The sequence below is a fragment of the Nansenia antarctica genome (genome assembly GCF_963989245.1).
Source record: "Nansenia antarctica genome assembly, chromosome: 3".
NCBI lineage: Eukaryota > Metazoa > Chordata > Actinopteri > Argentiniformes > Microstomatidae > Nansenia > Nansenia antarctica.
In genome coordinates, this window is record NC_137688.1 from 41,926,601 (window position 1) to 41,989,100 (window position 62,500).

General features: G+C 42.9%; 3 protein-coding genes across 14 annotated transcripts in view; all 3 read right to left on the minus strand.

The window, feature by feature from the left end:
• msi2b (musashi RNA-binding protein 2b) overlaps window positions 1-18,855 on the minus strand; it is a gene marked incomplete at its 3' end in the record, with an annotated part of 208,271 nt that extends 189,416 nt beyond the window's left edge. For all 7 annotated transcript variants that reach the window (XM_080525243.1, XM_080525241.1, XM_080525246.1 and 4 more), the window contains exons 1-5: window positions 18,761-18,855; window positions 18,375-18,415; window positions 18,014-18,095; window positions 17,486-17,570; window positions 12,147-12,188 (exon numbers count right to left, since the gene is read on the minus strand). In XM_080525243.1, the coding sequence (XP_080381369.1) occupies window positions 12,147-12,188; window positions 17,486-17,570; window positions 18,014-18,095; window positions 18,375-18,415; window positions 18,761-18,822 (312 nt within the window). In that variant the 5' untranslated portion in view covers window positions 18,823-18,855. The remainder of the gene's footprint in view (window positions 1-12,146; window positions 12,189-17,485; window positions 17,571-18,013; window positions 18,096-18,374; window positions 18,416-18,760) is intronic.
• A 9,807-nt stretch (window positions 18,856-28,662) lies between these two features.
• akap1b (A kinase (PRKA) anchor protein 1b) lies at window positions 28,663-53,694 on the minus strand. Its single transcript, XM_080526532.1, has 11 exons — window positions 53,557-53,694; window positions 45,519-47,263; window positions 35,838-35,962; window positions 35,554-35,680; window positions 35,262-35,386; window positions 34,846-35,023; window positions 34,598-34,748; window positions 32,508-32,575; window positions 32,126-32,199; window positions 31,979-32,044; window positions 28,663-31,829 (listed from the first exon to the last, which is right to left on the minus strand). Exons 2-11 carry the CDS (start codon window positions 47,236-47,238, stop codon window positions 31,767-31,769), a joined length of 2,697 nt encoding a protein of 898 aa, XP_080382658.1. The 5' UTR covers window positions 47,239-47,263; window positions 53,557-53,694; the 3' UTR covers window positions 28,663-31,766.
• Window positions 53,695-57,569: 3,875 nt separating this feature from the next.
• The window catches only part of nf1a (neurofibromin 1a), a gene marked incomplete at its 5' end in the record, with an annotated part of 78,789 nt that continues 73,858 nt past the window's right edge, over window positions 57,570-62,500 (minus strand). For 3 of the 6 annotated variants that reach the window (XM_080525615.1, XM_080525616.1, XM_080525612.1), the window contains 2 exons: window positions 57,570-57,826; window positions 60,552-60,768. In XM_080525615.1, the coding sequence (XP_080381741.1) occupies window positions 57,684-57,826; window positions 60,552-60,768 (360 nt within the window). In that variant the 3' untranslated portion in view covers window positions 57,570-57,683. Of the gene's footprint in view, window positions 57,827-58,921; window positions 58,979-59,692; window positions 59,759-60,551; window positions 60,769-62,500 lie in introns of all 6 variants that reach the window. The other 3 variants (XM_080525617.1, XM_080525614.1, XM_080525613.1) reach the window with 2 other exon arrangements.

The window sequence follows — 62,500 nt, forward strand, 5'->3', positions numbered from 1 at the left end:
CATCTGTAGCTCAACACTGTAATAAAAACTATTTTCATGATGAAATCACTATGAATAGAACCGTCATATATTTTACCTGGCTGAAGCTAATCCCCATACAGTACAGCATTGACTCTACGCCAGGTCCTAGCTCCTAGAGAGGGGTCAAACGGCTGTCCTTTGTGGCACCTATAGACTACTGTCCTACTCTCCTTCTCCTGGTCTCTTGCCCAGTCTGCTAGAAAAGGTGGAACATGCTGATCTCACCCAGTGCCATAGCAACTCAGCCCAGGCAGGCCTGGCTGTACATAACCTCTCGGCACCACAGGGAGTTGACATTTTACTCCTACGGGCCCACAGCACTCTGGGTAAAGCCTATTGTTTCCTGCCGTCACTCGCCCCCCCTTGTGTGGCTTATGACTTTAATTGCATTTCTTGTCTTTGATGGAGAGAAGTGTTTGGGGAGGGGAGTGGTTGCAGCAGTGAAAGTGCTCTCTCTCTCTCTGTCTCTTTCTCCTCTCTCTCTTTCTCCTCCCTCTCTCCCTACTCCATTTCCCTCTCTCCACTTCATCCCTCTCACCCTCCCTCTCTCTCTGCCTGCTCTCTTGGAGGCTGATTACAGTGGTATAGTCGGATCAAGGCAAACCGGCTCCGAAGGCCCCCCCAGGCTTTCTGAGGGACGGTGTGTGTGTGTGTGTGTGTGTGTGTGTGTGTGTGTGTGTGTGTGTGTGTATGTGTGTGTGTATGTGTGTGTGTGTGTGTGTGTGTGTGTGTGTGTGTGTCTGTGTGTGGTGTGTGTGTGTGTGTGTGTGTGTGTGTGTGTGTGTGTGTGTGTGTGTGTGTGTGCGTGTGTGTGTGTGTGTGTGTGTGTGTGTGTGTGACAGGCCTTAGGAACATGCAACGGTCAAATAAAGCTATCTGACTGAAACACGAAACACGGACACGAGGTGAGTAGGATTTGAAAGTTAGTTTCATAAGGGTGCAGGATTTCAGGATTTCAAACCCGGGTCATCCATGTGAAAGACCCCGCTTAGTTAAAGCCTAGGCATTAGGTAACAAATGTCTTCACATCTCAGGTAAGGTTAGTCATTATAGCAGCGTGGTCACTGAACCACCTCTGTTACATTAGATAGTAGGCTAAGCATTAGGCCTGTGTGTGCTTTTCATCAGTGAGAAGCAGAAGTATAAAGTGAGGACTGAGGAGAGGAGATTGAGGAAGTACAGTGAATGTGGCAGCATTGAGAGGCGGAGCCTGTGGTAGGATGGGCCTCTGGGGGAAAGATACTGAGGGAGAAATGATGACTGTTGATGACAGACAGACGGCCACGGTCAGACTCAGAGACACCCCTCTATCAACACGTTAAACACCTCACTACATATGTTTTAGATCACATCCCCGTCCTGTTTGGATTTACAATGTGAAGTCAGGGATGGGGCAACCTGTGTGTACAAAGCTAGACACACACCTCAATGACGTCTCAATGAGGTCTAACACGTCAGCCATCAACACGCTGTGAGATTGAAAGATTATGTCCCCCAAGCAGATCTGTACAGTCCACTTTTTGACTTTGCTTGAGACAAACTGCATCCGAAACTGTCAATCAGAAGCAACAGATCTTGAGTTTCACCTAATGGTGGTTGCCTTCTTTAAGAGCCCCTCTTCTTGCCTGCCTTCAGTTAAAGGCACCTTAACTGTTGTTGCATCTCGTAGGTAATTGCGCTATTTATCTTTGCGGTAACTAATTATACTGAACAGCATTTGTTATCCTGAGGAAAGGGATGGTGATTGAGTGGGTAACAGTGTGGGGCCATTTGTCGAAGACCGGGGAGTGAGGGAGGTAGTGAGAGAGAGAGAGAGAGAGAGACTTGGCAGCGGGCATTGTGGCTATAAATTAAGCGTATGCATCAACATCTGTGAGAGGCCAGGACCCCGTTACAGGTCTGTCCTCCCCCACGTCGTCATGGCTGAAACACATCATTACTGTCCAGGACCTAAAGACCTCCGCGGCATCTGTGCGCCTCCGCCTGGTGACAGAGGCCTGCTAACAACATCTGAGGAGGAGGAGGAGAGAGAGAGAGAGAGAGAGAGAGAGAGAGAGAGAGAGAGAGAGAGAGAGAGAGAGAGAGAGAGAGAGAGAGAGAGAGAGGGACCAAGCAACTGTACAACCTATGGCAGCATCGCAGTCATATCGAGCTAAGACTTGAGGACAAATTGGTGGATGAAGTCTCTGACACACCCTCTATGCCAAGTGAGGAAGTCTAGACTGGCCCGGAAGAGCCTTAACAAGCAGGTATAAAGACAGGTTAACCTGTTGGTGTGAGTACGCCAACCGTACTAAAACAGTTGTGTGTATCCCATGGAACAACACATATGGTATTTGAACACAGTCAATACCAGCGACAATCCATAGTCAATCAATACCGTAGCAGATAGATAAACCTGATGTGCAGTCACAGGATCATTTTACGTTATCATATAAGTATGATCATAACAGGGCATCGGCTACTAGGCTAAGCAGTCAAATCGTATCCTAAAAGGGTAAGAGTCTGTCCTGAAAGGACTGTCAGAGGGAATTCTCATCAGAGGTTTGGTTTTAGTTACAGCTGCATGGGAGGGTGACCTCTGGGTGACCTCTGGGAGGGTGACCTATGCATATTTCAGGGCCCATTCCAAACCTACTGCAGCTGAACCAACAGAAACAAAGAAGCCACGAACATGAGAACTGTTCCAATTCTCGGTCCCTCCCTCGAGGTAGCGAAATCAAGTGATTGAACGTGGCTGTTTTTTTTTTTATGAATGTACGTAAATGTCACACCTAATGATAAAGTAATAGGCTCAACAAATAGGCTGACGACTCATTGACCCCTGCCACTCCCTAGGAGCTCCCTAACTAGACATTTGAAAAGCTACGAGGAGCTCTTATCGGGATGACTGATAGAGGGAGACCATGTACTAGATAGGACAATTAGATTTGACAGGACTACACGTGTAAATCTAAACAAACAAAGGCAGCAAGGAAACAGAGAGAGGAGAGGAGGGCTTGGCTGGGAGCTCCTCCTAATGGGCCTGGTGGAGAGAGAAAGCCTGCCACTCTTCCACTCACTGTCCTCCTCATTGTCGTCCCCCTCCATCTCTCTGTCTTTCACTCTCACTGCCTCTCTCGCTCTCTCCCTCACTGTCTCCCCCCTCCCTCTTTCTCTCTCTCTCTCTCTCTCTCTCTCTCTCTCTCTCTCTCTCTGTCTCTCTCTCTCTCTATCTCATTCTCACTGCCTTTCCCTCTCTCTCTGTCTGTCTCTCTCTCTCTCTCTCTCTCATTCTTACTGCCTTTCCCTCTCTCTCTGTCTCTCTCTCTCTCTCATTCTCACTGCCTTTCCCTCTCTCTGTCTCTCTCTCTCTCTCTCTCCCTCTCTCACTGTCTCTCTCTCTCCCTCCCTCTCTCTGTGCCAGTAATCCCTCACTGCTCGAGAAAAACGGCCTCTAAATTTAGCATCAGATTTATCATGCTGTAGGAAAAAAGCTGGAGCAAACGAGAAGGAGAGAGAGACAGGCAGGCGGAGAGTGCATGTGCGTGTGTGTGTGTGTGTGCGTGTGCGTGTGTGTGTGTGATATGGAGAGAGAGTGTGTGCATAGGTGAGAATGTGTATATGTGTAAGTGGGAGAGAGGGAGAGTGTGTGGAGGAGGGGGGGGGGGAGATAGCAAGAGAGAGAGGCAGAGCAAGAGTGTGAGTGCGGGAGCGAGAGAGAAAGAGAGAGAGAGAGAGAGAGAGAGAGAGAGAGAGAGAGAGAGGGAGAATAAGGAAGGAGGAGGCAGAGTCGGTGGGGGTCAGGCGTTGACAGTTAGAGGCTGTCCATCATGAGCTACGTTCAGGACCAATGAGACAGAGAGAGAGAGACAGGGTACGAAAGGCACGACACCAAACACTGCAGCCCAGGAATAAAGCCTGCCACAGACAGAGGCTAGGAAGGACTGGGAGGGGCAGAGATAGAGAGGGAGAGAAACAGACAGAGAGACAGACAGAGAGAGAGAGAGAGATAGAGAGAGAGAGTTGGACAGACAAAGAGAGAGAGAGTTGGACAGACAAAGAGAGAGAGAGAGGTGGAGAGGTTAAGAATGATGAAGAAAGTGGCCATTGTCCGAAGTGGTGAGAGAGGAGAAGAGAGGAGAGGAGCATTCCAGGAAGGGCCCCGAAGCGCAGAACAGCACAGCACAGTGCAGCGCAGCACTGCAGCCCATTGAAGGACAGTCGGCAGGCAAGGACACCGGCGCGCCGCGGCACCGCGGGTCAGCTCTCATTATTTGTGCTGCTCTCTGTGGCAAACACAAAAACCTGACTGATTGGACTGATTGGCTCTCCACGTACAGTGCCCGACAATGGGCAACGGGGAGCACCATAGGAGTCAGACTCGCTACTGTTGACTGGTTACAGAGCGAGAACAGCCGTGAGCATCTGCTCACGCACTAGCGCATTGTGTCATTAGCAATGCCTCGCCTCCTGGACATCTTGCCTACTGGCTGAGTTTGTCATATTCACTGTCCCGTTTACTATGAACAATATATTTGAGGAGTTTGATCAAACTGTCCTTGCGTTGTGAAAATACGATTTATTTATCTTTATCAACACAACTGAAAGAAGACTAGATAATACCACTTCATGAATGTCATGCATGTCTCCATATTCTAATTCACAAATCACTCGGGAACAAAGAGAGACTGAGAGCTCTTACACTCTATGAATCAGGAGAACAAAAGCCCTTAAGAAGATGTCCATCATTGTTCACATTCACGGTTCAAAATCCCCACAGAACAAACTGATAAAACAAAGTAGTCAGCTTCTCAAAGAAGTGATGTACAGGAGTACACTCAGGAGAGGGAGAGGGAACAAGTGGCCCCTAACCTCTCACTTGTGAGTGGGCGCGCACAGACATACACACACACACCAAAATCACGACAGTGATTGCACTGCCTATGACACATGACAGAAGGGCGGCATCAAAGAGAGAGGGAGCAGAGAGGACTGGAGTGCCGTCTGCTGTCTCCTACACAGCTCCTTCTCTGGCAGACATCCACTATGGGAGCGAGACCCCCCCCCCCACCCAAATAAAAATGAGAACAACTGCTGGATGCTCCAAACCCAGTTTGTCACACTATAATAACCTGTCTCTACCTTGACAGGGGTTTGAAGTCTGACAGCAGCATGCCTCCGAGTCAAGTTTGGAGTCAAAAGTAAAGCACACATTTTCAAACCATATATTTGTGTGAGTCAAGTTTGGAGTCAAAAATTAAGCACCGATGTTCAATCCATTTTGTGTGGAGAACCAGAAACATTGATGCTCGAGGATGAAGTTGTTGAGGATGAGTTGATAGGAGAGGGGTTAGGATGAGTGCAGTTAGAACAATGGATTAAGAAGTTGATGTTGACTGATACGTAGTGCATTCAAAGTAGACTGAATAAAATACATGGAGGCGTAATGGAATCCACTGTTGCATAAAGAGGAACAAATAGGTATGTATACTATATATGACACGGACTGGTGAAAAGGTCCGCATCAAGCCACTCAAATGACCAAAAAGCGTATTTTTAAGAAAGAACATTTGTTTTCCCTTTTTCTTCATATTAAGAAAGTAGTGATGTGCCTTCTTATCTGCTAGCTACTAGCAGCTGTTTTGCGTGTGTTTTGACTCAGAGTGGGTTTCTCCCATTCTCCGTTTGAGGTGTACCAACATTCAAATTAGCATATCTTCTTCAACTATTTTCAGATTTCAATGTATGACACATCATTTTAAAGTTTACATTCATAATCTAAGAAAAAGTTTGAAAAATGACCTTGCCCTACATCAGAACTTTTTCACCAGACCCTGTCAAATGTGTAAACGAATAAATGGGATAGCATTAACAAAAAGGAAACAGCCACAGATGAAAGAGGATGACATGGATAAGACAGCGTGGCCTAACATACTGTCACACGACCTAGTGGCTATATACCGTATGCCTGGACAACTCTGCCCTTGACAAGGCATCATGCAGGGCTTCACAGTAACACAAGCTGATGGCCCGACAGGGTTTACAAACCCACCGGGCCAGTGAGTTCTTCAAGCCAGTGAGTCCTTCAAGCCAGAAATCGAGGAAGAAATTATGAAAATGCTGTCATTCTTAGCCTATAGCCTAGAAAGTATAAGATAAATACCCTAACTTGTTACATTGCTGGTAAGTAATGGCTCTGACGCACACCCCACAGAGTTTAATCCCAATATCAAGACAAATCGTACAAAATTACAAAAACAGCAGGTTGTTGTCAGTGAAAGAGCAGTATAAAGAAGAGAGACAGGGATGGTAGCAGTTTTAAGTTGGTACATATCTAGATACAGGCAGCCTTTGTTTCCTAGCGAGTTAGTTAGCTTTGTTTGTTCACTAGCCACTTCTGCTACCCTACTTTTACTGCAGCTGTTCTCAACCATTAATTATGTAATGGGTAATATGAAAGCCAAACATGTGTGTTTTATCTACAGAACATGAGACCACTGTGGGTACCACCAAGGTAGAAGTTTGAATTAATAGAGTGCTTGCGACAGTGTTGCACAGCGCAAACCACCTACTACACAAGTGACGGAGAAGCATGTAGAGGCCTTGACCCTTACCTGTATTGTAGACATCCACACTCTACATTTACAGGCATTAATCAATTGATTGTGTCATGATGAACTGTCATATTATCAATGGGTACAATTTCAATATAAAATATAGTATGTGACCACTGAATGATGGCATTACAACTACCCACACTTTAATGCATTTGGAAAATGTATATATCAATATAATAATAATAATAATAATAATAATCATCATCATCTCATTCAAAAACATGTTTTTCTTTGTAAATTAATTGTTTAGACAAATCGATAAGATTAATCGATAACAAAATAGAAGTTCATGTTGTTTCGCATCCTGTGTGAGAGCCAAACCTTGAGTTTAAGCCATGCTGTTTAAAAAAAGACATACAGCACGTCTTTTCCATAACAACTGGTTGGTGATAGCATTTTCTTCTGTGTGTACATCAAGAACCTCCAAACAGCAAAGAATAGTGCGTCAGGTTAACTTAATCCTTTTCGTCTAATTATATACTCAAACACACCAAAAAAATAGCACCTACTGCAAATTGAAGAAGGAGAAGAAGAAAAAAGAGGAACAGTTTTGCCAAGCCGTCAACGGAACACAAGGACTGAAACTGCAACGGAGGGAAGGGGGAGTCTGAGAAAGAGAGAGTGAGCAGATTGAATGGGACTGAGCTGAGGTTTGCTGGGTTCTTAATTGGTGTCGGAGTGCTAGGCCACACAGGGGAGTGGGAAGTGGGCTGTTAGACCAGTGCCTCTCTCCTGGAGAGGGCCGAGCATCCACAGTGTGTGTGTGTGTGTGTGTGTGTGGGGGGGGGGGGGGGGGGGGGGGGGGGGGTTGGGGTAAAGTGGGTTTAGCACTTCACACAGCCTTACCTTTGGACTTTATTAGAAACTTGGCCAGGAGTTTTCACACTGCAACCTCCCCTCCTGCCCCCTCCCCTGAACATTTTCTGTACACAGGTGCAAGGTGCCTTCATAACACAACACCAGGCGAAAGGGAAAATTACATGTAATTGCACTTGCATGCTCGTGCACGCACATACACTCTCACTCACTCACTCACACTCTCTCACACACACACACACACACAACACACACACACACATACACATACACACACACACACAACACACAACACACAACACACACACACACACATACACACACACATACACACACACAACACACACACAACACACACACACAACACACACACATACACACACACACACATACACACACACACAACACACAACACACACACACACACACACACACATACACACACACATACACACACACAACACACACACACAACACACACACACACACACACACACATACACACACAACACACACACACACACACACACATACACACACACATACACACACACACACACACACACAACACACACACAACACACACACATAAAGGTGGTGTGTTGAGGTGGGGAGGCAGGGGTGGATGAGGGATGCTGGGCATAGAGAGGGAGCAGCGCCCACGGAGGCATTGTTTTGACAGTTCTCATGGCAGTAAATGCCAAAGCGTCTCCACTCAGGGAGTGTTAGCGGGGGGAACTGAAGGGTCCCATTATGCTGTGCGCTCAACCTTTTTTTCTTTTTCCCCTCTCTCTCCCTCATTCTGTCTCTCTCCATCATTCTCTCTCTCTCTCTCTCTTTCTCTTTCTCTCAAATTTCTCACGAGCCTACTGTTAGGTAGTCATTCATTGTTGATTTTCTTTGGTAAATAATAGCTATTTATTGGTCTCATCCTGGCTGACTTCGTGGGGGCATTGTCTGTGATATCCAGTCACAGGATGAGAGTGTAACCACGCTCCTTGAACCTACACATCATGAACAGGGGATAGGAACTTCTATAGGTTTTCTATTAGCAAAATCAGAAGTTGAATGAATGAATGAAACCAGAACAACAGGCATTTACAATCATGATAAACTTGAAGTCAAGATTTCAAACAATACGTCTGAAACTATTTTTTCAGGTTCATTCCTTTTTTTGTTGACAGCTCTCCAATACATTATACAACATGACTGCTTGTTCGTCTAAGGGGCACAGAGGAAAACATCTTACATCTTGACTGGGAATACCAGTGGTACTTCCATAGACAGGGAGAGGAGAGTAAGCACTTGTTTAGACGACAGCCTTTCAATCCAAACTCCAAACAAAACAATGTTCATACCCAGAGTATTCTCTCAAAATAACTAGCTTGTTATTATTTTTGATAGCCAAAGCATGGGCAAAGTAGACGATTGCTTATAGCCCCCAAATGAAAATAGAAGAAGATTTTTATTTCTAGTTACTATTTTTTGGTGGAGCCAGGAAGAGAATTCAAAGTTAGTAATCTCAGAGTTAACCAGCTCAGTGGCCTTGCATTTAGAGTGTCTGCCCTGAGATTGGGAGATCGTGATTTCGATCCCCGGCCGAGTCATACCAAAGACTATAAAAATTGTACCCGATGCCTCCCTGCTTGGCACTCAGCATTAAGGGTTGGATTGGGGGTAAGACCCTGCAACATACCAGCGTCATGTGTGTCCAGTACTTGTACATCAAGCCACCTCACGCTACGGATCTAATATTTTTAGACTAGATTTATAGCTGTGTTAGTATGTTTAACGCTAGATAGACAGACTAACTAGCTGAGGTCTGACTGAGGTATTAAAGGGGCAGTTATACATTTTAGGAAAGACAGAAGGGCAAGTTATTTCATCATTAGGCTACAATTGAATATACTTTATAAGATTCAGGTCAAACATGACCAAGCTTTAAATAGCAGCATTTTTTCATTAAAGCCACAGTCTATAATTTTCACAGTAATTTCAAATAATGTATAGACCTACCACTGGATTTTAATAAATGGGACTTATAAATAGCATAATGAGGTAATTACAACTGTCTCACCTTTCCATAACCAAAACATCTAAGATCTTAAGCTGAGATCTCACCTAGGGGATGATCATGAATGTTAATGTATTTAATAATCAGAGTGAAATGTAACATACAATATTTCTCATGCTTTTCAGGTTTATAGATAGTTTTCTTCTGTTCGCTCGTCTCACTTTTCTGGAAATGAAATCCACAAAACAATTGTATTGTTTTATAAACGTTTGTATGGCCTCAGGTTAATTAGAAAACAAATGCATTTTATGACATCATTAAGATAATTAGCCAGTTTCTTTACAAAAGTCCCCTCGGAGGACCATTTGCTGTGCATTACTCATTCACTTTCATTGGCCCAATGTAAGCAGTATTACCAAAAAATGCTAATTGTCCCGCCTCTTTGGCTTCAAGGATCCATCTCACTAGCAAGGTGGCCATACTCCCAGTATCAATTACAGTCATGTTGGGATAAGCAGAGTGAAAAAACAACAGCATTAACAACAACAACAACAACAACAACAACTGTAACGATTCTAGATTCTTCTCAAGTTCCGTCAACATTTACTGTCTACATGTCTCCTTTCTCTCTTTTCCATGAGGGCAAAAAAATCACAATACAGAGAGCCAGGCAGAGCACGACAGATGCTTGTTTTAGTCCTATTCAACGTATGCCCTCCAAATATGGCGCCACAAGCATAATGCCACATGATTGGAGGCAAAGGTACGGTAGTCCTATATTTGCATAAAACGTTATTATTGGGTGGTTTGCTTAACACAAAGAGAACACCTAGCGGCTGTGTTCTAACTGCTGCTGAGAACTGCATGATTTAATGCCCCCATTCATCTAAGAGCCAGTGTGCCGAGCGAGCCAGGAAACAGCATTAGGCCCGGGGCCTTGCGCTGCGGCCTGCCTGCCTGCCTGCCTGCCTGCCTGCCTGCGCTGCTTGGACCAGAGTAGCTGGCATGTGTGTGTGGGGAAGTGGACGAGGAGTGAGTGCGTCATTTCTCCTCCAGTGATTGTCCACTCTGGATGGAGCCGGGGAAAGTTCTTCATTTCAATTAGCTGGACAAGTGGGACTGTGGACACCTGCCACCCTCGGAGCCATTCTCAAATTGAAGAGTAGGAAACAGTGCCTTAGGTCAGCAGGAGAGCCAGCCAGGAGGGCCTGTATGGCCTTAAAGGGCTAGAGACGCCTGGTTCACTCTCTCGCGCGCACGTGCTGACACACACACGTGCGCACTTGCACATGCACATGCATGCGCACACGAGCACGAGCACGAGCACACACGCACACACACACACAACTGGGACACCTGGTAAGCTTACAGCCGACAGCGTCGTCTGGGTAGTGGTAAGACTAATCTCGACTGGGAAATTCAACATGGGCCAAGAGAAAAGGTTTTACTGACCAACACAGAGCAAAGCAAGTTGAGCTGAGGGCCTGACCATTAAATACATGCCTTCCTCCAATTGACATGCCCAAAAGGCAGTCTTAGAGTGGTAATACAGCAACCAGTTTGCACTCCACCTTCAAACCCCCAAAAAGAAGGTCTGGCTAAACCCTATTAGTAGTAATATATTTCAAAAGCAGCTCTCCACTAAAACAAATAGTTCCCTAGCTAATGAGCTGTCCTTTAACACCAGGTACTGGTGGTGTGGTTTAACCTTCACATTCCTTTACTGCAACATTGCTCTTCTTTTTAAGAGATACACATTGGGGGGTTTTCCTAGACTAAGCATAGTGTGTCTTTATTGTTGAAAAAGTCCTTGACTCATAAAAATAAAAAATAAAAAAATGTTTTGCATAACACAGCCCACCAAACAGATACATATCGAAAGCTTGGTATAACAACTACTTGCACATCGAACAAGGTATGCACACAAGCTAGATAGGCCTTCAGAGTGATTTCTGTCAGTTATTGCTGTTCTGTTGAAACCCTCGGATCGACATGAGCAAGAGAATTCAAAGAAAATAATACACGGGGAGAAGAGAAACTGTATCGTGGAACACATCCCTTGCTGGTTCTCAGTTCGACAGCGATACCTCTTAAGAGAGCATGTGCTTTGGCTTTGAAAGCTCCCACTCGGCCAATTCTCTGTTTGAAACCTGAACTACGAGCTAACAATGCTTCTCTTTGTATCACCCAAAAAGAGGGAAATTCCACAATCAATCTCAGCGTCTTTGAGGGAAAAACACTGTGTGAACAACTACAATGCGATGCGATACTCATTCAATAAAATGCAGTCAAGTCTTTAGAGGCGGCCGACCAGGGGAAATTCTGTCACTTTGGTGAAAGGTTTCTAAACAGGCAGTTGTTGTGAGAGAGGAGTGCCCCCTTAGAAAGAATCAGACCCTAACGTGACAATACTATAGTCTACGAAGCTCCAGACCAGCCTAGCCTGCCTGTGCCATCCCCAGAACAGGCTTGCCTGACTTGACAACGGCACCACTATCATAAGAAGGGAAAATAAACCAAACAAAAATAATTAGATAAATAAAATCGATGAAATTAATAGAATGAAATAATTAAATTAATTAAAATAAAATAAAATAAATACATTAAATGACAATGAAAGTTAGGGTTAATGTATTAAGAGAGGTCTAGTATGTACAAAATAAATGAATAAAAAATTACAAAAAGTGTCCTCTTACCTTGGGTTGGGCACGTCTAGGGAAGGCAACTTTAGGATCAATCTGGCAAACATAAAGAAAAGGGAAAAGAGAGAAGGATAGGAGAAAAGTGTTAAAAATTCAGCATAATTCAAACAGAGTAAAAGCACACCAGGTAAGTGGACTCTCTGGCCAATCAATGACATTAATCAATCAATTAACTACCAGAGAGAACCAAACCAGTTGACTTGGAGGTCTGGGTTTGAGGACCCATGGTAATGCGTAATTTCACAGCTTCTCCACATAGGTTAATCAATAGTTACATTAAGCTGACTCATTAAAAGCAAAGATACAATTTTGCCCAAGGTCCATTCCAACACAGCCCTGCATTACTACAGTACATAGCGTAGCTGCAAATGACTCAATAACACACAGTAATGATTTAGTGTACTGAAGAAGCAAACACATAATTTGCATTTCGGCACAGGTTGGCAAGTATGACAAATACATTTGACGAAAGCACTAAACATTTACATTTGACTGATGGATTACAGACTGTCAAGTTGTTTGTATAGTACTATTCTTCAATGTGAGTATATAAATATGTCTGAATTATGAGTCCATTCAAAATATTATAATAATGCACTCTTAACGCTACAATATTCAAGGCACTCATGTGTTGTCCTGTATGGAACACGTCCTTTTTACTTAAAACCAAATTAGGCTACCCAGAGTCATAGCCTCTTTATGAACATTCAGTATTATGGATTTCCAATACTTCTCATGCGAGGCTGCTTCCCTGCATGCCTTTATGTTTTCAAGGAAAATAAAGTATTTTATGATTAGATTCGATTCAGGAGTTCTGCTGGCAAATGTTTATTGGCACATGAGTTCAGATTAAATACAATATTCAACATTCTAAAAAAGGTTCCATAGAGCGTTCCATAGTTCTTCAGTCTGTCGACTCGTATCACCTCCTTGGCAACGCCGGTTCAGGTGCAGCCATTGCCACTTTCCACCCTGTGTCTCCATCAAACTCTGACTTTCCCACTATCTGAATAAATAAGAAATACAGCAGAGGGAGAGGGATTCCACTCTCCATGAAAGAAAAAAAAAGCATTGGATTTTTGTATTCTCCTCAGCTTACTTCGCAATGGTAATGATGGATGGATGGAATGGTGGATTTATACCATATCAAAACAGTCAAACATAGCTCTCAATCTAAATGTGGTCAATGTCAAATTGGGACAGATGACATACTACATCAACAACAAATAAAAGGAATGAGAACATGTGTGAATCAATTCATAAAACACAAACAGTCATATGATGGGGATTTTGCAAAAATAACATTGCATTTTCATTGATAAACCATTCCATATTATTTCAAAAAGATTCAATGTATTCCCTTTATGTGGGACAGTGCATTACGGCTGCCTAGTAATTCATCACATATTTGACACTTGGATGGAAGGTTGAATGCAGCCCTAGTAAAAGCACTCCAGTGAACAAAAGGATTGTCCCTTTCACATTTCTGTCTTAAGGCCACATCACTGTGGGTGGGGGAGAGAACATTAGGTGGAATATTGTGCATGAAGTATGGTTTTTTTTAGGGGTTGTCAATTCACATAAAACCAGGAAAATATAACTGGGAAAGAGCTTTTTCACTATACGACTGACAAAAATAGACCCTTGTGGAAAGTGAATTCAGCTTGTCAGTCTGAAGGCATCAGCAGAACGGAAAGTGTTTTAGCCAGAAAAGTGTTATGTCTACTTGAGATTACAGACATGTATAAAATGACATCAACAGACATTATTGTCAACATATAGAGTAATATGCACCACAAATTCATTTCTACAGTACCCTTTGACTGGTAGGCCTACTGTATGTCAAGAACTCAATTGAGTGAATGTGAAATATTTCTGGCTGGAGTATTCGACATGCAATATGTGATAAAAACATCAACGTGAAACTGTGTTCTCCTACCAGAACAATCAGACATCAATGGTAGGCTCTGGGATATGACGTCACACCCGTCAAACAGCAACCTTCATCGAAGATATTGTAGCAAAGTTCTTTTTCAGTCATTTCACTGCCCTCAGACAGAAGATGGCAGAGAACATGCCCCAATCGCATTCAACTCAAGTATAATCTTGACCTCCCTTCTCTGAAATGTCTTTAGTTAGGATTTTTTATTTTATTTTGGATTTTTCACTGACGCAACATGCTCTATTCTCCAGTGTGATGAATCTCAGTTTTTTTTTTACTCTGCCAGGGTCGTCCTGCTCGTTTGGCTATAGCATCATATCCCAGCGTCTACCTTTAAGGTGCTGTATGAACTATGAGGAACCACTGACAAAGTAACTGAGAAAGGTGACTGTCAGACTTGAGTAGTGGAGGTTCTGCAGAATGGGGGCTAACATTACTGCGAAGAATAAAATACAGACTAACCTTTCCAGAAGTGTCAATGAATGAAATATACCTAGACCAATTTGAACAAAAAGCATTCATACCTTCTTGATCTGTCACACCTTATCATAACACAAAAAACTAAAGGATTTGCTGTTTGTGTTTTTTCTTGTTGACTTTGTAACTAAATGAGGTATAGCTTCTTATCATGAGAAACAAAACAAAACTTCAAGAAATTAATGTAATGGGATGCATTTGCACCTATGTTTACATAGTGTTTGGTGGAACACTATTTGAAAGTATGTGTGTGTGTGTGTGTGTGTGTGTGTGTGTGTGTGTGTGTGTGTGTGTGTGTGTGTGTGTGTATATATATATATATATAACAGAGTGTGACTAAGTTGGTTACGGCCAAATTCCTTACATGATCCATGCATGTAACTTAATGTTCGGCACAAATCTCCCATTGACCTTAATGCACGATTTACATGAAAGTCAGAGTGATACACACAGATCTTATTGTAGGTTTTCAGTGTTAGAGAAGCCGATTACTGTATACCATATCCATTAAAAATCAGCAGCATCGATTTACTTGTGCAGACAAACCATGTCTATGCTGCTGGATTTAATTTCCAAACTCACCTGCCAATGTCATGGTAAGACTCACCTCCCCTTCATATCACACTGCATCTACTGAAACTAGTGAAACACCTTCCAAACCACAGCCAGAGAAGTTTGTTTTATTTGAGCTCTGTGCTTTTACACTTAACAACCAGTAGCATGGGTACCTTAATCTAAACACAGAAGACTGCCTTACTGTCAATCCACCCTTAAGGAAATGTATGACACAGATAGGATGACCTTCTCTGTGAAAAACACTAAATTCAGGCAGAAGGGATCATTTAATTAATTTGATGATTCGTTCTAATGGAGAGAAACAGAAGGGAGAAAACGGTTTGAGGCAAAAAATAAACATAGGTAACACTTTACTTCACAGTGGTGCCCTTATTTCTACATAATTATAAACCAGGCACTGAACGTTGTATACTGTACATAGAGAGAGAGAGAGAGAGAGAGAGAGAGAGAGAGAGAGAGAGAGAGAGAGAGAGAGAGAGAGAGAGAGAGAGAGAGAGAGAGAGTGTGTGTGGCTGAATGTGTATGTCTGTCTTGCTCCCTTTGCTGAGATCTCCAAGTCAAATGTCCCAGTAACACTTAATAACTTTCATGAATAAGCATTAACAAATTATGTATAAATAAAGTGACTATACTATAAGGAAGTGAGCATTCCAGCATTGATAAACATTTACAAGCATTAAACATGCATGTATTTAAAGGCTTCATGAATAAAAGATAAGTATTCATAAGAATGTACAAGGAATTTAGAAGCACTTGTAAACATTTACAATGTTTGAATTTATACTCTAACAATCTGTATCAAAAGCCTCATTTTGTAGTAAAGATTAGCCAGTAAGTATTAGGGGACAACATAGGGTCTACTTGTCTCCATCCACTGCCCCTCTCCTAGAGAAGGAGCCCTTTGAGCAAACCCTCTTGATGGTGGGTTGACTAAGAGCATAGGCCTAAACAACCACAGCCACCACAGACTAGGGGCTTTAAAGTACATGAGCAGGCACGGCGTGACTTTATTGACTAATAGCTTTCAACTCAATCAATTATCGTGCTCTACAGCGATCCACCAGCCATGCCTCAAGGCAATTCCAAACTAAATCATCATTAGCAAATAGATGAGCATGAAAGTAGCCAAAACGTATTATCTGAACTGTGACATCTTTTAGATTCTAATCCTGGCAAATCTATTCCCTTAAATAAAGACAATACAAAATATATCACCGCTAAAAAGCCATCCTATAAATGTTTCGTTTCTGAATATGTGTTATAGAATTGTAGTAAACATGGCTAACAAACACAGTGTTGCTTATATATAATAACTTCTTAATACAAAATAATTCATTTAGAATGTTCATGTTGTAATCAAGACAGATTATGACAGGACGACAGGCCAAACAAGGTGTGGTAACATGACTCATGTTAAGAGTCAAACACTGATCAAAGACCCAAGGTCGCCATAATATTTTTTTCCCCCAGCATAAATACTAAATACAATCTTTCATAGTCTGACCAACTACCACGGAAAACTGCTCTATTTTAATTGCCCTTTTTTTTGAAGACATCAAAACATGCAACAACAAATCAACTATGTTTTTCTGCCCCTTTCTGTTCATCTTGGGTCTGTGATTCAAAGTAGCGGTTGTCAAAGTAACGGCTGATAGAATGTGTGCACTTCCACAGGTTTTAAGTGAGTGAGGGAGTGAATATATGCAGACAGGAGGACAGGAGAAAACAGGTGGATACTCGACAATGACACAGTCAATTAGGAGTAGGCACTGTGAGAAATGAAAGCTTAACTCAAGATGGAGTGCATTTAGAAAAATGAATTTATTTATAAAATAAACTGCATTTTTTCAACACAAATGTCATTAATGCCATTTTGGAGAAACTTCTGAGCATATGAAACAAAGCCAAATATGTACATACCAGTTCATACTAAGAGCTAAAGACGGCTGGGCAGTTTATTTTCACAGAAAACAAATACACAATATCAATTGCATTATATAATAGGCAGGTTCAACAACAAACATGTTTGTTTCACACACCCCCCCCCTCCTCAAAACACTCAGATGTTCTTGGAGAATAAGCTTCGCAGGTGGCCATGCATGATGCTAGAATTACTTTATGTCATTTGGCACTATGGTAAAGAAAGGGTTAACAAGGATTGCCATTGAGGGGGACACAAGGCTCATTACCAAGCTTATTGGCTTCAAGTGCATGTGGCTGTTTGAGTGACTAATTAAAATAATGTGGCTATACTAAGTAAAAGATACAATGGAACATGAGATTGTCGGTCATGCAGACATACCACAAACATTTAAAGTGACAAAAAGAGCAAACATACCGTTTTTGAGTCTAATTCGTGATGTGGCTGAGCTAAGACTTTATCTACACTGGCAGCACCTGCAAACGTAACGAACCCGAATCCCCTGGAGGAAGAAACACAGAAACATTGTCAACAGCCTGTGTCAGGTGGACAAACACCCCATCAACTGAGAAGTGCAACGAAGTGTAACGAATATTTGACCATGCTGATTAATAGTGCGTCAGTTACTTAACCTACAAAAATGTTACTTTTTATAATCACATTAAAAAAAAACTTCTAAATGTAAAGGATGTATCGCTATACTCCTGCACAGAAAATTAGGGAAATAAATAGTTCCTGGAATATTCCAGAATCTGACATTATTCAATAATGTCTCTGGTCAATGTCAAATTGTATAGAGCGCTGAGTCAATCGGTTGTAAAAGCGCAACGTAGGACAGAAATAAATGGCTGTATGCTAACTGATATTGCCTGATCGTTTTAAGGACATCGCAAAATCACGTTCGTGGACGTGGAAAAACAAACACAAACATTGGGGTAAATTTACCTGGAGCGTTTTGTCGTTGGATCCCTCATCACCATACATTCTCTGATTTCCCCGAATTTACTAAAATAGTCTCTAAGGCTGTCTGCAAAACAAGAGAGAGATTACGGGTCGATTTTTCATCATCTGTCAAATGTGGAATGATGTGTGGACAACGTTAATGCCTCTCTTTGTATATAGGGGTCGCATAGAGGACTTCAATTGATTGGAAATCAAAATAACCTTGCGCGCACTGAGGTGTACACACACACACACACACACACACACACACACACACACACACACACACACAGACCATACGTTGCACGAGCAGCCTCAGTCTGCTACGGAACACAACCCGACAATGCCACACTGCATCTCTTACCTGGTGAAGTTTGCCAGCTGAGGCCACCGATAAACATTTTACTGTAAGAGGAAAACATAGCAGAAGTGAGTCCAGATGTCACATCGGCCATTTTGACGTGTAGCTAACTACTTGGCTAGCCGTAGCTAACTACTTAGCCAGCGACAAAAAAGCGAGCAAAAACGAAGGGAGAGCAGCAGCAAGAAAAGCTGTAGTTGGCTTTGCCCAGCCAGCTATCTGGAATAAGGGGGCAGGCCCGTTTACTAATAACCAAACAAAGGTGTAGTTAGGACTGCACCCGGAAGGCAACAGAAAATGTTAGTGCTTTGATAAGCATTTCAATATTTATACTAACAACTAGTAAATCATATACATTTAAAAAGTGTCTTTGGCGTTCGCAGGCTTACCCCGGGTCGTGTTGCGAATCATTAGGGCTTCCAGATGTGGCTTGGCTCCCGTCTCCCTCCATATCTAACCCAACTAGAGCCAGTAACTAACGAACACACACAGACGAACGCTAGACGAAGCCCGCTACGAGAATCTGACTGAGCCGGGAATGCAAAAGCGTCACACGTGGGATCAGCTCAGCCCGTGGCTCCCCCCCCTCTCCCCTGACCCACACGGGGCGGGGCAGCAGCTCGTCACCTAACCAACTCCATTGACGTCATTAAGCATTCCCCGCCCACATACAGATGTAACCATTGTTCAGATTTAGTTTTACATCATCGATATACCAGTACACAGATACAGAGTGCACCTTTAAGTGCACCGGGAGTTGTTGTTTTTTTAACCATGGATAGATATAGTAAAGAATTACAGTGGTAATCATCACATTAGAATTATTCTATACAGTATACAGTATATCACTTGTTTGGTGGACCAGAGGGATTTCTATCAACAAATAGAGAACTTTTATGGAAAGTCATACTGTGTGCTAACGTCAAACATGTTGTGCTACAAAAGAACACATACTCTGTACATTGCTTGTTGTTGTTGCTTGCTAAAATATAATAGTTATACAAGCAGATATACATCATTTGCTCACAAACCGTTGGAAGAAAACATTTGTCCTAATACAATGCCATGACTTTGAAGTAGGTAGGTGGATAACCAAGGCATAATTGGGAAGCAGGCAGATAATCAATAAAGTAAATACAATATAACAAATTGCAATACCTCCCATATCTGTTCCAGGTAGATCCCTACCGATGGACAGACAGTGTGAGGAGCATATATGCTCATTGGTTTTAAAACATTTTTAAAATAACTTTTATTTTATTTCCTCAATGTCTGCATTGTTCTGAATATAATGAGAATAGTTAAATTGTTGTGCTGTTATGCACTGTACATCATATATCAAGGCCATGACATCATTCTATAAAAGCTGTGTTAAATTGTGCCAATTAGGACTAGGTGCTCACTGCTCACAATTTATTCTACAGTGATTGCTGTTTATTTCCTGAACCGCACACATCAGGCTTAAGTGACATAAATCTGACTGATTGGCATAAGGTTATCATTTCACCTCACTGGCTAGTATTTGGGAGATATTCTGCTGTTAGTTTACTGCACAGGGGCACCTAAGGGTCACAGTTTCATAACAGAACATATTTCTCCACTTGCAGTTGGTTCTTCACTCACAGATCAAATGTGCTGGCACAGTATATGCATTACCCTTCAAACCACATGTCTGTTTAAATGCAGTGTGATCAGTGATATAATACTTGTTTGGATCAATAGATCAATTGGATCTATATTGATTTACATTTTTCCATAGAAAAATAGATAGTCATGGGAATCCTAGAATAACATTGAAACGATACAAATGCAATTGCTGCTGTTTGCTAAGCTGCATATGTTTTTGTACTGTAAGAACTTACAGATGCACTTTTAGACTTTTAAATTAATGATATATAGCCATTGACTCTCTCATGAGCTTAGTTCAACTGTCTTACCCCACCAGGAACCAAATTATAAGCTTGTCCTACTGCATTGTTTGCTTCAAAACGTTGTTTTGAACGTGTGGTCATTCAGTCCTTGCATCCATAGCTCTATGAAATTGAAAGCTGTTACATTTCTCCAGCCCCATCCCTCAGTATTTTACCAAAAAAGTGGATGAGAGCCCACTTTTGTTGTTAGTTGATTGCATCTTTAAGGTTAAGTGCAGATGTAATGTTTGATTTGGCATTAAAGCTAAATGCTAAATGCTAGCTCCACTTCCATAATGTAGCAGTGCACATTGTTGAAATGATCTTCAAATTACAAATGAATACACTTCACCATGGCTCGCCTATTTAACTTTCATTATGTTTACACATTTTGAATTAAGCTTGGTTTGCATTTCACACTACACAGCGTTCTAATTGTATATTAAATAAGCAAAATACTTATTTACGTTTGTACTTCATATGCTTGTTCTCTACTCAGATAGAGAGGGAAAACATTTTGGTCAAGATATGGGGTTTATGATCAAGGAGGTCATGTACCATATTAAATTGGAGAAGATTAGATATACTGTTAGAGGATCTACTAGAACATTCTTCACTATTTGGCAACCTTTCTTAACCTTTTTTTGAAGATATGGAATCTGTCAGCATGATAATGTAGTATCACTTCTTTGTAATTTAATTTTGTTTGTGTTATTTATTTTTACTTTTATGGATGTCTGGCTATGTATAATGTTTGTATGTATATGTCTGGTATTTGGGGGATGGGGGATATACTGTATTTAAGTTTGTTCTTTGTTGGTCCTGTTTGGACCTGTGATATATTGTGGATTCAATCAAAAAAAACGTGATCAAAAAAAAGATATGGGTTTTATAAGATACTGTATTAATGTGCTAGTTAACCTAAGAAGATTGGCAAACTGTGGTTTACAGCTGCTGGTGTGGATTAATAATTAGCTTGGGATATTGGTATAGTAGGCTAACACTAATTACTTACATTGTACTTACCGGTACAGTATTACAACACAGGCATTAGAGCAACTCAATGTTAAGTGTGACCAGGAAAGCACCTGCAACTTCCACTGACATACTGCAACTTCATGTAAGCAAAACCATCCTTCATTCATAATAGTATAAGCATAAAACCATCCTTCATTCATAATAGTATAAGTATAAAACCATCCTTCATTCATAATAGAATAAGTCATACAGGTACCAAGGCCACTGCTGTACCACTGCTTCACAGAAGTGAAATGTGTCAATTCATTCACTGAATCTACTGTTGGAATGATTGCTCATTCATTTATTAGCACGGAAGACATATAAGGAAGGCAAATAATCCCTACAAATTATTAAATTGTGTGTGTGTGTGAGCAAGAGAGAGAGAGATCTGTATAATCATAACCACATCCCTTGTATGAGCACAAACAGTTAATGAGAGTTGATTTTGATGTCAATCACTCTGCATTTGATCAAATACACTGCATCTAAGTGGAACTTCTAATACATGTGCATATAGTAATTCATTGGAAACTCTTTGGTTGAAAGCTTGCATTGTGTATAACCTGCAATCTAGAGTCATAGTATCACACTGTACACAGCTTTATTGAGCAAACAACAGGTTCTCAATCAGTGAGTCAACAGGATGTGAGGAGCTTCACACACGGATGTGTGCATTGATTACCTCAAATGTAGAGAAGACAGTTTGACTGGTGGGTTCCATGTGAGTATTCTCCCATGCCATATAATGATACTGTTGTATGCCACTGAATTCCAATAAAACATGATTGACTGGTGGGTTCCATGTGAGTATTCTCTTCTGCCATATAATGATACTGTCTGTTTGCTACTAAATTCCAACCGAAACATGATCGAACTGGTCATTTTGCAACTTGGTGTAACAAAATATAGAATGAAATAAACCAGCAGAGCCGACTGGAGTTAGTGGGATAGTCCAGGAGCCCCAGGGATCATTCCCAGCCCGAAGCTCTATTAGAATGTATTGTGAGAAGCAATTCTCCCTGATGAAACCAAGTAACAGAGATAAGAGAATCCCCCAAGTGTTTCTCTATGGAGGGTGAGTGGAGGAGACTGGCCCGTTATCAAACCCAAAGATAATAGGAAATGACAAACTGTGACTTAATTAACCAACAGGGGTCTTGGAGGAGTCACTTAATTTCCCCACACATTTAGCGGTTGCAGAATCTGCTCAAGTCGACTGTGCTGTGCATATCCTACAGGCTTCAATAGAACTCACCATACATCGCAATGAACACTACGTATTTCCAGTCTTCTGAAAACAGCAGTCTGGACAGAAAATTCAAGTTGTCTTTTAATGGATAGTTTACTGTAGAGGGATGAGCATAACAGATCCCGCTGGGACCCCTGACAAATGTATGCACTCACTGCAATGTAAGTTGCCTTGGATAAACGCATCAGCTAAATGACATATATATAAATGACATATATATATAGATCAACCCCAATCACAATACACAGCCAAACTGAGCGGAGCCAAGCTGAGCTGTACAATGCTGACATAACCTCGTCCCCAGGCTATTCCACACAGCCCATATAAGCCTGGAATAACGACATAAGGAGCCATATCATAGCTGGCTTCCCCATGTGACCAAGTCCCAAGTGTCTTCTCCATCTTATTAAAAGGCTCACTGATAATCTAACAAGGCCTGATTACATGGCAAACATCCAGTTGTGTTTTTTAAGCATCTATATTTTCTCCAAAAATGACAAAACCCTTATCAGTTGTTACTAATTAAAACGCATTTAATTTGTTAATGAAAGCTTCAATGAAAGCCTGGGTGCAGAGCGCAGTATCCCATTACATGCCTCTGTCGTTTGGCTGTTTGATGTTTTGTTTTGGCTAGAGTGTGATGTGTCAGTGTCGTGGGATGCCTGTTGCTAGTGCTTTAGTACAATGACAGGCACACCACTGGCACATTCAGTTAAATACAAATGTATCCTGTTTTTTTCTTTTTTTCCCTAAACCAGGCGCATCAAGGAGGCCCAAAAACAAAAGCTGTTAGCTTTCATTCTAATGAACTTCCATCAAAGAGCGCCGGTGGGTCTGGTCTACACATCAAAGATACAGCTTCATTCACCAGCTGGCAGAAAGAGCCTCATGCGTAGGCTATCCATCCACTCTGCTTTGTCGCTCTTACCAAGACACATCAGTAGATACAACTTTAAAAACATGTGATGGATGTGGGTGGTATACTCTAATCTGGATGATTAGTTTCATGCGTGCTCGAAGCAAAGGAAAAAACCCATAGTCGGATATGAGAAAGGGCCAACCCTTTTGCTTTGTATTGCTGTCTTTACTGGCGACATGTCAGTACCAAAATGTTTGTGTGTGTCAAGTCCTCCTACGATTTGTGACCAAATCACTTCAAAGTAACTGGCAACCAATACAGAGAGTTAATTTCAGGTGATTTGGTCACAAAGGTTATCTGAAGTTAGTAACGGCTATTTAAACAACTCCATGGATGAACCATGGATTACAGTTGCTCCTGGCTCATAGACTACTTTCAAGGTAAGGAACCATAATGACTACGGTATATATATATGACTGACTATAATTTGTAAAATAGTGAACTATCCCTTTAAAATGGTATAGTGCTCAAGTAAGTCTAACTAACTAAGTACAGGTTGGGGTAGGCAAGAGTGTGTCTCTGTTTTATGGTCAACATATACAATATGCCTAGTGCACTCTGCACAAGCTGGTGCTTTCGAATAATCTGTTTGGTTTGGCACAAATATTTTTATATCAACAAATAGGTACCTAACCCTAACCCATTATAGCTGATATATATTTTCAGTACAGCCTCAAACCTGAGAGGTGGAGAGAATACTACGGTTGAAATAAAAAGGCTTTTGGAAGCAGTAAGTTGATAGTAAAACATTTTCAATTTCTATACACTATTATACTATACACTATTTTGGTGAATTTGCTAGGCCTATTTTTAGCCAATGAAAATGTGAGATAAACATGAGAAAACTAGGTGAGAGATGAACAAAGAGACAATGTAATTAGTGTCCTCAATAATAAAGCCATACAGGATTTAATTTGCTATAAACATATGTAGTCAAACAGCAGCCTACCTATTAAAAGAATCAGATGGGCCTTGATTAAAGTGCTTCTAAATGTAGTCCTGTCTTAATGATCTCATCGACAGTGTACAGTTGATGTATTGACATCGTACGCCATCTTGTGGCTATTAATTAATGTGCATTAGGTCAATAGACACCGCTCAAGCCAACCAAATAATATTTTATGTCGTTATTTGTATGTTTCGTGTGGGCCTACACAACGTGTTTTGGGTATTAAACTGAGTTGAGCAGATGGTTAGCCGGGAGCATATGTAATTTGTGGGAGGCAACACCGTTGACTTGGGAGACGACCAAGACTCACAAAATTAGAAGACAGATGTTCCAAATATATTATAAAAAGACCAACATTTTCATGCAAACATTCACAGCAGCAAACACATGTGTAGCTGATTGGACTGAGCATGCAGTATTGACAGCACTCAGGACGCTCTCTAGCAGGCTATGATTGGGTGAGATTAGGCCACATGTGGACAATTAATCTTTTTGTGAAGACTTTATCCACTTGTTTGTTTTTACCACTCCATCCCTTAGGCTATTATATCCACTGAACATCATGATGTCAATATTATAATTTTAAACAAGGGCAGTTGGCAACCTCAGTTTGTTTGATCCGTCCTTCTCCCTCTCCTCGCTCTGTTTAGAGTCAGAGCTGAATTATTTTAGGTGTCAGTCACACCAGCTCTGCAATTCTGCACCACTCTTGGACCCCTGCAGAGGAGAATCATTTATTCAGCCGGGCTGGAGGGTACTGTACTTAACCAGTCAGCAGTACACCTCACTGCGCCCCTGTAATAAAAGAAGAAAAGTTCACAGGCAGTCGCAGTCAAAGGGAAGACACCCTCTTTGTAATTCATGAATCTTTAACGAGAAGCCATTGCTTTCACATTGCCACCTCATAGGAGGCGGAGAGCAGCTTGTTCAGAATGTACTGACCTTGGTGAGTGCTACCTGGCAGGTCTATTATAGCCTGCAGCACTACACTGTCCATCCTCAGAAGACATCCTGTAAGGGACTGGTGTATTGTGACCAGTGATGTCAAGTTACACCAGCAAGGAGATCGCTGCTAACACATATTATGTGTTGTGATTACAGATGCAACCAATGACATGTCATGTCCAAGCATCAGCAAATCTTACAGATAAATAAATGAACAATATAGATAATTATACCAGGGATCTAAAGTGCATTGGGGAAATAACTAATTCACTATTATAATATTTACAAAATTGTGATGAACAAAGGTATGATTTTATTTCTACTTAAATTGTGATGAACAATTACTGAAGTAGTAAGTATTCATAATTGTTGAGTCATATAACATAATATTCATAGAAGACCTATCATTAATAACCGTAATTTGACTTCACGAAACTGACTTTCTCATTTTCAACTAATTTATATTAGATTACTCATAACACATTTTCTGTCAGATCGGAAACACTATCTGACAATGGACGCAGGATTCGAACCCAGTCACATGGATGGGTCTTCCCAGTGGGGAATATATAACAAGAGGTGTATGATTTGGATCACGCTTATGATGGATACAGGGGTGGAGCAGCAACTTTAAAAATGTGAGGGTTCTAAGGATGGGTGGGACAGAAGCATCGCAACCCCCTGCTTTCGGCCCCCGTTCCATTCTCCACAACATGCCAAATTGAAATGAAGGCCATGCATTTCTACATTTTCTTCAGCCCCAGATGCTCAAGTAACAACAAAGATCCGTAACTAGCACTCATGGCTTACAGAGTCACTCCTCTAGCAAACGGGTACAGTCCAGCTGAATTACTCATGGGCTGGAGGCTCAGAACAACTGTCACCCCATCACCCCTAGACCCAGGTTGGACTGACATAACCAAACTCAAAGAGGAGGAACAGAACAAGAGACGGAGACAGAGTAGGAACTTCAACAAAAGACACATAGGCTCACAATCTCTCAAGACTGATACCAGCAGGTGACCATGTCTGGGTAAAGGACACAAAAAGAAAAGGGGACAGTGATGAGACTGGCAGATGCACAGAGGTCATACATCATTGACACACCAAGAGGGATCCGGCGTCGCAACCAGAACCACCTCGTCACAACATTCAGTTGCTCAACAGTCCGGGGTCACCGTTATCATATTTTGCGCTTCATAATGCGCCACAGATTTTCAACGGGAGACAGGTCTGGACTGCAGGCCGGCCAGTCTAGTACCCGCTATCTTTTATTACGAAGCCACACTGTTGTAACACGTGCAGAATGTGGCTTGGCATTGTCTTGCTGAAATAAGCAGGGAGGGACATCCCTGAAAAAGACGTCGGCTGGATGGTAGCATAATGTTGCTCCAAAACCGTTCAGCATTAATGGGGCCTTCACAGATGTGCAAGTTACCCATGCCATGCCATGGGCACTAACACCCCCCCATACCATCACAGACTGGCTTTTGAACTTTGCGCTACTAACAATCTGGATGGTCCTTTTCTTCTTTAGAGCACATGACGTCCATGATTTCCCAAAACAATCAGACCACAGCACACTTTTCCACTTTTCCACTCTTCCATCTCAGATGAGCTCGGGCCCAGAGAAGCCTGCTGTGTTTCTGGATGTTGTGGATATAGGCCTACGGCTTTTGCTTTGCATGGTAGAGTTCTTAACTTGCATTTGTAGATGCAGCGACAAACTGTGTTAACTGACAGTGGTTTTCCGAAGTGTTCCCGAGCCCATGTGGTAATAGCCATTACAGAATGATGTCGGTTTTTAATGCAGTGTCGTCTGAGGGATCGAAGCTCACGGGAACTCAGTGTTGGTTTTCGGCCTTACCCCCTTACGTACAGAAATTTCTCCGGATTCTCTGAATCTTTTGATGATATTATGGACTGTAGATGGTGAAATCCCTAAATTCCTTGCAATTGTACATTGAGAAATGTTGTTCTTAAACTGTTGGACTATTTGCGACGCAGTTGTTCACAAAGTGGTGAACCTCACTCCATCCTGGCTTGTGAACGACTCAGGGATGCTCCTTTTATACCCAATCATGACACTCATCTGTTTCAAATTAACCTGTTTACCTGTGGAATGTTCCAAACAGGTGTTTATTGGGCATTCCTCAACTTTCCCAGTCTTTTGTTGCCTCTGTCCCAACCTTTTTAAAGGTGTTGCTGGCATCAAATTCAGAATAAGCATATATTTACAAAAATCAATAAAGCTATGTCCAAAAAAAAGCTATGTCAAAAAAGGATTAGTAATTTCATTTAAGTCCCAACATTATATAAAAAAAACATGTACATTAATTCTTCTTACAAAATATATTATTGGAACGTTATTTAATCTGAATCCAAAATTCCCATATTCCCAAATCTCTTAATGTCCTATTGTTGGAGCCATATGGAGGAGAGCTTTTGAGATTCGTTTTGGTTTTGCATCAAGAACAATTACAAATTGAGGGGTGGGTGTTAAAGCACAACACAAACGAGCAGGTGCCACATACAAACATCCTATGTGCCACACACGCACGTAACTTTACCGTACTTCAGCTGTTAACGCTTCCCTGGCCATGTATAGGGAACTTCGTTTCGTTTCATTAGCATTTCTCTCTGCCGTACGGAGGGTTGCCAAGTGGGGGGGATGGAATTCTGTGAAAGTGTGGGTGTCGGAGCACGGTTGCGACGCGCCTGGGTGGACAGCAACTATTTTCTTTTGGGCAGCTACCCACACGGTTAGCTGTGTTGCTCATTCCACGAATGCATGATCCTTACAAGTTGTACCTCGTTGTAAAGGTGACTAATCAGGCTTTCCAACGATATAAAATACAACACCAATTGGTATTATTAAAGGGGAGGAATAATCGACCGAAATAACGTTTCCGAACTTTATTGGAGGACTTTACTCCTATAGCTGACAGTTCATGACAGTAGCCTTTGAGATTCTGCTAATGCTTCGATGTAGTAGAGCTTTATTGCCACCTAGAGGAGGTTGTGTTGTGACACAGCAGTAACAAAGACCTAGGTTCTAATAAAATAATAATACAATGCCATTAAGTTAAAATGGTATCAATTCACATACTTAGCTGTGCTTGAATACGTTTGCTTAGCACAATGGAATCATCTCAAAACTGCAAACCCCGCCCATATGGCACTCCAATCAATCAGCCTTGATGCAACACAATTTAAAAACATGGCATACACAAAGAAAGAAGAGCAAAACAAAAGCAACATTTTTTATAACTTTATTTTATTTTTTTAATAGATCTGTACAACCAAGAATCAAACCTTTGATGAGCCAAGCAACAACTGACCTGTACATGTTATGCTTTGGGCAGGAGGATCGCTTACAGTCATTTAAATAATCAAATGATTCATTAACTAGCTAAGCAACACTTCAAACCAGTCCTACCGACAGAGAACAATGAGTGGCTTTGGAAAGGGTGGGGAGGTGGGGGGGGGGTAAAGAAAAAAGAAGCATGTTCCCTTTTGTTTCCTTATCTCTCTCCAGTGTTATACAAAAGTACAGTGAAATATTTTATTTACACAGGTCTGCACAAGTCAAGAACTCTGGTTTTGGGAGTTTTGGGAGAGGTCAAAGGTTTAATGGAGGATTTTACATTGATTATACAATCACACTTAACCAGGGAGAGAGGTTAAAATTATTCTGTGAACATGGAGTCAGGGGGACATGATTTCTAACTCATTTCTGGCCTTAAAAAGTACGTCCCTTGAACTGAATTCACATTTAATAGCTAAATGCCTCGTTTCCTATGGTTCCAAAATAATTTTCAGAACAGTTTCAGGAGAGGGGCGGGGACACCTAGACAGGACATCTGACATTTAGACCTCTCCCCAACCACAGCTGCCTTCAGAAAAGCAGCTCTTCAAATTACCTCAGCTACCCATTCCTGAGACATTGTCAAGTCTATCCCAAATAGCATTACGTTGATGTTTTGAGAGGTATAATTCTACTAGGGGCCAAGCTTGAGTGCAGATTACCTGTGAGACAAAATTAACTGTAAGACATGTAATTTCTGAGGCTGTCAGTTGTCATGGTGGTGCACAAATTCAGTCAAAGGAAACCGTTGAGACCCCACTCTTTACCCTGGACTTTCGACATGACCAAAAACAAATCAGAGAAATAGAAGCTGCCTTATTGCCAGAGTAATATAACTACTATCATTAGTTTAGTGTACAGTGTGATTAGCAGTTTATAGAATCCATATAAATGCAATGACAAATAAAAATGGATTAGATGTAATTGAGTGGCTTTGAGTCAAGTCAAATGAACGATTTCCACACCTATAATTAAAGTAATGTCTCAGACACCAAGAAACAGAGCACCCTGGGTGGGGTGAGGGAGTTCAGCACCCGGGGAGGGGGTGAGCTCAACGTTGTCATAGCAGCTGCCCAGGCCAGGGTGCATAAGATCTGATATTGGAGGAGGGAGGGTGGTCTCAGGAAGACAACACTGATAAGCAAACGGGACATGATCAAATCATTGAGGTAAAAACTCAAGTTACGCATGAAAATCCAAGTTATGCACGTTCTGTTCAATAAATGACGGTGAAAAAGTAACAGTACTATGCAGAATCCCCCAAAATAGAAAAACAGTATAACTAATATATATTACAGTATAAGCAATGCTTTGAAGAGCCTTGTTTTACAACTGGTAACATGACTGATTCTCAACACAGACTTTCTATGTACTGCAATATAACAGCACTGTACTTTCATAGGCTGCTGAAGAGGGGTACCTTAAAGAGCGGTATGGACCACATTTCCCAGAGTGCGACAGGAGCACCAAACACCCTCTTTCCTCAGGATAACTCCATTGGGATTCCATTTGGAAGATTGTAAGTATGGTAACTGACAAAAGAATGTAGCAAAAAGTGAAACTGCCCAGAAATACAATGCAAGGTCTGTTATTGTGAAATGGTTGCATTTGGAAGTCAACACAGTGAAGACTATCGGGAGGGAAAGCCGTCCTGGGCAGGTTAACATGCATACAGAAGACACGCGCAGACTGGATTTGTAATATATGTACTTGGCCTATCCCAAGCCGGGCTAACTGAATGCCGTTCTTTAGTTCCAGGTCAGTCGTCAAGGCCTGTCCATGGTTAGAGTTCCCACACACACCAACGCAAATCACACATGGTGACTTCCCTCACTCTTGAAGTCCGTAGACAGCTGCACCACACATTTGCGTGAGGATCATGAGTCAGTGGAAGGGGGGGAGAGAAAGAGTAGAGCACCCTTCCATTGCAACCCCCCCCCCCCCCCCCCCCCCCTTCCAATGTCCAATGCCTGTAGTGAATCTGAAATGTAGTGGTGGGTGGGCATGTGAGCAGTGACAACAGGCGCTGATGCAAACTGAAGGCAACCTGCAAGATGGCAACTCCCAGCCCCATCCCCCCCACAGTTGGGAGGGGGATCCAGGAGGGCGGAGGCAGAGATGGGTCAGGTCTGCTGTACAAAGCACAGATAAGGAAGCCCGTTTCCCCATAAGGCCACAGTGTTGTACGGAGAGGAGGCCCGGGTGCAGGAAGAGCAGGGCCTTGTCGTCACGTGACTCCTGGGACCCCAGTTCTGCACCCTCCCCGGTCGGCCATCCAGCAGGGGGCTGGAGACAGAGGGGTCATCCCCGGTTTCCTTGACTGTGGTTGCATTAAAAAGGTGAGGTCCAAGGTTTCTTTTGTTATCCCCACAGACACAAATCCAGAGTCAGCCGAACTGAACACACTCTGACATCAGGCTGAGGTCCCCACCAAAGAAAATCAGTTTGTCATGAGACCATTGCAGCCCAGCACATGACGGACTGTGGCTAGTGAACTACGAGCGAGGATCTAATAATCTCACACCCCAAACAGTTCCTTAGAGGTCAACCGCATGATGTCAACTATACAGTACAAGTGTATAGATATTTGGGAGTTTACAGAGATTAAGTCCGTTTCCCAGTGACGGACCGTGTTTTCTACGGAGCCGAGTGATGCATCCACAGACTAAGTTGTGCAGGAACCCGGAGGCAAACGTGGGATGGGACACGTCGGGCAGGACGGAGACATCGGATCAACTTTCATTTAAATTCATAGATTTATTCTTTAAAATGTACAAGTCTCTTTTTTTCTTGCATACAATAATTTTAATAATTTTTTTTAAAGGTGGTGGAAAAAGCCCAACAAACCAAACGAAACAACAACAAAATCTTCCCGGATCCAGTGGTTTTATGTTCTCCCATTGAAGTGTCAGAGGGAGCGGGGGGGGGGGGGGGGGGGGTTGGTTTCTGGAGGGCTGAGTGCTCCTCCAGTGATCAGAGGGTAGAGGGGCCATGGGGGGTGGAGAGTAGGGGAAGGGTGGAGGGGGGCAGCCAGGTTCAAAAGCTGTCCACCCAGGTGCCCAATCCTCTCTCTGCCAGCGTGCGGTTCACTGATACAAGCTTGAGGGGGAGAGAGAGAAATAGGGAAGAACTTGTGAATTAGACATAGAACACAAGAGCAGACTGACTATCAATTCTCATTGTCTATATTTTCACTACCACAATGCATTTAAAATGTTGTTTATTTGCTGGAAGTCCTCCTGACATACCTCATCTCCTACCATGTTCCACATTTGGACCAATGGGAGGCCTGTGTTGTTGTCGTAGTTTGTGACCTAGAACAGAAAACAGCCTGGTTAGTCACTGTGTTGATGTTGACAATAACACACACAGCTGACTGTCATCTCCTGTCTTACCTGTGCAAGCAGCGCAACCCCTCGTGTCATCTCCTCCAGAGCGGTGCTGGCCTCGGTTGAAAATCTATCCTCTCCTGTTGGGGGTATTTATAGATATGTTAACACAATTGAGAAGAGCAGCTTTTACCTACCAGATAACATTGGCACTGATTGACATGGTTTCTTGATTTGGGAGAAGGCATCTTCACAGGTTGGAGTGTGTGAAGCTGTGAACTGATCTTTCTGCACGTCTCTCACATTGTACATCATGTTGTCTTGTTGTCTTTTCTTCATCGCTGTACACGTTGGTTGCACAAACCTCAGTTGTGTGGCAATAAAAGAATCTTGAATTCTAGTATGTATTGCAAATGTGAAATGATCAGATGCATAAAAAAGATTTTACCTGGCAGGGGGGCGATGTTGTCCAGTAATACTTCTGCCCCTTGGAACGGCAATGTTACAAAGTCCGACCTGAAAATGGCAATACGACAAGATGTCATCAGCCCCTTCAACATTGTGTGACACTCAAGTTTACTGAAGGGCGCACTATTTCCAACACGGAGGTCTATTAGGTCTTGCAATTCAGAAATGAAGGAAATGTATTATTTTCATAATCATCTTTCTTAAAATAATAAATAATAATCACATGTTGACAACTACAACGTGCTTTCCCATTCCTGTTATTTCATCCCTCAGGAGGACACAGATGCTACACATTCCCTCGCCACCCTTCCAATCGCAGGAGGACTTTGGAACTGCAAGTCAGTGGTCCGGAAAGCAGAGGCTATCTCAGGTTATGCCACCTTCATGTCCCTCCACTTTCTTGCCCTCACAGAAACGATCACACCAGAAAACGGCAGCCCTCTCTGATGCCTACTCATTTTATTATTCCCCTAGACTCGAGGGGTCGACGGGGAGCCACAGGACTCCTCATAATGTCACACAATGTCCTTCCCCCGTCACACCTGTCCATATACACCTTCGAATTCCATGCTGTTTCTGTCCCCTCCAAGTAAAACCTCACATTGTTGTTATCTATCATCCCCCAGGTAAGCTTGGCCACTTCCTAGAAAAGATGGAGGTCCTGCTCCTTCCCTGACGACGGCACACCGCTTGCACTACTGGGTGACTTCAACATTCAGTTAGAGAAGCTTCCTTCATACTTGACCGTGTCCTCTATTCCGATCTTACCATGTCCCACTCTCCTCCAACTCATAAGGCAGGTAATCAGCTTCACCAGATCATCCCATATCTCCAACTTTACTTTACCACCCCCCCCCCTGGTGACCTAAACCCTTCTCCCTCTCCTCCTCAACTACACTCTGCATTAACTGCTAAAGCTTCCTAGTACCATTCCAAAATCCAATCCTCTGCATCTAACCCAAGGAAATTGGGGGTTTTCCACACTCCTCGACCCCCCCCCTCCTCCTCCCTGTCTGCGGATGACTGTCATCTACTTTGAAAAGATGGTTGATGACATTAGCAGTTCCTTCTCTCCACCTCTCGCCAACACTGCTACCACCCCTCCCAAACCCACTGAACTACACTCAGTCTTTGGATTATCAGCTCTTTCCCCCCTCTCTCCTGATATTCTAAAACAGATCACATCTAAGCAGGCTCTTCTCCAATCCATTTCCAAAAACCTCCTTCCTTTCCTTACCACCGTAATCAACTCCGCTCTATCCACAGGATCGGTCCTGGCTGCCTTTAAGACAGCCAGAGTCTGGTTGTTAATGCCAGCCATGAAATTAGGGATTATTTTTGTTGTTGTTGTTTGTTTTTTCTTCTTTTACTTTATTGTTATTATTTATTTTTAAGAAAGATATTCATGGACTGTTATTCTTTTGCGACTTACCTGTGACACCTTTATGTAACATCAATATGTTGTGAAATATTGTTTGACTGCACTTGATAAAAGAAAATGATAATAGAAATGTAAAGTTAAAAAAAAAAAGTAAAAGAAAAAAGACAGCCAGAGTCGAGCCTCTTCTCAAGAAACCAAATCTTGACCCATCTTCTGTCCACAACTACAGACCGGTATACCTTCTCTCCTTCTCTAAAACGCTTGAACGTCTGAAACCCTTCCTCACCAGAGAAGCAGCCTAACTCTTGGTCCAAACACCTGCCTGTTTTCCCACTGCTGTCAGGACTGCAGAGTCACTCCCTATCTTCCTCTGTAGACTGAAGACCCTTCTCTTCAGGCTACACCTTAACTGTCCCTCCTGAAACCTCTACATCCCCTCTACCCTCTTGAACAGTTTCTCTTCTAGATTTTTGACTGCCAATGGCCTCTGGCCCGAGCATAGAGTACTTTTTCTTGCGATGACTAATGGATAGATGATTCACTTACTTAGACAAATGAATTTGTTCTAAGTCGCTTTGGATAAAGGCGTCTGCTAAATGGCAAAAATGTAAATATAACCAAATACTGACAATCAACATCCATGGTTTCTTTTTAGCACCCTGAATCATTCCTGCATATAAAGAACCTGCCTTATCTGCCGTAGGGTGTCTATCTTCACTCTGTCATAGCCACCGTAGTCCACGTATCGGATCTCCACCTCGTCTGCCTCTTTGTAGAAAGAGATGACCTGGGCTCTCCACCAGGCTCCCTCTACCGCCGGCGCTGCACAGATCACTCCCGCTGACAGAGAGAGAGAAGACTTGTGAGTCTGGGACGGACATGGACACACACACACACACACACACACACACACACACGTCTCTATCCTGGTCCTTACCCTCAGCGGGCGAGGGCAGGGCGGGCGTGCTAGGCTGGGAATAGCAGAGGAACATCTGCTCATCAAGGCTGCGCAGGGCATGGTAGGTGGGGTGTGTGTGCTGCTGGACAAACACATGGCCTGCAGACACGATGTTCACCACAATCACCTCAACCGTCACACCGCTGGGCAGCAGCAGCTGAGGAGACACAGACAGATAGAAATTGATTAATTGTTTAATTGTTAATTAATTGTACATTTCAGTCATTTACATGTGTGGTAAATACAATATGCCTGCATGGTTCAGTGGTTAGTGTTGCCTCCTACGGTCCACACATTGCCCCTACAGGCAGGAGATTAAATCCCCAGGCTCCCTATCTCAACTGTTCTCCTCTGGTCTTGACAGGGAGTAGCAGAGTTCCCCAGGCCAGGCTCACCCAGGAGGTCATGGGGAGAGAGGGCAATGTGAGCGGCAGTGTTGGGGGGTACAGGTTGGTCAGGTCCAAGTCCTTGAACTTCTTCCCGATCAGGGCCAGCGCTTTATCCACCTGCTGCTGGGTGCCTAGTGGGGCAGAATACACGAGACATGAGCACATTTAAAGCGTGCGCACACAGACACAGACAGACACACACACACACACAGTACAATACCAAAAACACATTTTCCTCTTTTAACTTTTAGAATACAAGTACTTTTTAATGAAGACTGTGGAGGAGGACCACACTCACCCTCTATGTGGCATATCTGGAACTCTTGCGTGTAAGGCAGGGTAGAGATGTAGATCTTTGCTCCTGAGCTTTGCTTCAGGAAGCTGACGTATCGCCCCTGCTTCCCAATTAACCGTCCCACCAGATGCTATGAGACAGCATAACAAAAAAAGAATGTGACAAAAATCTAACAATTTACATTTTGTCACTATAAATCTGCACAGGTAAATGGTGTGCACCATGCTTTGATGTGAGTAAGTGTGTGTGTGTGTGTGTGTGTGTGTGTATGGATGGACCAGGCTCACCTTCGGCACCTGGATCTCCCACACGATGAGCTCTGAGTACTGAAGCGTGGCATGGCTGCTCTGGCTGTCCCCAACCCCCATGGTGCAGCCGCTGTCCACAGAGTCCATACTGTTCACATCAGATCCTGGACACATTCACACAGGGTGATCAGGAATCAATACAGTTTAGGAAATAAAATTAAATTTAAAAATAAGCTGTGTCACATGTTAAAAAATACAGAAACACACAATATAACTACAATATATCCAATATCCACTTTATGTTCACACTCTCTCGCTCACACACGCACACTATAATGACACGCTCGGATCACTCAGACACAAAGAGACCCACTCATACAATGACAGAAGCACGCATGTTGTTGACAGAAGAACCATGACCTGTAACCATTTCTACCAAGTCCGTGATGCAGGCCTTAAACATGTAAGTAGGCCTAGTTATTAACACAATATTCATAAGCATTTTAGCCATTAATTTGTGCTACTGTTTCCACTAGCTACATTGATAAATAACTACCCGTTGGATATATACAAAAAATAAGGTTACACTTGAATGCCTCTCAGTGTTTCCCCTAGGTTTGCTGCCTTGGGGGGGTGGCATGGACCATGGCATGGACCCCCCCCCCCCCAGGGGGTAAGACCCTGCCTCATACCAGCGTCATGTCCAGGGGTGTACTTGTACATTAAGCCGCCTCACGCTACGGAAACAGGAGATAGGCTCCTGCCCTATGGGCCATTAGGCTCAAGAACCATCGGTTCTCAAGGCTACTTACTTATGTGGTCTTGACTACCTGTCCACTTTCTCACCTGGTTCTTGCTCTCTCTCTCTCTGGTGTGCCGACACCATCCTGCTCTCTCTCCTTCTCTCCCTCCCTATCCTCCTCTCTCCCTTTTGCTGTCAACCAAAAGGTAAACAAAACAGCCAGAGTATTTATAATCTAATAAGAGGCATAAATTCATCCATATCAATTCATAACATAATTATAATTTAATATTGGATTGCTGTGGGCAATCCAGTCAGATAATGTCATTTTGACTTAACTCTCTCACCTGAAAAAAATGTGTATGTCCAACTATAAAAAACAGACATTTCCAATGCTTCAATCAACTGTCCATGTACTGTAAATATGCCATTATGGTATTACCATGAAGCCCAACTCTAGCAGAATAAGAAAGATAGTATATCTACTTTAAGTAAAATAATAAAGTGCCTCCAGTTAGCTCTTTAGCTGGCAAGTGTGCAAGGAGACTAGCTCATCTCATCACCTCTGAGCTAGCTAGCTTGCTAGTTCTTTGACACTATTTACACTATGGAACTATAGTCAGACACTTTCTAGTCACGATAATAACGAGCAACTTTCTCTGTCAGAACACTCAGCAATTATATTTGCAAACGTTTCAACTTGCTTACTTTCAATCTGCAGACATCACAGCCGGCAAAAACTCTCGCTTCTCGCGCGCACATTTGCGCAACATCTTGTATTATTCTCCAGCGCTGGCACAGCGCGAAGTGTGGAGATAGGTCTGGCTATGCGAGACTACGGCGGACTAACGTTACCAACGAGCCTATGGGCTTGCCACTCGGGTTGGGTGCGTTTAAAAAACGCGGATATTTTAGCATGCTTGTCAGATGTTTGGTGTCTACGTCCGTAATAATTCCTCTTTCTTGGGGGGGCGGGGGGTTCCGTTGGGAGGGCGGCCCGCCCCCCCAAGGCAATGGTAGGGGAAACACTGCCTCTATAAAGCCATCCAGAGGTCAGTCAACATTCAAAGCCGCGCCCAATCAGTGACTTTAACATCAGTAGCAAAAACAGCTGAAAGACACAAATCATAAATGAGCCAATATACTGTGACAGACAGGTTTCCTATTGTCACAATATGTTACCATGAAAATGAACTACTATTCAGACAATTGGCAAGACAGTGTCTTGATATGCTAATCCCGAGTTATCTTCTCCTTCATGTGTCCTCTTCACCTGTTTTTAATTATTATTATGATACAATTGTTATTTCAGTCTTTTGCACAATTGGGCAATTGTACGGCACTCATAATAATAATAATAATAATAATAATAATAATAATAATAATAATAATAATTGAATAATTGAACTCATGATATAGGCTACTAAGCAATGATATTATGAAGTACCCTGGGACCACGGGCCTGTAAGGTACCAGTCACCTAATTATGGCCTGATATACATAGGCTACTATGCTATGATGATAATATACACTAAGCATAAATACAAAAAACGCATTGTGGATTAAGCTTCCCCAGTTAATGACCATGTTGTATAGTTAATGTCAACCATTTCACTACTTATAATGTTCATACTATATTCTGCAAGCCTAGCATAGTACGCCACCCCCATCTGACTGAATCAGGTAAAGCGGTCATGATAAGAAGAGTATTAAAGTTAGGGATGCTCCGATTTATCGGCCACCGATTTAAATCGTCCGATTTCACTCCAAATGACTCAAAATGGCCGATCGCAAAAACCGATTTTTTTTTAATTATTTTTTCCTGGGGAAGACAGATAACTGAACAGAAAACATAGGAGGACGTAACAGTATGTAAACCATGAAGGCCACGTTTATGATTAGGGATGCTCCGATCTGGATTTTTGGGGCCGATACCGATCACCGATTTTTTTCCTCAAGATCAACCGATACCGATACCGATTTTTTTTTAAATACATAACTGTAGGCCTACTGACTGGATAGCCTACATATTTTTTGCTTTTTAGACAAAAGTTTTGATCCATTAGGCACCAAGCAAACGCAGACCCATTTTTATGGCATAGTAAAAGTCTGGCCTATCACCCAGTTAGGGCCTGAAGCCCAAGTCAGTCGATATGGCTGTATAAAAGACATCATAAACGTGGCCTTCATGGTTTACATACTGTTACGTCCTCCTATGTTTTCTGTTCAGTTATCTGTCTTCCCCAGGGGAAAAAAAATAAATAAATAAAATCGGTTTTTGCGATCGGCCATTTTTGCCGATCACCGATCGAGTCATTTGGAGTGAAATCGGCCGATTTAAATCGGTGGCCGATAAATCGGAGCATCCCTATTTATGATGTCTTTTATACAGCCATATCGACTGACTTGGGCTTCAGGCCCTAACTGGATGATAGGCCAGACCTTTACTATGCCATAAAAATGGGTCTGCGTTTGCTTGGTGCCTAATGGATCAAAACTTTTGTCTAAAAAGCAAAAAATATGTAGACTATCCAGTCAGTAGGCCTACAGTTATGTAATTTTAAAATCGGTATCGGTTGATCTTGAGGAAAAAAATCAGTGATCGGTATCGGCCCCAAAAATCCAGATCGGAGCATCCCTAATTAAAGTGCTATATTAGTATTAGCCTGGGCCGTAGTACCCGTACTGATTTTAGCTACCCTTCCTGTTTGGGAGCGAAAGGTACCATCCGTGCTACGATGTGACGCTGCAGACCGTTGATTGGTCAATGGAAATCGTCACAATAACATCATCCCAGGTAGATATTCGAGTTCACCGCTAACCGCCATTTTTAAATACCACAACAGATTTCTTTCTAGGCAATGCGGAAGTGTATCAAATGTAATTTACTTTTTCTTTAAATACTTATTAATAAAGATTTGAAAAATGATGATAACCATCTTATTATCTTAGTTTAATGTCATTTCAATGCATTAGACCTTTTCTTTACAAGCATTTAAAAAAAAACGCTATTATGCCGGTGTGCTCCGCGGCGTCTCAAATAGCGGGTTTTCGGTTCCACAAGTTTTCAGAGGTTATCGAGAACTATCTAACTTACATTAAAATGGGTACATTACATATTTGTTGTTATTTATGGAAGTGTCCGGTTGCTGGAGGAACCAGGACGCCGGCTACACTGCACAGTTTAGCCCGAGTTTAGCTATGCAACTGGCCTAGCGCCGCGCTAGCATTAGTATCCGGTGGAATGTACACTGCGGTCATCAGAACGGCATTAAATTCCCTTGGAAGGTAAATGGGTCAGCATTTAACAGTCAAATATTCTACGTCTGGGGAACAGTGGCTAATCACAATGTTTGTGTTCGTCCCACAAGAGTCTTTTGTGTAGATTAGGAGGCCACAGCCTTATCTTGGGACTGTGTTTGATTGTTAGCACCTAGGGTTGCATTTAAATTTCGTTGTACCTGTTACAATGACAATAAAGATCATTCATTCATTCATTCAAATACAGTGCAATCATCCCACTAATAGAATACAGTCCCAGTAATAACCCTTTTATCTTTATATTGTATTCATTCTCTTCATCTGTTTTTAAATGTTGATCTATTTATATCGATCTATTCTTGTCAATTCCTTACAGCCATTACAATTGGAAAGGGGGAAGGCTAAAACACTTTGAATGGACTAGATAGGAACAGTGGAATTTATGGAACGCAGGCTGAGTGGTGCACCTGTTGCGGGCAGAGACACCTGCTACCTGTGAGGGGGGTGAGGGTGCGCTTCAATGCAAACGTTGAATCACTTCCCGGGGTGCTATCGTCGAAAACTACACACCCCCGTGACCGTATGAAAATTGGAAAGATAACCAGCATTGAATGGATTCGTTACGTTTCTCCTATCGAGATCGACAGACCGAGAAGCAAAGTTTGGGGAAATAACTGACGCTTTCGTTTTCATGCTCAGCGGGAGAGAGAGACGCTATAATAAAAATTCCCATTCATTAGTGGGAAGGGCGAACGCTAATCAACGTTGAATGGACTCAACAGGTGTTTCCAATCTGTAATGTTTCCTTTCACTTCATTATGAATAGCCGTGGACAGCCAGCGTTCCTGTCACATCGGATTTCGGAACGCCATAAAAATAAATCTGCGCTCCCTGTCTAACTTTATATATCTAACGTTACATGTCTTAAGGCTGATCTGTGCATGATAGTGGTGCATTTTGACATAATTCATGTTGCATTACAAATAAGTATTTTTTTCTGAGTGGGGCAGTCCCACTCATATTTTTCAATTTATTGGACAGATTCAGTGAAGACAGACAGGAAAGTAAGGAGAAGAAGGGAGAGAGGGCATGTCAGCAGGGCATGGGCCGGATTCGAACCCATGCCGACATAGGCATATGTGTGCCCTGTAGACCGTGGTGCTAGACCACTGGACCACCCCAGGCCACACCTTTATGGGTTCTTGAGGCAAATATGTTCCCCATGAGGAAAGACACATACCAAGTTTCATAAATGTTCATACAACGGGGTAGAAATGTGAAGTTACTTGATTTTCCATTTGTTATTATAGCGCCAGCGCCACCTATGGTCTAATCATGGTAATTATTTCTGGCATTGTTGCTGATGCTCTCTAGTTGTGGCATGCACATTTATAGCATTTTTGGTCACAGACTTTACCTAGCAGAGCAAAATCTATGAGAATTAGAAAATTCTGGCCCAATTACTTTTTGTTTTCATATCATTTTCTCCACCATCTTGGAATGGACCTCTTATCCCTGAACATCCTTTGGAGAGACGTGCACCACGAATGTTCATATACAATTCTGGACCAATCCCCATGAGGAAAGACACATAGGTACCAAGTTTCATATATTTTCATCCAACGGGGTGGAAATGCCAGCATTCTGATGTTAATTATTTACTTTTAGTTATTATAGCGCCTAGGGATGCACGATATTATCGGCACCGATATTTATCGGCCCGATAATGGGAAATTTATGTTATTAAATATTTATCGGTTTTATAACATTTTAGCCGATATAGAGCCGATAATATGAAGCCGGAAATATTTCTGCTTCCGGTTTCCGCGCTCATGATGCTGCGCCTGCGTACAGCCACGCAGTGTATAGACGAGAGCGAAACATGTCTTCCCCGGTGTGGACATTCTTCAGAGTTTCTGAGGCAGATAGTGCGTTTGCAATTTGCAACACATGTTCGACAAAAGTTCGGAGAGGAGGGCAAAGGTCTACGAGTTACAACACAACGAATCTCATAAGTCACCTTAAGATTCACCATTGCAAGCACGCTGTATGGAAGGAATATCAAGCACTAGTAGCAGAAGGTAGCCTAGCCGCGAAAAAAAAAAAGCTGCTGTGCCTATTAGGGGTGGGCATCAACGATCGATAATGATCTTGGTCGATCACAAAATATTTTGCTCGATAATCGTTAATAAATTGGATTTTTTTTTAAATAATAATAATAATAATGGAAATTAGTTTGTCCACGTTATGTGTGAGAAATGAACTTTGCATTTGCCTTCGCATTGAATTTCGCAACGCAGTACGGCATGATGCAACAAGTTCCCGTACGTTAGTGTAACCTCCAGTAATAGGCTAGGTGCACCTAGGTGCTAGGTTACCTCGGTTGGCCAAATTAGCGCGGACCTACCTCTGCATCCCCGCAACCTCGGTGCCCTCGGAGCGAGTGTTTTCTGCGGCTGGCCTAACTGTCACCAGATTGCGTTCGTCTCTCACCCCTGAACATGTTAACATGATCATCTTTTTGAACAAGAACCAGTAGGCCTGCCGCCTACAGTCTCTCGCTGGAGTTTAAATTTAAGTTAAGCTGGACGCTCTTAAGGACACTAACGTTTTCAGTCATCCTCCTATTTGTGAGTAACTGTTTTTTTACTGCTCCTATGGTGAGTTACTTATTTTCTATATTTTTATTTATAATGTAAAATGTGTTTTTAAGTTAAACAATTTAGGCTACTCACTGCCTTGTTTAAGAGGATTGTTATCTGACTGTAGTGTCTAGTTTGAATGTGAATGAATGAATGTGTGCAATAGCAACACAAATAAAAAAAATTCCCCAAGGAAAACATGCTTGTTATTTCTGCCCTAGTTTTTTTTTTTTTTATGAAAAAAAAGCTTATCGATTAATCGATAATTGATCGTTAATTCTTGCGATTATCGAAAAAGAAATTTTGATCGTTTGCCCAGCCCTAGTGCCTATTGAACACGCATTTGAAAACTGCAGGAAGTTTACTCGAGACAGCTAAAAGGCTCAAGCAATCAATGAAAAAATAATGGAGTTTATGGCCCTCGACGACCAGCCTTTCTCTGTAGTAGAAGATAAAGGATTTCGCCAGCTAATTTCACATTTAGAGCCCCGGTATACACTCCCAAGCCGCCGCTATTTTGCAGACGTGTGCCTGCCTGCTCTGTATGATACAGTCGCCACACACATCCATAGTCTGATCGATACTAGCGTAAGCCAGATAAGTTTTATCACAACCTACCTAATCCTCATGCACTAAAAGTAGCATAGCCCAGCCCTTTTCAGTTGCTTTATTAAGCATACTAGTGTAGCCGACTATGTGCCTTGTGTCATTCTGTTTATCTGCAGACTAAGCAGCCATTTGGCACTAGTTTCTGTACAAGTTCTATAAAACTTTTGGTTCTATAAAAGTCTTTATTTTTGTATTGACTGATTTTTGTTTTCATAAAAGGAGGCCAGATCTTGGCTAAAAAAAGCATTGTGCACTGTCTGTCTATAACAGATTCTGTTTGTTAGAGGAAATAATAAATGAACATTTGAAGAGTCAGAAGTGTTCTCTTTGTTGTGTTAACAATAGTGATGTAAGTTAGATTTGGTGAGATCACTATGGAATATTAAATCATCAATCTTTGCTCACTACATAGCCTTTCTTACCTTCAGGTGTGCATGAACTACAGGTTATCAACTGTGAAATTATATCTGTTCTCATATCGGTTCTCATATCGGTTATCGGCCACGAGAAGCGGGTAAACATCGGTATCGGTTGGAAAAAAATGCATATCGTGCATCCCTAATAGCGCCACCCATGGTCTAATCATGGTTATCCTTTCTGACATAGTTACTGAATCAGAATCAGAATCAGAAGACTTTATTGCCATGACATGTAAACATGGTAGGAATTTGGAGCACGGTTTACAGCAGGACAGGTGCAAGACAGGACAAGACAGTGCAAACCAACATCAAAGTGCAAGAGTCATAATTAATATAAATATAAAGTGCAGAGATCAAGTGTTCAAGTGTTCATATCCAGACAGTCCAAAGCTCTCTGGGTGGGGGTGGAGGGAGGGTAGATAGATAGGGGTCAGGTCAGGGGGGGGGCCCCAGCGGCATTTAGGAGCCGGATGGCTGTGGGGAAAAAGCTGTGTGCATGTCGGGCCTTCACAGTTTTTAGGGACCGCACCCTCCTGCCTGAGGGGAGCGGGACGAAGAGACCGTGTCCTGGGTGCTACTGATGCTCTCTAGTTGTGGCATGCAAATTTATAGCATTTTTGGTCAGGGACTTTTTGAGCTATTTGACCAAAGCGGGGAAAAGAATAATAAGAAATATACCACCAATAACAATACTGTTCCTACTACTATGTAGTAGTAGGAACTAGGGCTGCAACTAACGATTATTTTGATAATCGATTAATCTGCCGATTATTTTTTCGGTTAATTGATTAATCGGATACAAAAAAAATGATTTACTTTGCAAATTTTATTTTATGTTTTCTAAATCAGCCAGGCCTATACATATACATGTGCAAAATGAATAAGTATTAATAAAAAAATAAAAAATAATATAAATAAAAAAGGCTTTGCTACATCAAATAGGTTTAACAACAGGCCATGGACTATGGCGGTAGATTGTTTCGATAAAGTAATTGAACTCTAGCTCAATACATGCATTGCAAGTGCAATATAGGCTACAGACAAGACACTAGTGTTTTTATATAACAGATATGCTCCAAAACAATGCAATGTGTCCTCTCACTCCATACAATAGGCTAGGCTACAGTCAGTGCCTTACTCTAACTCACGGGTAGCTTGGTAGGCTACCACTAGCTAGCCTTTAGCTTATCACCTCTGCTCTACCACTGACGTTAGCCAGCTAGCTAAATACACTTGGCTGAGCCGTCTTCATCCATCACTGTCACATGCTTTCTTTTAAGGTGTTCTCGCATCACCGTTGTGCTCCCGTGCCATGCAAGATCGGTTTTGCATAGGTTGCACCATTTTTTAGTAGCTTTTAATGTGAAGTGCTCCCATACCGTGGACGATTTCGATCGAGTCGTTTTCTCCGCCTCCGCCATGATTTAAATGTAGCCGCCGCGCCGGTGTAGGTACCGGATTTTCCCACCCTACCAGATTTCCCCACTTTTCCGGTTCCGGTCATAGGTTCTGCCCTTTCCGGCCATAGGTAGCGCTATGATTCGCTATGATTCGCGATGCCTACACCGGCTCCGCAAAGCGTGGCGTGCGTCAACAGGAAGTAGGTTTGTTATGGAACAAGACCCGACGAATCGATAATGGATTCGTCGCCAACGAATTTCATTATCGATTTTTATCGATTTCATCGATTCGTTGTTGCAGCCCTAGTAGGAACACTAATAATGACTGTATAGCTACCTAAAATAATAATGGAAAATGTCTAATAACCATGTAGGGAAGCTGAGGCCATATGAAAAGCTGTTCAAGTGGCCATGAGAGACTGTGTGTGTGTGTGTGTGTGTGTGTGTGTGTGCGTGCGCGTGTGTGTGTCTTCTGAATCTCCAACACGTGTTGTTTGGAAATGTTACCAGCTGAGGAGTAAATCATTGCTGGGCCTAGACCATAGATTAGATTACGGGGAACATTCTCTCAGACTAGTGTTGTTACCTAGACTAGGACGAGCAACAGGGTCTGCGCTGTACAGCTCATAGAAACGATCATGACTCACCTCCGGACTGATCTGTCTCCGTCTCGCTCATCCCGTGAGCGCCATTCCTTAGGCCAATCCCGTTGAGCCTCTTCAGCTCACACACAGCCCCCACTGTGTGCCCCGGCAAGACCCCTACCACGGTCTCAGTCTCTTCAGGGACCTGTGGCCGCGAGGCCAGCCCCTCAGACATTCCCGACACCTGGGTCAGGTCCTCTCTGTTCTCCCTCTCGGGCATGCTGCTCTGGAGGTCCTTGCTGCTTACGCCGTCCTCAGAGTGGCCCATGCTGCAGGCCGAGTCATCCGCCACTGTCTGCCCCTCGTCTGCTTTTAGCGTGTCCAGGCTGGGCAGGGTGGCATCCTGTGTCCCCTGGGATGCCTTCCCCCAGTGGCCTCTCTGTGTATTCTCTGTCATCCCCCTGTCACTGTCCTCCATTGCTTCCCAGGTTGGGGCAGACGGACAACCGTTTGGCAGCCCTTCTTCCTCTGTCAACACTGCCCCTCTCCACTCGTGGTCTATAGGGGAGAGCCCTCCCTGGAGGAGGTGCTGCGCTGTCTCCCTTGTGATTGGCTCTTGTTTGGAACATGGCCTGCCATTGGCCAACTGGGTGCTGCTGCAGGTGGGATGGACAGTGTGGCCTGCCTCCTTACAGCTGGTGACACTGAGGACCTCCTGGGTGGCTGCCGAGATGGCCTCAGTAATCAGGCCAGCGGCCAGGTGCTCCAGCTCCTCACTGCTGCTGGCCCCATTCTCCTGGAAGTCTGCTGGGGCTGGTGCTGGGGCTGGGACCGGGGCTAGGGAGGCTGGTGTGCTAGTCATAAAGTGATGGTAGGAGCCCTGAGACGACATGGGGGTCTCTGTGACGGAGGGCTCTTGCATGGATGCTCTCTGGGCCTCGGGGGTGGTGACCTGCGAGGAGGGCAGCTTGTCTTTGGTCGAGGGGAGGGCGAGGGTGTCAGTCATCAGTTCAGCTGGCAGGTTCTCTGCGCAGGGTGCTGCCACATCGTGTTCTGCCACTGTTCCGTCTGACTTGTTGGCCAGGTCAGTGGCAGATGTGTCGTGGGTTGCCTGGGAAAGTGCAAACGTTGCCGTGGCGGCGGTCTCCTCTGGTGCAGGGGCCTGCTCGCTGACTGTGAGGTTCTCAGGCTTCGTAACCAAAGCTATGGAGGCTGCCGGCATGTGCCCAGTGTCGCCGTGCTCTCTCTCTGGTAGTGGGGGCGTGGAGATCTCTACTCTGCTCTGCGCTGTTAGAGGCGAGGCTGAGAGGGGCTGCGTCAGGCTGCTCGTAGTTACCTCTAGGCGGGTCGCCACCTCCAGGTCTGCCGTCGCTCTGTTCGGGTGGGGAGGTGATGCTTCCAATCTCTCTGAGGTGACCGGTGTGGTTGGAGGGGGACTCTGTACCTCTGCAGCCATGGCTTTAGTGGCTGGCATGTGAATCTGTGCTTTTACTTCCTGCTCTGTTGACCTCTGCTCTTTGATCTTGGGCGGTCTGTCTCTGCTGGCTGTCCGGTGGGTGGTGGTGGTGGTAGTGTTTGGGGTAGAGGATACAGCCCCCTTCTCCACCAGGCCGTTGCTGCCCTCGCTGGGGGATGTCAGCAGGCCCATGGTGGCCTCTGTCCCCTCTTCACTGTCGTGGCTGGTGACTTGCTCTTTCTTGCGCGAGATGTACCACCACCAGCCTATCAGCGCCAGCACTCCGGGCAGCGTGTACGGGACAACAGACCGGAACCTCAGCGGCATCTCCTCAGGACCCTAGCAGCTACACCTGGGGAAGGGGGAATTATAGGTTAGGTTAGCTGGAGTGGCATGCTGACTTCAATGCATTTGTTTATCTATATTTAACCAGGTAAGACCCTTGAGGTCATAAACCGAGTGAGAAAGTCAAGGAAGTAAAACAACATAACTTGTGTAAAATTCCTCAACAGCAGTTCAGGAGTATATGACTATGAATAGTCAAATAAAGCTTCTTATGATGACGGTTGGATAGACGATTCACCTACTTAGACAATGTATTTGTTGTAAGTCGCTTTGGATAAAGGCGTCTGCTAAATGCCAAAAAACGTAAATGAATAGTTCCAACAATACGGGTGATCATTAGTCAATAGTAATAGGGCACAAGTGTCTCATTTCCAACACTGTTAAATATGTTTTTTTGCATTGTTTCATGGGTGGCCAACTATCCAACAGACAGACACATTGCATAATACCACTAGGTTACAACCTGTAGTTTCACAGAGGGAGAACAGTAACACTTCTACATTCAGTCAAACAAATGTGTAAAGTGATGAAAAAGAGAGAGATATCCTTCCCTGCTTTTCTATGCTCTGGTCCAGAGGGAGTGAAAGAAATACAACGGATAGATCCAGTCTATTGTCTCTATTGGTCAGTTTGCGCTCCAGCCGTGCTGATATCCATGATATACGCACGGCTAAATGGAATGTTGACGCATATTTTCATATTACTCCACGTTTGTATATGTTACTGCTACCGAAGTTACATTATTACCGTTGCTTAGCAACCGATTAACAACTGTTCAGCGGATGAATACACTTACAATAAAACATAGTTCCATTAAAATACATTAAAAGTTTGTCTTGTCTTTCTTCTGTGAAATATTGATAGATAAATGTGGTAACCGTTGTATAAACCGTTGATATCTACGATATACCACAGCTTCTCGTTCCATAACGCTTAATCGTTGCACAGCAAGCTTTTTCTCTTTTTTTTTTTTTAAGTGTTAATAGGCTATACACATAAATGACAGCTTGGACATCAACGTCAGCAGCATGTGTTTAGCTTGGTGCAGCACGTGTTTAGCTTGGTGCAGGCTTGTTCCACAAGCCGTCTGCAAGACTGCAGGTCACAGAAGGACACTAGTGTTTACATGGGGCCATTATTAACACCAAAATGAGAAGGGTGTGTCTGACTTACAACCATAAACCAGCGCTGTTAACATAGATTTGAAGGACAATGTCACTGGGTGCACAAAGCACACAAGTCAACACACTGATTTTACCTGCTGAACCAGAAGCAGTTGCACTCTTGCATGTAGAATTAAAAGCCCTCCCAGTTTGGTTGCCTGTAACAACCTATAACTCCAAGTATAAACTAGGCTGACTGTATTTCTGTTTAGCAGCATTTTTCATACAGGTGCATGCATGGTTAAAAAAAAGAAAAAAGTCTAATTTGACATTGCAATGTATGGGAGCCACACAACGTCACAGTTCACTGAACTAGACAGACTGTCAACAATAAAGCTACGTTTGAATAGTGGCTGTTCAGCTATGATTCCAGGGAAGGCACAAGATAAACAAAGCATTTAAATTGTGGGGGGACAAAGCGAGCTTATGCAAATACACCTCTGGAGCAGACAAACACAGAAGGCAACTTCTCAGTCGTTGAGACTTGAGAGTTCAACAGTGCCTCCTTACAACAACTTACTGGTTGGGTGACGGCAGACCCAGGAGAATTCTGTATATCGTAGATTTTTTTGTACAGGTCCCAATTTCATTAATAATTTCAGTGGAATGGTTTGATGAACTGCACACTGATTTGAAATGCATGGCATTGCAGACAATGATGAACAGTCGTCATGAGTACGAAAATAAAAGCAAAGTGACAAAACACAAACAGGTGAAACTTTGTTCCTGTTAACACATGTTCAACCTTTAAGCATACATGTTGTGAATACCGTACACACTATCCAGTTACAGAGAAACTCCCATGGTCAGGAGTAGGACATTTACTATTAGCCTTAACTGTAGAACAAGCAACTACAGTAGGGTTCTATAGGCCAGGCAACTACAGTAGGGTTCTATAGAACAAGCAACTACAGTAGGGTTTTATAGAATCAGCAACTACAGTAGGGTTCTATAGGCCAGGCAACTACAGTAGGGTTCTATAGAACAGGCAACCACAGTAGGGTTTTATAGAATAAGCAACTACAGTAGGGTTCTATAGGCCAGGCAACTGCAGTAGAGTACAGAGTACAGTAGAGAGTTAGACCGAGCAACCACAATCAGGTCTCTCCGTAGCACCGGCAACAGCAGCTGTGTCACAGGGTTAATGTTTAACCTCCATCTGACTACTGGGCATGCTCGGCTCCTCCTGCCCCGATTGGTTGGGGCAGACGCCAACTCCATGTTAGAAAAGGAAGTCCAGACATGCCTTTCCTTAACAGATCCAGTGCAGCACAGCCTCTACAAGGAAGGAATGCATCACAGGGGTGACTCCCTCGCTTGCCCCCATCGACTACCTCACAGTCCGCTAGGACACATGGCGGGGCTTCCACTAGGCGCCTGTGTACTTGTAACCCATGCACGTACGCATTCAGTGTGCTAGTGAACCTTGGACTTTGACCTCCACATCGTTTGCTGTGCAGCTCACTGAGCAGAGGAGGGTCTTAGAGTGACAGAGTGCAGGCAGACAAGAGAATGTGTACTGTAGCGCGCTGGGATGTGCTGCTAATACAGGGGAGAGTATGAAGAGGTCTGGGTTTTAAGGGGTTCTTCAGTCGTCATACCCCACAATGGAGGCAGTGGCACGTATGTTTTTTTCATCAGGCATTTCCTAAGAAACCCACTCGAATATGCGAGTCATTGCCTGACTATGTGTGGGTGTCAATCATTTGCACGCATCTATCATCTATTTCACTTGTAAGAGAGAAACACACAACAGAGGACAGCTGAGACTCTAATAACTTCCTCACCTGAGTATAGAGTAGGCGTGAGCATCTCAATAAGACTGTGCTGTCGTTTAACAGAGCTTATACACCTAAGAGGCTCAACGCTGAATGACACGGGATGAGGACAGGCCCATGAATGGAGGTTGTAGCACTGCTGTGTTTGTACAGGGGGACACCTCGAATAACTGAAAAACACAGACTTGAGCACCTCACTTTCTTCAGTGAGATATGTGGTTGCTCAAAGCTTGCAGTGTAGGGACAGCCCTGCACTGCAGGGTCAATGCTGCATGCCAACATGCATGCCAATTAAGAAAACTGCAACAACAACAAAAACTGTGCATTGACCTGATCAGTCATGCAATCTTTAATGTCAATTGTAAATGCCTTCAGTCATAGTAGCGGTGGTTAACATGATACTGCGTGTTTGTGGGCCTATCACCACCTATTCAGACTTCACAAATTTGGTGATGTCTTTTTTAATATTTTCATTCAGTTCTCTTTTCGTTGAATGACGAATTAGCTAACTAAGCATTAGCTAATGCATGTGTTAAACCTGGTGCAGAGCTATCGTAATGCTGCCTCAAGAACCACCGTAATGACTGTCTAAATTCAAACACCTAACAACTGTGTATGTCAAAATCACACAAAAGTGAAACGAGTTGACTGGCAAAAACAACAATTTGCTCCACGCTTTGATAAGAGGGGCTTTCCGGAATTCCAACGGTGGGATTCCCACGGTGAGGTGGCTATTGGAGGGCAGTGATGTGGAGGGAGCAGGAATCACTAGCTGGGAAGGGTTAAAGGACAGGGATTAATGAGGGGTCATGCTAGCATTAGTCCTAGGATAGGCAACGCCCCCCCATCCTTTCGCTACAGAAAGGAGCCCAACCATGGCCTCCCACCTGACCCAGCCCTGGCTTCTTAAGCATCCAGTAGTAAGCCACAGCAGGATCATCCCCAGGGTAGACTGTAGGCTACAAACAAACAACAAACCACTTGTGACTGTGTGCCTGGCCCAGAGCAGTGCATCTGTGTGTGTGTGTGTGTGTGTGTGTGTGTGTGTGTGTGTGTGTGTTTTCTATCCACACCACATTCGAGGACATTTTCCCATCAGCCATTGGGATTGGGCAGAAAAGCAGGAGTTCAGGTGTTCAGACTAACATATTATCTGCCTTTGATTTATGACACATTTTTGGGCAATGTGTTAAAAATAAAAAAAATAAAACTGACATTTGTTAATTGAGCTTGTACATTAATCAAACTATCTAATTGCTGTCATGCAACAATGAAAGCCAGAGCACCACTACCCTACTCTTTAAATTGAGCGAAACTCCTACTTAAATCATTATTTATCGGATCAATACGAAAATTATTCACCCAGTTTGCCACCACTTTAGTTCTGAAAACCTTATTTTCAGTGGCCAATTAGCTGTCATGTCTGTAAGTCAAGAGGTACATTGAAATGGAACATCTCGCACTAAAGATGAGATACACTGTGGTAGATATAGAAACACGACAGAGCTATTAGTAGAATACCTAATGTCTGGTGAATAGATTCGGACTTTTGAATTGACAGACCACCCATGCCACCGTAAAGCCTTATTCAATTGCAAACCCGTAGTAGTGTGTCAGTCTTGCTTCCGACATTCACCTTCGACAAGGTTAGAGGCATAACCACCCACACAAAGTTAGGCTACTCCAGTAACGGCCAGGTGGAATAGGCGTCTCCGCTCACACCGCCATGTGGGCCCGTGCATGGCCGAGGACAGGGGGGGCTCGCACGGCAAGAACCAAGCTGCGCCGCTCTACGACCTTGGGGCTAGATAACGGAGGGGGGGGGGGGGGGGGTCACTCTATATTTGCTTTACATGTCACTTACAACCCCATACAATGTGCTGACTACAGGCAGCGTAAGCAGCTTAATACACACCCGAGGCTGCATTTGGAAAACTAGGCAACCTTTTAGCCGATAGCCTTAATAATTCTCCACCCACCCATGCAGTCGAGATGAGCGATCGAGTCTGCTCTGTTACTATCTGTCACTAGATCTCTGTAGGTTATCCTAGGGAAAATGAATCATATCGGAAGCCAGATTTAACTGACTCAGACTACAGACATTAGACGCCCTTGTGGCGGCTAATATTGACCAATCCGCTCTCAAAACTGGTCTGCGAAATCAAGTGTTCGCCAACACTTGACGGGTGATGCTGGAGTAAGCTAGTACAATTACCTCGAGGTGGCCATGAGCTCCACATATCCGCCGCTATTCGATATCTACAACTCCAAAGCAGTCTAACTAGGCCTACTACAATATATGCGGTCAAATTGAGTTGCTTCCAGGGAGCTCTTGCACAATAGCTGTAAGAGGCAGACTAGCCGGGATAGGCTATGAGACTAGCTATGATATGACTAGCTATGATATGACTAGCTATGATATGACTAGCTATGATATGACCTACACACTGTGCGTGATAAACGCGTGGTAGCTAGGCCGCGGCGCAAGATGAATTACAGTCCATCAAGTTAGCCGGCTAGCGCCTCACAAACGTATTTAAACACACACAGCCCCTGAAACTCAGCCAAGAGGACAACACGGCGTGAAGGCTTTAAACAAACACCCTATGTGCGTGATCTGGATGAAAGTGTCCATTTGTCCAGCTAATTCATACAAGCCTCTATTAGGTTAGCCATGTTCGTTGAGTCTGAGCTCAATGACTGACACTCCATTCACAACGCTGCTGCAGCGAGTCCCAACGCACTAGAATCTGTTCCACTGCGCGAGCCGAATTATATAACACCACGTACATTATAGTGTTTGTTCGTAGGGGGAAACTAGCACCTGACCAAATGTCGCATGTATCCTATAAAGGGCATCTTGGTCGTGATATAACGCTACTCTACAACTCGGGCCTCAAAACCTTCACGTTAGCTCGCTAGCTGGACATGAAGGAATAACCACCTTATTCGCTAACCAGGCATATTTGCTTGCAAGACACAGCGAACTCGTGCACACAAAGATAGTGACCACGCAATTGACAATTTGAATTGTACAATTTCAATTTGGTAACAGAAAAAAATAGCTATTCATTCACTGACTGCGCGTGTAACATGGTCTCAATGACATGTAGAATACTGCACACGAGAACGGCGTTACAACCGAGTTGTGACAGTCAACGATCGTTCCAATTAAATGGCGACAGTTTCTTCGAGTGGACAGTTAAGGCCCATTACTGGTAATGCAACATTGTAACTCGCCAGGGGACTAGATCCTGCTACCTTGCTACAAATGTTGCAGGCTGCATAAGCAGCTCACGTCGTCTCTGATGTCTGCCATATCATTGGCAACTTTACACTATTCACCTCCTCATACTTACAGTATGTAAGCGTCCTCCGCGCCGCCACGGTGAATTGAATGATCGTGATATAAAGTTACGTATTCCGGGCCCAACTAAATCCCAACGTCTCCCCCCTATCTTATGTCTATCTTTCTCTATCCTCCCCACGTGTTGACCGTTCAAGCACCAGACTCTAAAAACAGACCCAACAGCTGATCAAACCTCGCGATAATGATGCAGACGTGTGAAGACCCTGACGACTGTAGTCTCGCGGGGTTAGGGATACTGTGAAGTTTTACGTGCAAGTACAGTTTAATAAGGACAATAGGCAAGTGGTGCTTATTGGGGTCTTTGAATTGTGGTATTTGATCTAAAAAATCAAGTCCTCGACTTGACCTCTAATTAAAACAAAAATGATAGAGTAAAGATTCTTGAAAAAAGTAGCCCAGAACATGTGTATCTCGAAACCAGGCAGGTCAGTGCCCCATTGGCCATTACAGTGTGTGCGTGTGTGCGTGTGTGTGTGTGTGTGTGTGTGTGTGTGTGTGTGTGTGTGTGTGTGTGTGTGTGTGTGTGTGTGTGTGTGTGTGTGTGTGGTTCAAGGCTTGAACATTTGAACATTCCATGTAGAATGGCTTTGTAGAGGTTCCCTTTTTGAATACTCACAGATACAGATGCATCCGTCCTCCTTCCCTTCGTTTAGGAAATTACTGATCTGACATAACTTGGTTGGTGAAAACAGTGCAATAAAATGCTTATTTTTACCAGTGCAATCACTATAGATCAGCAATTAAAAGCCATCTAAAAGGAATAACACTTGATGTAATATAATCGCTGAAACCATTCGAAATATTAGGTAATTCAATATTGGACACAATTTAAGGACAATTTAAGTGTAGGACATATGAATGGTCTAATTCAAAATCACGAGGAGACCTGACACAACTGCAACATTATACCTTCAGATTGAATCAACCATAAATTATATTGACAATAAGACCAAATGACCAGAGTGGAGAACAAAACCTTTATTACTAACACTTGAATAATTCAATTTGTATGTTATACATTACACAGCAACTAACTGCTTTACAAAAAAGCTAAATTATACAATATCATCACATTTACAGTGTAGTAAATAATCCTTTTTCAAATTGTACACAAAATATTTACAAAGGTGAAATACACCACTTAAAAAAAATCCAGACCAACACTCCAGAGACACATTAGATTTGCATAACATCAAATTATACATGCCACATTTGACGATTCACCAATGACAAAACCCTTGACTGTGATTCAGAATAGTGCAAGTCAACAACTCATCTAAAGAGGCGATGGGTACTCAGCCCTCAATGGACATGATGGCCTTCATCCTGAAAAAGGACATTCTTGCTATACTGTCAGTTGTACAGTAATACAGTTTTCCTCCTGAAAAAAATAAAAAAACATTTGAAAACTTCTACAATTACTGAATTCTCAAAGTAAAGTGCTGAAAGAGCACTGGATTCTCTTTATCAAAGGCGAGAGACGACTCACCAAGTCATAGAATGGAATATGTATTAAGGAGCAAGCAACTGTTGGAGCTGTACAACGATACACTGATGAGTGATTTTGCAAATACATCCATGAGGAGGACTTTAAAAATACTGTCTTAAAATTGGGGGTTGGCTATTAAGATGAATCAGGGAACAGTATCTGGGAAATATGTTTTTGGGAGAAGGTATTTAAGTGGTCAGAGGGATACCAAATACTGTACTATAACATTATCTTGTTGACCATGGAATTTGGGTTTCTTTGATATTCAATTGTCTAGTTGCATTTGGTTACCTTTTTCTGATTTCTCTTTTCCCTTGACATTGTTTGGAGACGTACCATGTAATGTTAATCACAAAGGTGATTCAAGGTGTTGGAAGGATTTTCATCTCAACAGCCTTATTGTTCAGCTTCAGTTTTCTATTCAGTTCAAACAGTTTCCATGTTGGCAATGATGACCACTATGCCTCTTCAATTGATACACTCAGGGGGTATTTAGAAAATACCAACATGATACCACATTGAGGACCGATAACTAATATTATTCCATTGAAAGGGCTGGAGATGGTTTGACTATGGATACCTACAATAGCCTCTAATTAGAATGGCACGGTATGCTCACATACCTTAACATGGGGTTACCATGTCCTAGTTTCACCAGTGCACTCAAATGTTTGCTGTTTAAGTATGACAATCCACGTTTGTATTAAATTAAATGAGAGCCTCTAGCAGTGAAAGAAATCTAATTAATCAGAATTACATTCCAACTAAGCATGAGTGGACCGGGTAATCAGATAACATTCATACTCATACATTTGAAACAATAAAAGTAAAGCTTTAGACATTTCCGAAACATGTTTTTAATGGATTTCATTTTCCTTCCCATAGTGCAAGCTAGTCTTTGGTGCAGTGTCCCTGGAGCTGCATCGAGGATTGAGGTCCTCTATGACATTGGGGTTCTGTTTAGTAAGAGTCTGGTACCATACGGTGTGTGTGAAGGGCATATATAGGTCACGTCTATAACATTCAAAGTACCCAATTTCTCTACCTTTAATTTGGCCATTAGAGACAATCTCTACCTAGATTAAACAGGAAAAAGAGATCTCTGAAGACAACTGGATACAATTGGCATCTTATCGATTATTCAACAAGATCTATTCTGTAATCTCTATAAAACATCTTAAAACCGGTGAAAGACGTTACTTGTGATCAAGATTTGATAGACATCAAGACAGTGAACAGATGTTAAAATAGTTGTTATTCTTATTGAGGTATGGCAATTTTTGCAGATCACATATTACATAATGTTTTACCCCATTGACTATAAACAAATCAAAATGCTTTTCACAAAAAAACTACATAATTCAAATCAATAAAATATTTACAAGTTTGCGCTGTTCTTCTAGTGTCTTTGCAATTCTTACATGGCAAGTGTTTCAATGGAATAACTTCAAAAGTTCATAAAGCCTATCTAACTGTACAGGATAAATACTTTCAGGCAGCAGGGTATTGATGATTGTATATTTGACGATCATTAGATACAGTTGACAACAAAGCTCTTCACTGCATGTCAACGTAGAGTCAATGTGTCGCTATAATTAGTACCTGTTCTTTTTTCAGAGCAAGGTTTCACTTATTTTACAAATTATACAAATTATACACATTGGTAAAACCCTGACAAAGGCACACAATAGATAAAACAACAACCCCAACATCTCAATTATTATTAGAACTAGTTTTATATAGTATATATATATATATATATATATATATATATATATATATATATATATATATTATATACACAGTACAATAGTACATATCTGGGGAGAATCCAAATGACGTGTGCATCCGTGTCCAGATCTCAAGAGTGTGGATTTAAGGTTGTTTGAAGGACATGGGTCTGCATGCCTTGGTCAGTTGGGTGCACCCAGCACAGAGGAAGGTGGTGTGTGAGGGTGGTGGTGGTGGGGGCTCAGATTTTAGGGGAGGTGGTGGTGGTGGTTGTGGATGCTGGCTGAAGCGAGAGGCTGCCCTTCATCATGATCCTTCCCCCAGTCTCCAGTTCTCAGTCTTCCTGGGCCTTGACCACATAGCCATGTTATGGTCGAGCTTTGGCGTCAGAATTGACGCCGCCAAACATCGCCCCCTCCTCACAATGTCTAAAAGGGTATTTTTTTATGTGGACCTCACAACAGTGTCAGAGTCAAAATGATCCCTCTGCCCTTGTGTCCAAAAGTCCGGCCTCGCACGTCCTGCCTGACTCAGTGCAGCGCAGGTCCACAAACCTTCTCCAGTTCATACACTATATATGTGTTCTGTGCAGTTCCAGCCTTCCAAATCACGTGGAATCATTGAGAATTCACCTTGACAAAACTGAAGACCAGAAAAACTATGACTATACAATGGCTTATTTTCAATCATCACCCGCCACCATGAGTTTCAGTGCTCTCTAGAGGCAAAACAAGTGTCAGTCTGACTTGACCATCCAAACACAACAAAACTAGAAACTTCAAAACGAGAAGTGCAGCATTATTTCTGGCGTTGTGAGCCAAGGGCCTTTGGAGGGCAATATTCTTTCTTTCCATCTCCATCTCTCCCCCCTTTCTTTCTGTCTTTCCTCCTTTGTCTCATACTATCTTCTTGATGCTGGGCCTCTTGAAGCTGCCTGCGCTGCGTTGCTTCTGCACCTGGCTGGCCGAGCCGTGGCGCGTACGCCCGCTGGTGGAGAGAGCCGCACTGGGAGAGAGCTGCATGTTCTCCTTATCTACGCCTGGACAGAGACATGGAGAGAAGGGAGGAGGCCGGGAGAGAGAATAGGTTGAGGATGTAAGTGAATGAGAGAGAGGGAGAGAGAGAGAAATACCATTACAATGTGAAAAGGTAATGAGACCCAGGACCAGAAATAAGAATGACTTTATACAATCCTTGCCAGCTAGTGTCAGCTAGTTATCACCTCAATGAGCTGACCACTTAACTAACTGGAAGATCTGAAGTATTCTTGTCAAACCAATCACGTTGATGGATTTATTCTGCTGAATAAAGTGAAGTGACAACAAGCCGACACTACTAGCCTCATAAAATTGTGCAACATCAATCCGTCTAATTAAAATAAACAATTACACTAATGGGATAGGAGTATAATATGTCAAAATGTCATAGTCCCCTGTGTATTCAATATTGGCTCCATTTCAGATCATTCATAAGAAGCAAGTGATTTATAAACCATCAGTTTATTTATTTTACTCTTTTAATTACACAGTTCTACTATGATATCGACTGAATGAAAAGTTCTACCTGTCCACAGAGGATCATTGTCATTCTGTCTCAAACACTAGATGGCGCTATATTCAAGGTTTGGATTACACAGGCATAATCTCACTCGAAATGGACTCAACATTTCTGCATTCAGACAGGAAGACACTTGAGGATTAAATGAGGGAGCAAGTTACCCTTCAAACACCCTCAGAATTCCATGAGAACCTATTTACATTTTAACCATTTAGCAGACATTTTTATCTAAAGCAACTTACAATTAGTGATTACTGAGACAGTCTCCCTGGAGTAACGTACGGCCTTACTCAAGGACTCATGACCTCACTGACTCACTATCCACTAGGCCACCATTACCCCACAACCCTATACCTCTCTTACAAAGCAACGATATTTAAGTAAACAATATGACACCAGCCCTCCCCACAACAGATTGCATCCCGATTTGGTTGGCAGTCAATTTCTAAGATGCTATTCTTGCAGTCCTTTCACACATCGTATTAATTGTTGTTGTTTTTCTCAACAGATGGAAGTTGGGGTGTGTGTTTGACCTTGCTTGACGCCTAGGGGTCACAAGGTCAAAGGCGAGGAGTACCTGGCAGGAGGAGGAGGTGCGGCGCAAAGACAGCAGACTTAGAGCAAGGTAGAGAGACTTCACACAGAGAGTGAAAGAGATAGAAAGAAAGAGGGAGAAAGAAACAGGAGTGAGTGATGATGAGAGACAAAAGAAAACAAGAATAACACAAAAGTAAAAAGGGAACAATGACTGAGAACAAGATTCACCTTAAAGCACTGACATAAAACCAATCAAAAGCTTTCAATGAGGTTACATGGTTTTAAAAACGCAGACAGTTGGAGAGTGTGGCGAACCCCGGGGTAGAGTAATAGAGACAGTAACTCGCCCCCAGCAGGTCTCGAACCCTGATCTCCCGCCTCTTAACTGGCTGCGCTAACCGCAATGCCAAGGGAGTTAACCCTTTGGCATTGAGCTTAACGTGGCCGGTTGGGAAACGGGAGATCGGGGTTCAAAACCCGCTGGGGGGGGGGTTACTCTACCCCAGTGTTCGCCAGAGAGTAAAATAGGAATGAATGCAAAGATGATAGTGAAGGTATTATGTGTCACATAAAGCTTTTTTTTTCTTCTTGTGGGTAGTGCATCGTATCTACTCTGGAAATGTAGCAGGTCTAACTACAGTATATAACAGCAATCTCTTAATCTATAACTGCAAAAAAAAACACTGGTGACTATGAAAGCTAGTACAATGACAACAGTATAGACAGAATGGGACTCATGAGTTACCACAGTTTGCCAACTATAGGCTCGGGCGCTAGAGGCCCAGGGAAGCTCTATAGTTGTGATTTGTACCAGATGTTTTGGCAGGCGTCTCGTCCGAGGGCTTGGGAAGTGACAGAGTTGGGGAGCGTCTATAAGCTACACGACCGACCCCCGCACACATGGTGACGTTAGAGACAAACCAGAAGAGAGAGTGAGTGGATTAGAGTTAATTGTTGGGGGTAAGAACGAGACAACATGCAAATGCACACAAAATGTCTGACATACTGTATGTTTGATGACAGTGTCAATTAAGTATTCCTGCCTTCCTCCTGAAGGTGCCTTTGAGTATCACTATATAATACTATATTCAGGGTTTAGGTCAATTATTTAATTTCAAATTCAGTCAGTTCAGGAGACTAATTAGTCTGAAAAATTACCAGGAATTGAATTCCTGAATGAATGAACTGAAAGTCCAGTGTCTAAGAGAGACGTTACATATTGCAATGCTTTCTGACATTTTGCAACAGCAAATATATTTAGTGAACAGCAGCATCATCTTGTGAGGGGACATATTAGGCTCAGTGACATTTTTTGATGCAGAGAGAGAGCGAGAGAGAAAGAGAGCTAGCAGGGGGGCTAGAAAAATCACACACCGCAGCAGAGTCTACTCAACAAGCCTGCCTGGAAATGGAGTGTAAAAAAAAAAGACTTGACTACATTGTATTTATAATGTGGTCGCATAAAATGTCATCACTCCTCCCCAAGCCAATATAGCAATTATTTTGACATTAACATGTCTACTTTTGTTTACCTGAGCGAGAGAGTGGGGGGGGGGGGGGGAGAGAGAGAGAGAGAGAGAGAGAGAGAGAGAGAGAAAGAGAGAATGTGTGTGTGTGTGTGTGTGTGTGTGTGTGTACATGTAAGTGTGTATGTTGGTGTGTGTGCTGACCTGGCGAGTGCTGCGAGGTTGCCAGTGAAGTCATGGAGTTGGAGAGGTTGAGGTTTGCGTTGATGCTGAGCTGGCTCTGAGTGACAGGAGGGTAGGGCGAGGTGGGCGTACGGAGCTGCTCCTCCCCCCTCTCCTCCTCCGGTCCAGGCAGGTAGCTGTCAATCAAGGCCTCCAGGAACTTCACTATTAGCTCTGCATAGTCTGGGATCTGGGTTTGCTGGGGGGCAGAGAGGCAGGCAGGAATAGACAGTGAGAGAGAGAGAGAGAGAGAGGGGAAAGTTAACACAAGATATACGTTGAACAACACACAGAGACTCTAGGGCCCTAAGACTTGTTTCTCGTGTCAAGTATTTTTGTATGAAATGTGCCATATAAATTAAATGTGTTTAATTGATTAAAGAGCTTTTAATGGCCCAACACTTTCTATCCTGAGGGGCCACCCAGACTAGCCACAGAGCAGAAGGGGAACGCTGTCCCTTCCTTGACCATTGATAGGGTTTTACATGTCTCCTAATGATTTAAGTTATTTATTTGGTCTTGGTTTACAGGGGTGCAAACTGGCGATGGTCCAAAAAGGTGACACTTTTTTTTTTGCCCGTAGATGGTTAGCTCTAGCATTAACAGTGGTCTAACAATGATGAGTGTGTAAGTAGCGATGGCCCTGACCTTAACACCCTCATAATTAATATAAGCAACCTGTTCTCAAAAGAATTATGCGGGTTCCTGCAGGTTTCAACAAGTTACATTTAAGACCTTTATAAGACCACTTTTAATAGATTTTAAGACCTATTGAGCAAGTATTGGTATTAGACTCACATTGGTTGATTCTTTTCATTAGCAATGCTGGGTGATCTATTCTGTTGCATATAGAACAATGATAATGTAAGTTAGCCTACTCTATCAATTTCTTGATTCATTTCCATTGCTTCTCAACACATTACTAGATATAATAGCATAAATAGCAGAATAAACTCAAACACTTACTTACACTCACTTACACTGCATAGCCTACATACTGAGATATGGCACACACACACGCTATATTTACTAAATCACACACACCGTTGCTACCAGTGGCGGCTGGTGCAAAATTTTTTGGGTGGGGCACAGCAGTGTGGTGGGGGGGTCCTCTTTCGCGCGCGCAGCGCGCGCGAATTTTTTTCGCGTGCACGACTTTTTTCGCGTGCACGCGCATAAAACACGCACTGGCATTACAACCACTGTATAATTTCAACTTTCACCCTTAAAATGACCGTGTGGGCCATGGAGAAGTTACCCTGTCAACTACAGACACTGAGGTGGAAGAGTGACCGGTCTATGGACGTCGGTAAGGTCCAATACCCAGTGTCAGACAAGGAGGAAGTCTAGTCAACAAGGCTAGTACAGGCCTCACAGCTACACTCAGGTTAATAAAGGTAGCAGATGAATATGTGTACTATGTGTCTGTGTGACATGGCTACATCAATGAGCAGAGATGAATGCTGCAGTCAGTAGTACAGTAACTATCTATTTCATAGACACATGATGGATGATGATGGAGAGTGATGGTGGTCAACACATCACAGCAGGTCAACACATTCAATGATGTATCACAACCAGACCATGTCAGAAACACAACCAGACCATGTCAAAAACACAACCAGACCATGTCAGAAACACAACCAGACCATGTCAGAAACACAACAATGCATCAGCTGAGTTAAAGAAAACCAACTCTTACCTTTGATGACAGAACATGAGCCGTGTTTACCCGTACCTCCGCCTTGCCCCGCGCATATTGCTATGAATAATTCGAAGATAGGTGCTTGCACGTTAGGTGCAAGGCTGCTTGGTTAACCCATTAGCGGGAACATTATTAGTTGCACAAAATAGGCTGATTTAATTGACCATGAACATCAGAGACAGACATTACGAATCTTCATTTAAAATACTCCGGAAGCCCGAAGTCC

Excerpts from the sequence above, each read along its gene's own strand:
- akap1b (XM_080526532.1), bottom strand. The coding sequence starts at position 47,238 with ATGCCGCTGAGGTTCCGGTCTGTTGTCCCGTACACGCTGCCCGGAGTG. Across the intron at positions 35,387-35,553 it reads CCAGATATGCCACATAGAGG|GCACCCAGCAGCAGGTGGAT; the intron begins GTGAGTGTGGTC and ends CTGCCCCACTAG. Across the intron at positions 35,024-35,261 it reads CTCTCCCCATGACCTCCTGG|CTGCTGCTGCCCAGCGGTGT; the intron begins GTGAGCCTGGCC and ends GTGTCTCCTCAG.